This window comes from Puma concolor, chromosome D1 (genome assembly GCF_028749965.1).
Source record: "Puma concolor isolate L17-30 chromosome D1, mPumCon1.1.hap2, whole genome shotgun sequence".
Taxonomy (NCBI): Eukaryota; Metazoa; Chordata; class Mammalia; order Carnivora; family Felidae; genus Puma; species Puma concolor.
The window spans coordinates 14,606,689-14,678,777 of record NC_141676.1 but is presented as its reverse complement, the minus strand read 5'-3'; the positions used below and the strand labels follow the sequence as shown (position 1 = coordinate 14,678,777).

General features: G+C 37.4%; 8 protein-coding genes across 8 annotated transcripts; all 8 read left to right on the top strand.

Moving 5' to 3' along the window:
* Positions 1 to 203: 203 nt before the first annotated feature.
* LOC112865161 (olfactory receptor 5D3) lies at positions 204 to 1,081 on the top strand. The gene has a single exon (XM_086679378.1). It carries the CDS (start codon positions 221 to 223, stop codon positions 1,079 to 1,081), a length of 861 nt encoding a protein of 286 aa, XP_086535504.1. The 5' UTR covers positions 204 to 220.
* Positions 1,082 to 12,349: 11,268 nt separating this feature from the next.
* LOC147576485 (olfactory receptor 5D3-like) lies at positions 12,350 to 13,521 on the top strand. The gene is given in 3 exon segments (XM_086679377.1): positions 12,350 to 12,357; positions 12,583 to 13,484; positions 13,487 to 13,521. Coding segments are annotated over 3 exon segments (945 nt in total).
* A 7,989-nt stretch (positions 13,522 to 21,510) lies between these two features.
* LOC112865241 (olfactory receptor 1165-like) lies at positions 21,511 to 22,725 on the top strand. The gene is made up of 2 exons (XM_025928280.1): positions 21,511 to 22,062; positions 22,318 to 22,725. The coding sequence occupies exons 1-2, from the start codon at positions 21,511 to 21,513 to the stop codon at positions 22,723 to 22,725; spliced, it is 960 nt and encodes a 319-aa protein (XP_025784065.1).
* A 12,939-nt stretch (positions 22,726 to 35,664) lies between these two features.
* Positions 35,665 to 36,603, top strand: LOC112865242 (olfactory receptor 5D13-like). The gene is given in 3 exon segments (XM_025928281.1): positions 35,665 to 35,696; positions 35,698 to 36,056; positions 36,059 to 36,603. Coding segments are annotated over 3 exon segments (936 nt in total).
* A 7,800-nt stretch (positions 36,604 to 44,403) lies between these two features.
* On the top strand, positions 44,404 to 45,375 carry LOC112865243 (olfactory receptor 5D3-like). The gene has a single exon (XM_025928282.2). The coding sequence runs from the start codon at positions 44,404 to 44,406 to the stop codon at positions 45,373 to 45,375; it is 972 nt and encodes a 323-aa protein (XP_025784067.2).
* A 9,166-nt stretch (positions 45,376 to 54,541) lies between these two features.
* Positions 54,542 to 55,477, top strand: LOC147576484 (olfactory receptor 5D18-like). Its single transcript, XM_086679376.1, has one exon. The coding sequence runs from the start codon at positions 54,542 to 54,544 to the stop codon at positions 55,475 to 55,477; it is 936 nt and encodes a 311-aa protein (XP_086535502.1).
* A 6,277-nt stretch (positions 55,478 to 61,754) lies between these two features.
* On the top strand, positions 61,755 to 62,690 carry LOC112865160 (olfactory receptor 5L1-like). The gene has a single exon (XM_025928199.2). It carries the CDS (start codon positions 61,755 to 61,757, stop codon positions 62,688 to 62,690), a length of 936 nt encoding a protein of 311 aa, XP_025783984.2.
* Positions 62,691 to 70,293: 7,603 nt separating this feature from the next.
* On the top strand, positions 70,294 to 71,244 carry LOC112865159 (olfactory receptor 5L1-like). Its single transcript, XM_025928198.2, has one exon. The coding sequence runs from the start codon at positions 70,294 to 70,296 to the stop codon at positions 71,242 to 71,244; it is 951 nt and encodes a 316-aa protein (XP_025783983.1).
* Positions 71,245 to 72,089: the final 845 nt, after the last annotated feature.

The window sequence follows — 72,089 nt, the reverse complement described above, 5'->3', positions numbered from 1 at the left end:
CCTAACTTTAAAAATAAAGGCTGAAATCAAGTATTTCCTACAAGACTATTTATGGATAATCACTGTTTCTCCTTACTGCCTCATTTTAACCTTCCTTATCTGGATTTTGTTTCTGACTTTTCTGCATCAACTTTCTTGTTTTGTCCACAGGAACCAAGAAAACCAGAGTGCTGAAGTCACTTTCATTCTCTTGGGCTTTTCAGAATATCCAGAACTCCAGATGCCCCTGTTCCTGGTATTCCTGACCATCTACACAGTCACTGTTTTGGGAAATCTGGGCATGATCATGATTATCCAGATCAATCCCAAACTCCACACCCCCATGTATTTTTTTCTCAGCCATTTATCTTTGGTTGATTTCTGTTACTCTACAGTAGTGACACCCAAACTATTAGAAAACTTGATTGTGGAAGACAGAACCATCTCCTTCACAGGCTGCATCATGCAATTCTTCTTTGCGTGCATATTCGTGGTGACAGAAACCTTCATGTTGGCCGTGATGGCATATGACCGATTTGTGGCAGTTTGTAACCCTCTTCTGTACATAGTTGTCATGTCTCAGAAGCTTTGTTCCTTGTTGGTGGGTGCATCATACTCCTGGGGTATAGTGTGTTCCCTGACTCTTACTTACTTCCTACTGAAATTATCCTTCAAAGGAAATAATATCATAAATAACTTTGTCTGTGAGCATGCCGCCATCATCTCTGTGTCCTGCTCTGATCCCTACATGAGCCAGAAGATTATTTTAATCTCTGCCACATTCAATGAAATAAGCAGCCTGGTGATCATTCTGCTCTCCTATGTTTCCATTTTTATCACTGTCATGAAGATGCCTTCCACTGGGGGGCGCCACAAGGCCTTCTCCACGTGTGCTTCCCACCTGATCGCTATCACAATCTTCCATGGGACCATTCTCTTCCTGTACTGTGTTCCCAACTCCAAAAGTTCATGGCTCATGGTCAAGGTGGCTTCTGTCTTTTACACTGTGGTCATTCCCATGCTGAACCCACTGATCTATAGCCTCAGGAACAAAGATGTGAAGGAGACAGTCAAGAAGTTAATCAATACCAAATTATCGTGACACATAATGTAAAGTGGCTTGTCACATAAAGACTTTTGAGTTAGTACACATGACCATTTGACCACCTACGTAAATCTTCGATTCCTTTTTAAGTCATTGAAGATTGAGTTTATAGAGTTACCCTGAAAACATATGGTTTATCGTGGGGAAGGATACATCAAATGTAGTCTAGTCAATTAAGAGCTGATCATGCTCGCTTCGGCAGCACATATACTAAAGAGCTGATCAACACTCACACACTAATTTTAAAAGTAATATTTCTTCAATTTTACACAAGGAACATTGATACATTACAAATACAAAGAAGGCGTATCTCCGCCCCACTAAAGTTCAGAACACTGCTTAGTAAAATTGTATTTAATATAAATTTTATTTTCTCTTTTTGTATACAAAATATGAAAATAAAAATTAATAACTGTATAGTTCAGAAACAGCTTTTGCTAAATCTAAATTTATCATTCCTGCTCATCTTGCGTTGTGAGTTAGCTATTGATGCATAAACACAATGACATAAGATTTTAGTCATATGTTACATTAGGTAATTATTTATTGGTTGGTTGATTGGATAGCCCTGCTAATATCAGAAAAATCATCTTGGTTAACTTGATATCGTTTTGTCTAACTGGACAACTTACTTCCAGTTCATAGATCTGCATGGTGATTGGGTAGCTGTGCTCTGTGGATCTATGGTCCCCTTTGAACCACGGGGCTAGTTAGAGGATTTTCTTGCAGTGTTCACGGCAGAATCACAAAAAAGAACGCGATATAACAAAAGATGCTTCAAGTTCCCTTGTGTATCATGTCTATCAACATTTTATCAGCCAGTGCAAATCACACAGCTGAGCACAGGGTCGATGGTTGCCAAGGTATATCTAAGCTGCAAGACTGAAAAGTTTCATGGCAAAGAGCATACATACAGGGAGTCATGAAGAACTGGGTCCAATATTTCAATATTCCTGAAGTTTATGGTAAATCTTACTTCGTGGAAAATATCCTTCTCCTGTATTCCAGATAAATATAATATAACTGTCTTAATTTGACAGAACTTTTAAATACATTGGTGCACCATTTGATTGGCTTAACTACATGACTGTGTTAGTTATTGCTTGCAGATTGTGATTGATGACTCCCAGGAGAGGTAACGTCTTGGTAAATTTCCAAGTAGCATAGTTTCAATCCCACTGCACACTATATTACTGGCTTCGGCCAAATCATGAGGTTTTTATTTCCAAATAAAATATTCCAATTTCCTTTATATAAAGCTTTGCTCTTTATACACCTATTCATCTGATTGTTTAGCAATACGTAACAATATACGAGCAAATCATGATATGTAATTATGGGCTTTTGTGATTTATTTAACTTTTAATTCTCTATTAACCAAGTATCAAAAGCATTCAACCAATTCCAGTAGAATACCTTTATAGGCTGTGTGTGTATGTTAATACAAATATTTTAAGGATAGAAAAAATGTATTTAGGGAGTGTGTGAAAACAGTATAGAATTAACTATATGTGGCATATGATATAGAGCTTTGGATTTAAGATGTTAACATTTAAAAAATATCATAGATGTGAGGTAAAATGTTATTTTGAAACTAATTGGATTTGTGCCGTGCAGGACAAAATTAAACTCTACAGAAAGATCTCTGAATAACTGCAAAATCTTTTTAAATAGGTTACTGGTTTATTCTGGAAAATGTTTTTGAATGGACACTTATTCACACAAATGTAATACAGAAGTTCTCCAAGAATTTCAAAATTATAATTTTAATCTGAATATGCACATTTTAAGTGATAAGTGTATGATTACTAATGTATATTATTTCATTGGGGGTTCTATAAAGTCATAGTAATGAGCTATTTATTTCTATGTATGTTATACTCATCTTTAACTTTTTGTTAGTAGTTTGGATAGAGGCAAATTTTTTGTTTGGTTTCTGAAGGCTGTGGCAAGACTCTTGGTAAAGATATTCACAAGATCATCTTGTACAACAAAAAATGTACAGAAGTAATAGCCACTTAATGGAGGAACTGTTATAAGTTGAATGTTGACCACGTTATGTACATATTAATTTTCATATTGTGTTTAGTAATAAATAAGAGTTCAGGAAATGTACTAATGTTGGACAGTTGGCTTATGATATGAATATTTCAGTGGTGATAGGTGGTATTTTTATTGTGTATCTGGTATTTCCTACTTCATCATCTTAGATGGAACCTGAAAGAGAAAAAGGAAAGCTACATGGACAATTAGAGGAAGGGATTGTGGCTCTCCTACATCAGTGCTCTGTTTTCTGGATATTACTGCTTAGTTACTTAGTTCATTCAAGTTGAGGATAGTCTTGAAGAAAAAAGTTGCATTCAAAGCACAAGGGATGTGAAAGCAGTCCTGAGCTTGTGCCTCTGATAGAAGCAAAATCCTGGAGTGATTTTCTGGTTGCATTTGGTGTTTATTTCCCTACTGCTATAATTTAAATTCCAGGAAAGCCTTACAAAAATAAAAAAAATAAATAAAGCCTTATCTCCAATGTAAATAGCACATTAGAGAAGATATAATTCCAACTTTACATACATTTATCCCAGCAGGCAGAGAAGGGAACACTTTCCAGTTCATTGTAGGCCAGCATCCCCAGATAAGGAAATTATAGAACAACATATCATAAATATGCATGGACAAATATTTAAAAGAACAAATAAAATTTATTGGTATATAAAAAAAGCTAGTACATCATATACAAGAGGGAGTTAATCCGGGAATGCAGGAATGATGTATAATTTGAGTCCATTATTATAATTTGTCCCATGGACAAAATAATGTAGCGAAACATATAGTTACCTCAACAGATGTAGAGAATACTTGATGGAATTAAGCAACTATTCATGATAAAAATACTCAGTAAAGTAGGAATAGAAAGGACAGATTGTTAGAAGGAAGAACTCATTTACTTCTTTCTGGACAATAAGGCATCAATAGTGTGTAAGACTGGAGCACTAGAATTTTAGTTAGGATGAAAACAAACTATTTTCCTTAGACATATTTGAGCTAATTACTGCAGACACTTGAGGCAGAGAGAAAACATAGGGTCAAAGTTCATTTCCTTTCGATAGCTGGCTTCCTTTGAAACAAAATTTTCATAAAATTAACCATATTAGAGTTAAAAATTCAGTGTCATTAAAACATTCACTATATTATTCAACCAACACCTCTACCCAGTTCCAAAATATTTTCACCATTTCAAAAGCAAACGTCATACCCGTTAATCAGTTTTTCTCCATTCTGCCTCTCCACCCAGAACCCGATAATGACCATTCTGTTCATAATGTATTTATCCATTCTTATATTTCATATCATGCATTTATCCATTCTATATATTTCATATTTCACGAGTGCCTAGCTTCTTTCATTTGTCATGTTTTCAAGGTTCATCCACGTTGTAACATACATCAGTACTTTATTCCTCTATATGGTTGAATAGTCATCCATCATATGTGCATATTACAGTTCATACATCTGTTGAAGTACATTTATTGATAGATATTTGGATTGCTTGACCTTTTGGCGTTTGTGAATAGTGCTATTGTAAACACCTATGTGCAAGTATCTGTTTGGGTGCCTGTTATCAACTGTATTCAGCTACACCTATTCAGTTTTTTCCTAGGAGTGGAATTGCTGGGTACTTGGAATTACCCAAACTGTAAGGTTAAAAGGCCCCATACGCAAGACTACACTCACTTTTGACACAAATTGCAAGTTAGAGGAAACCACCCTTAGGTTTATTAATTTGCTAACAGTTTTCAAACAACTCACTGAAACTCCCGGTTTATCCAGTGATAAACCACATAAACCAAAATAAGATCAATCATCTGAAGGAAGAAACACACAGAACAGAATCTAGAAGAGATCCCAAAGAGGAGCTTCCAGTGTCCTTGGACATGTTACCATTCCAGCTTCCACGTGTGACAATACACATGGATCATTGGCAATTAGGGAAGATCACACAAGCCTCAGTGTTCAGCTTTTATTACGGTTCTATTACATAGGGTTGATTTATTGACTGTCCACATGGTTGATCTCCCAGCCTCCAGGTTGACTGTAGACAAAAGACCACTATAGGCCAAGATTGACATATGTGGTCAGCCCCAACTTAAGATCAGGTGTGGCACTGATCATAAACAGACCCTCCTATCAGGTAAGACATAGATCACCTCCAAGAAACTGAGACTAAAAGCTGGACTTGCATTTGTGCGAGACCAATTTTTTTTTTTTTTTTTTACTACACATTGAGTCTAATAGTCTATTTATGTGAGGAATAACCACACTGATTTCCACAGTGCCTGAACCATTTTGGGCTTCCAAGAACAATGTACAAAAGCTCCAATTACTCTATATCATCACCAATGTTTGCTACTGTGCATTTTTGTTCCTTTTTAAATTATAGCTCTCCTAGTGAAGAAGTGGCATGTCATTGTGGTATTGATTTGAATTTTCTTAATCACTAAAGACGTTGAGGATCTTTTCATGTGCTTGCGGGGCATTTGTAGATCTTGGGAGAAATGTCTATTTAAATCATTTGCACATTTTCTAACTGGAAGGCTTGACTCTTGGGTGTTTGTTGTAAGAGTTCTACATATGTTGTGGATTCTACTCCATTATCAGATATATGATTTGTAAATCTTTTCTCCTATTCTCTGACTTCAATAATAGTGTGTGTTTTTTTTTGATGCACACAAATTTTAAATTTTTATTAAGTCCAATTTATCTATTTTTTTCTTTTGTCATTTGTGCTTTTGGTCCCGTATTTAAGGATTCATTGCCAAATCCAAGGCTATAAAAATTACGGCTAAGTTTTCTTCTAAGCGTTCTATAGGTTTTGACATTACTTTAGGTCTTTGTTCAATTTTGAGTTAACCACTGTATATGGTATAAAGTAGATGTCCAGGGATGCTGGGTGGCTCAGTCAGTTAAGCGTCCAACTTTGGCTCAGGTCACGATCTCACCGCTCGTGGGTTCAAGCCCCACATTGGCCCTGTGCTGACAGCTCAGAGCCTGGAGCCTGCTTCAGATTCTGTCTCTGTCTCTCTGCTCGTGCTCTGCCTGTCTGTCTCTGTCTCTCAGATATAAAATAAAACAATAAAAATATAAAATAAAACAAAGTCGATGTCCAACCTCATTATTTTACATGTGAATATCCAGTTCTCCTTGCCATCACTTATGGAAAAAATTCCTTTCTCCATTGAATGTTCTTGGGATACTGTTGAAAATCAATGGTTCATGGATATATGGGTTTATTTCCGGATTCTTAATTCTATTCCTTGTATCTGTGGAGTAAGTTGTGAAATCAGGAATCATGAATCCCCCCATATGTTCTTTTCCAAGATTGTCTTAGCTTTTGGACTCCTTTTAATTCCATATGGATTTAAAAATCAGTTTCCATTTCCATAAAATTACCTTTGGAATTTTGATAGAGATTGCCCTGAAACTGTATATAACCTGTGATGCTATGGCCAACTTAACAACATTAAGTGTTCCATGCTATTGCAGGAGGGACAAAACTTCTCTGCTCATCTTAAATTTTCAGCTAGGCCTTTTTAACAAAAAAGGTTAACAAGAGGGAAACAAAGTTTATTAATGCATGCAGTGCACATCACGTGCGAGAAGTTTAAACATAAAATAATGCAGAGACAGCTTAGAACTGCAGCTTTGATAGCATCTTCAACAAAGAACAATGAATGTGTAGAGAGTCGACAGGACAAAGGAAAACAGTTGTCGGCTTCCAAGGGTAGCAAACTGTGGGAAGGTCATGGCAAATATGTGCAGGAAAGGGAAGCCTCTTCCACTGTTGGTGGGAATGCAAACTGGTGTAGTCACTCTAGAAAACAGTAGGGAAACTTCTCAAAAAGTTAAAAATAGAACTACCCTATGGCCCAGCAATTGCACTACTAGCTTTTTACCCAAAGGATACAAAAATACTGATTTGAAGGGGCACATGCACCCCGATGTTTATTGCAACATTATCACCAATAGCCAAATCATGGAAACAGCCCAAATGCCCATTGACTGATGAATGGATAAAGAAGAAGTGGTATATATATACATACAATGGAATATTACTCAGCCATAAAGAATAATGAAATCTTGCCATTTGCAAAGATGTGGATAGAGATGGAGAGTATTATGCTCAGCAAAATAAGTCAGTCAGAGAAAGATAAATACCATATGACTTCACTCAAATATGGAACTTAAGAAACAAAACAGATGAACAACAGAAGGGGAGAAAAGAGAGAGGGAAGCAATCCAGAAGAGACTCTTAAAAATAGAGAATAAATTGACAGCTGATGGAGAAGTGGGCAGGAGGTTGGGCTAAATGGGTAATGGGCATTAAGGAGGGCACTTGTGATGAGCACTGGGTGTTGTATCACAAGTGATGAATCACTAAATTCTACTCTGGAAACCAATATTACCCTATATGCTAACTAACTAGAATTTAAATAAAAACTTGAAACAAACAAAAAAAAGGAAAGTAATGGAGTAAGATTGTTTGCAGATTTCTTTGGGCTGATAAGTGTCTGTCTCTAGTAAAAAGAAAATTTATATTCTGCTTTTTGGCAGAAAAGGGGACTGTACAAAGAGCTTTCCCTGCATTTGTTGCTCTACTTGCCTTCAGCTCAAAACAATTTTTTTAATATCAAAATGCATATTTTAGCAGGGCATATTCTGGATTCCTTCCCTATGAATGCACCGTATCTTTTCATTTATTTAGATATTCTTTAATTTGTTTCAGCAATGCTTTGTAGTTACAGTATACACGTCTTTCACCTCCTTGTTAAATTTATATCTAGGTATTTGATTCTTTTGAGATTCATTTAAGTGGAATGTTTTTCTTAACTTCCATTGAGGATTGTTCATTTCTGCTATCTAGAAACACCACTGATTTTTGCATGTTTACTGTGTGCTGTGAAACTTTGCTGAAATTGTGTCGACTGAGATGATCATGTGGTTTTACTGCTTTGTTCTTAATGTGGTACATACGTTGGTTGGTTTTCCTATGTGGAACTACACTTGTATTTCTGGAAAAATATCACTTAGTCATGTGATATGACCCCTTCAGGATGCTGTTGGATTCAATTTGCTACCCTTTTGTTGAGGAGTCTACCAAACATTTTAAAAAGTGTTAACACCAATCCTTTTAAAACTCTTCCAAAAAGTAGAAGAAAATCTCCCAAAGTCATTTAGTCCAGCACTATTACCCCAATACTGAGGCTAGACAAAGACACTGCAAGAAAATTACAGATCAAGATCCCTGATGAACACAGATCTATATCATTTTTTATGTGTGGATCCTCAGATGTATTGTTTCAGAGACTGCTGACTATCTTTTATCCTTGATTTTCTTATGCATTATATAAATTGGACTCGATAAAAATTGAGCTTCTGAAGGATGTATTTACAGAGTTTTTAACTGCCTCTTCTATGCTTAGAGAATAGAATCATAACTTCAGAAGCACCATGTTGATGGTGAGCCAGGGGTTATAAGAAACCTGAGCCCCGAAATTACTATATGGAGCATAACTGCCTAATATTCAGGAATGCAACTTGAATCTTCCATTAGTGAGAAAGAAATATGCTCTTACTGCATCTAGCTACTGGTATTTTTGATTTGTGTCTTTCATGCATGTTGGATAGAATTACCAAATTAATGAATATATCATCCTTTCCATAAATTGGTATTTTAGGAAACCTACAATCCAAAATTATTTCAGAGTCAATAGTAAATATAAATATCCGAGGACACCGTACCTGTATTTGACAGGCCAAAGCAGATTGTCTTCTATTAATAAAACCCATAGTGTGACTAGAAAAGGAAGTTTTCAGTGTATTGCTAACTAATTAAAAATAGACAATGTAATTTATTATTTAGAAAGCTCTATATTACCATACACAGGGACATCAGTATACTTTCATAGGAAAATAGAAAATATAAATTCAACATGAATTACAATGACTATCTCTAGACTATTACCTATTTTTTTTTATTTAAGAGACAGAGAGAGAGAGAGAGAGAGAGAGAGAGAGAATGCAAGTGGGGGAAAAGGCTAGAGGGAGAGAGAGACTCTTAAGCAGGCTCCATGCTCAGCATGGACCCCAATATGGGGCTCGATCCCAAGACCTTGGGATGATGACCAGGGTGGAAATCAAGAGTCGGTGCTCAACTGACTGAGCCACCCAGGTGTCCTGCTAGACTACTGTCTTACAGGTTATTTTTTTCTCATGCATTTATTTTTTTTTTAATTTTTTTATTTTATCTTTTTTTAATTTTTTTAAATTTTTTAAATTTTATTTATTTTTATTTATTTTTGAGACAGAGAGACAGAGACAGAGTATGAGTGGGAGAGGGGCAGAGAGAGAGGGAGACACAGAATCTGAAACAGGCTCCAGGCTCTGAGCTGTCAGCACAGGGTCTGATGCGGGGCTCGAACACATGAACCATGAGATCATGACCTGAGCTGACATCAGACGCTCAACCGACTGAGCCATCCAAGAGCTCCTTTTTCTCACACATTTCTGTATTTTTACATCAATGTAAAGATATACAGAATCTTGTTTATTTTCCTTAAGCTTAATGTTGATAATGCAAACACCTCAGGGCTTCAGGAAAATGATACACAACCAAGATACCACATGGGATGTGTTACAACTAATTACTTGAATTACAGTCTGCAAGGCAGTACCTCAGTGATATTCTCTAGTCTCTGTATCCCTAAGGTCTTACTGGCATATATTTGTGACACAGTTTGGTGCCCGGATTTAGTTTTCAGGTGTCATCTTATCTCTGTTATTTCTGAGTTGTCTTAATAAATTGGAAAAAAAAACAAGTAACTATCTGAAACATTTAATGAAACATACTGTAGACTTCTCTTGCTTTCAGCTCTGTTTCTATTAATTAAATACTTTGCAGGAACATTCCTGGAGTTCATTCATCCAAGTGAAGAAATCTTCCCTAAATGACTCACGCAAGCCTTTCTGCATTTAAGTGAGTTGATTTTGTTTTACTTTAGAAGGAAAATATGGAGTTCCAGTAATCTTTGCAGGAGACGAGCACGTGTGTAGGACAAAGTGCCCACAGACCACTTAGTTCTGTGCGCAAAGGGTTTGTGGTATTGTATTCTAATTCCTTCTTTCTTTCAAATGTTATTCATCCTGTTTTCCTTATTTTGTAGTCACTCTACAGCCAGCAAGGCAACAAACATTTGGCAAATCCAGAATAACAATAATAAAAGAAATGGGCCTTGTCTTTCACACTGCGTACAATCTCCAAAGAAGAAAGTAATAATAACAACCTTATTTTAAATGATAAGCTACAGCATATGGCAAGAAACAATGAGCAATGTCTCTAATAGTAGGTGGTAAAATAAAATATGACAATAGTGGGAATAAATTGGGAAAACAAACTATGGGCAAATGATCACGTATCATGTAACAGGTCTTCATAAGTCCGCCATGACTGAAGAAAAATGTGTCAGGTGGCAATGAGATTGAATTTCTAGATCCAAGAAGTTTTGGAAAAGCCAGCTGAACATTGTAAATTGCCTGCATTCACTTTTAAAATGTATTTGGAGTCTTAGAAGTCACTGGTTGTCAGGTTAAAGTAATTGTGGAAAATTATTCTCACAGTGTTGCACGGAATATTTCAAACTGAAGGAATGCTCCTGGGGTGTATGTCCATAATCTAGCCTTGCAGGGCTAAGACTTTTTAAGGGAGTGTCACAGTGGCTTTGCTGTGGGATCAGTCTTTGAGATATATCTTTCCTATAGGAACGAACACATGGGAAGCAGAGAAAGCAATAGTGTGTTAAGAAAACCTATAGCAGAATGGGGAAAATATAATTATGCATCTTAGATTAAATGCCCCAATGAAATTCTATAGCGTTTCTATTGTATGGGTTCAGGAGGAAAGAATTTCTATATTGTATGTGCCCACCCATTGATAGATGTCCATACTTGGGCCTGATTTTTGTAACAATGTAAGGTTTTTGGAATCCTACCCATTACTCAAAATTTCATTAAATAAGAAAGCTGAATATCAAGTATGCATTGCACCATGTCTTGTAGCCTTGAATTCATTACCAAAGTATCTACATCCATTGTAGTGATTTAAATTTTATATTACAAATATTCTCATTTTACTGTTGAGAAAATGCCTCGTGGCAGCAAGTAATTTTCAAGAAATATCGTGTGTTGTTTGAGATGGGTCTTTGTCCTGACACGTGTCCTTGGAAAAGCTTTAAACTTAGTTCAAAATGACAGAATGCATTTTTCACTGCAGCATGAGTTTATGCACACTGTTCAGTATTTTGAGAGTTTTCACTGTGTACCACCTATCCAGTTTCCAAAATTTACCACACTGGAGAAAGAAGAGATTTTTGTTCAATATCGTTTTAACTGTCTTCCCTAGAAACGCAGCACATATTTTGCTGTGAACATATCTTGATGAATAATATAATATGACATGAGGGATAATATTAAAAATTTTCAAGATTAGTTCAACATAAGTGTATAAGTTTAGTATACTTCTACAGCACAGCTGTATCTGTGTTGAGAATATTGGATTACCAGGAGTAACAAGGGCATTGAAAAGGAGATGAGACAACCAAGAAAATCTTAAATTGACCATTTTGCATGAATGCTAGTATTTAAACTTTTTAAAACCAGTTAGAAGTTGATTTTCTCACAGTTTAAGGGGAGAGGCAGGTAAGAAAGTAAAGCAAGTCATGTAATTCTTTGCTTCTACCGTTGACCCTTGAACAAGATGGGAGTGAGAGGCACCAACCTCCATGCAGTCAAAAACCTACATATACCTCTTGACTTCCCAGAACTTAACTATTAATAGCCTAGTGTTGACTGGAAGCCTTCCTGGTAACATACACAGTCGATTAGCACGTATTTTGTATGTTGCCTGGTTTATGCTTGTATATATGTATGTGTGCGTTTTGCATTAAATATTGTATTCTTTCCATAAAGTAAGCTAGAGAAAAGAATTATTAAGACAAGTTGTAAGAAAGATAAAGTACTTTTACAGTACTGTATTATATTTATTGGAAAAAAAATAGCACATAAGTGGGCTTGCACAGTTCGAACCGTTGTTCAAAGGTCAACTGTATTTTTACTAAGCTCAAATTCATGCAAAGAGAGTGGCTTATGAAGTCAACTGCCTATGATAATACTGATTTTATTATCTGAAATAGAGCAAAGTCTAGTCTGTTTTTTATGTTCCTGTTTTAACCTTGGTTTTGATGATTCTAGTCACAAAGTTTTTACTCACTGTGTAATTGTTACATAAGTCAATACTCACTTTTTAAATGTAACAGTGGAAGGAAGTCTACTATTTTCAGCAACACTCTTAAGAGACCCATTGAGCCTCTAAACTTGTCTTTTCTTCTCTTATGTATTTCAGATTCTGGAACTTATTTTCTGGATAAACTTTTATATTTTGTCCACAGGAATCAAGAAAACCAGAGTAGTAGAGTCACCTTCATTCTGTTGGGCTTCTCAGAATATCCAGAACTCCAGATGCCATTTTTCCTGGTATTCCTGACCATCTACATAGTCACTGTTCTTGGGAATCTGGGTATGATCATGATCATCAAGATCAATCCCAAACTCCACACCCCCATGTACTTTTTTCTCAGCCATTTATCTTTGGTTGATTTCTGTTACTCTACAGTAGTCACACCCAAACTATTAGAAAACTTGGTTTTGGAAGACAGAACCATCTCCTTCACAGGCTGCATCATGCAATTCTTCTTTGCGTGCATATTCGTGGTGACAGAAACCTTCATGTTGGCCGTGATGGCATATGACCGATTTGTGGCAGTTTGTAACCCTCTTCTGTACACAGTTGTCATGTCTCAGAAGCTTTGTTCCTTGTTGGTGGGAGCATCATATTCTTGGAGTATAGCCTGCTCCTTAACATACACATACTTTTTGTTGACTTTATCCTTTTGTGGAACTAGCTTCATAAACAACTTTGTCTGTGAGCATGCTGCCATTGTCTCTGTGTCCTGCTCTGATCCTTACATTAGCCAGAGGGTCATTTTAGTCTCTGCCACATTCAATGAAATAAGCAGCCTGGTGATCATTCTTCCCTCCTATGTTTCCATTTTTATCACTGTCATGAAGATGCCTTCCACTGGGGGGCGCCACAAGGCCTTCTCCACGTGTGCTTCTCACCTGACCACTGTTACAATTTTCCATGGGACCATACTGTTTCTGTATTGTGTTCCCAACTCCAAAAGTTCATGGCTCATGGTCAAAGTAGCTTCTGTCTTTTACACTGTGGTCATTCCCATGCTGAACCCACTGATCTACAGCCTCAGGAACAAAGATGTGAAAGAGGCAGTCAAGACGTTAATGTTAAATTATTCTTTGATAAAATGTAAAGCCAGAAATATGAATTAGTCCTTTTTTTAGAGTACTGGTAAGACTTGTCCAATAGAAAATCAGTCCATAAGGGTATGATACACTTGTAATTGACAGTCCATAATCTGTTCACTCTAATGTTTAGTGAAATAACTTTAAAATTACATATGATGTTAGGGATAAAAGATTAAACCAAGTGTTTGATTCATAAATTGAAATACAAAAGTGTCTGTGTCAGTATACATGATCATGTAATTGCTCAGACAAATTTCAGTTCAGTTTAAGTCATGGAAGTGTGGGGTTTTTGAGATGGTCTGAAGAGTTATGGTTTATTACAAGGTAGTTTACTTCTTAATGTAAAAATAGTACCTTAAAAGCTGTTCAACATAGGAGCTCGGGGGTGGCTCCGTCGGTGAAGCATCTGACTCTTGATTTCAGTTCAGGTCATGATCTCATGGTTCCTGGGATCGAGGCCCATGTTGGGCTCTTCGCTGACATCATGGAACCTGCTTGGGATTCTCTCTCTCTCCCTCTCTCTCTCTCTGCCCCTCCCTTGCTCATGCTCTTTCTCTCTCTCTCTCTCAAGTTAAATAAATAAACATTTAAAAAGCTTTCAACATAAAACTCTAAGGTTCCAAAAACAAAAATTATATTTAATTCCACAAGACTCATCTTGGTACTGGAAGATTCCCTGAAAAATAAAAATAAATAAAAGTATATCTCCCTTAAAAGGTCCAGAATACAATGTAAATTATAACTGGCAGTACGAACAAATATAAAATATTTTCTATGTCTGTAGTAGCACAAGAAACCAATATACATTTTGGAGATCCACGCCCATCACAGTAGTTTTTCTCTTTGTGTCAATGTAGTTGTACTTTTTTCATTTATTCAAAATTTTATTGTAATAGTACTAGGTACATTTTAGGTTGTAAGAAATAATTTAGAGAGATCCCAGGTAGTTTTTACCGATTTTCCCCTATGATCATATAATACAACAATCAGGATATTAATAATGACACAATGTACAGATCTTACTCAGGCATCAATTATTTATTGATGAAAAACAATCATAAATTCCAGAAGGATGCAACAATAGCAATCCTATAGAACCAGTGAGTTGACGAAGGTACCTCGGCTGATAGCAGCTGGGTCACTTGAGCATCAATACTGAGCTAACCAGATCAGCTAACCTCAATCTACAGGCCTGTAGGTAGGTCATCTTTATTGGACGATTCGGTTAATGGTCTGCGTTGTAAGCTGAGTCACAATAAAGTATGCATAAAGCAAAGGTATATTATAAGTGCCTGTTTGGGTCTCACCTGTTAACATGTTAGGAGTTAAAGCAAATCACATGGCTAAGCCCAAGGCCAAGGGGTGAGAAAGGTATCTACATCTTGTGGAACTGTTAAGTTATAAGTCAACAGGGTATATATAGGGAGAAGTAAAGAATCTGGCTCAAAATCTACTGAAGATTGACCAAAACATTTGCCTCATTGAACATATTCTTTGATAATGCCAGATAACTTTATGGCAGATAACAGATAACCCATGACTGTGGTAGGTTTCATCCAAGTTTTCTAATAATTGACTGGTTATTGTATTGTTTTAAGCAAATGCCTGGGATTAAATATAACTCACGTTTTCTTTGTTGTCTTAATCATGATTAAAGTTTATAAGCAAAGACTAGAGAGACATTCCTGTGTGGTTGCTCTAATTCAACCACTTAAACATTACTTGTTTCTCTCCATTATTTAGAGTCTTATTTTCATATGGAAATTAAAAGCTCTTTACCATAATGCTTTACGTGGAATCAGGTATCTTGTGTAAATTAGGGATATATAACAAAATTATAATCACTCATTGTTTATCATAGCAATAACAAAGGATTTACTTTAATTTTTAATTGTTTGTCAACCAAGGGCCCTAAGTAAATGTTCCATCAGGTTCTTTCACTGTGTGCATGCCTCTGCGTGTGTGTGATCTTTTAAGAACACAAAAATAAATTAGGAAGCTTGAGCGTGTTATCATGGAATATTTGGTATATTCAGTAAGGTTTCTAAGGTTAAAAACTAGAATATATAATTTTTAAATATTGATTTTGAAGTTATGTAACGTGGGGTTTGGTACTTTAATTAGTTTTGTGTTTCTCAGTGGAAAACAAAATAAAAACAAGAAAAAGTGAAGAGCTGAAAAATCCTTTTAGAACATGATATTCTTTTATGTTGGTAACTGCTCTTACATATGCAGCTTATTTCCACAAATGTAATGTAAAGTGATTTTCAAAAAGCCTCACGTTGTACGTTCAGCCTGAAAGTAGACGTTCTAACAGTGAAGCTAAACACATTAGACAATATATTTGTTCACTAGTGGTTGTGTTACGTGATGGCTATGGGCTATTTTTTTTTTCTACCCATGGATTTATATGCTACTCTTCCTTTAAAATTTTAGATGTAGTAGGCATAAATGTGACTTTCTTTCTGCCCAAGGCCTGTGACGTAACAGGTCCATATTGAACACAATTTTCTTTCTTTCCTAATATGTGGCCTAGAAAATATTCCTAGAGGTACAGGAATAACATAGGTGGACTTAAAATATTAGCACTATGACCTTTCTGGCTGAACTAAAGAATACAGTTGGCTTTATAGCCAAGATGATGATTAACTAACATATCCTAGCCCCCAGCTGAAGGCAAGCATGTTCAGCATATAAGAAACAATAAGCCTTAATAGTTGAATGTAAAATATGTATACATGTGTGTATATATATATATATATATATACACACATACATATACATATGTATATTCATATATACATAGTATAATATTAAGTGTTATATATATTATATATATGTATATATATATACATATATACATAGTATAATATTAAGTGTGTTTCTATATAAATTCATGTAGGAACAGATAAGCAAAATTAAGAGACTAAAAAAGCATATCATAGCAGCTATAAGTATGCTGGAGTCAGTGGGATAGATAGGAATATAATTTTTCATGATTTTAATAAGTATAACCTCTATACAGAGGCACATTATTTTTTAAGATGTAAAGATCAGCATGTCAGTGATTTAAAAGAAATTATAGTCTAAGCTGAGGAAGAGGAATTTCCCTCTAATTATTTTGTTTGTAGCTCATTATAGCACACACCGTCAGGATTCCCTGAGGTCTGTGCCCCCAAGGTTAGGCACTTAGAATAAAACAAACACCATCATGGAACATAGTTTCCAGGTCTATCTACTCCTGAAGGACATCTCTATGTTCCCTCCAAAATTTCTTGACAATTGCAAAAGTGGCATTTCTTGGGATCTTTATTGAATAAAATTTTGCAAGAAACATCAACTCTGATCAAAGAACTGAAACATTTAAACCAAACTTTCAGTTTTGAGACAGAAAGTATAGGCAGCTTATTAATACTAGCAAGGAAGTCTTCAATAAAAATGCATCAGGAAAATCTGGCTTTTGGTGAGTTGATTCAACCTAGGATTATCTTTTCATTCTGATGTGAGGGACATTGGAACCCAGCACGTTGTTGGCCGGAGCCACCTATGTGAGCTGAGTAACAGCAATTTCGACTTGGTTTGTGTGTATATTCAACTGGCTGCATTCTACTTGCGTTATTCCCAGAACCGTTGTTCTGAGCTGGAAAGTTCGTCTCCAATTGCTAAGCTAAACACATTGTGTGGTTTGACAAGAAATGTTAAATGCAAGTCTTCTCCTAAAGAAGTGATACTCTTCAGGGAAAAAGCTAAGGCGCACATGCAAACATGCACATACACACACATGCCCATAAATGTAGCAAACATGCCAGGCACTACACATACATTGTGGTAATAGACGTGGAAAGAACATAGAAGAAGAGAAAAGGCATTTCTGTTAACCAGAAGTTTTTTTGGAGGGGCTATGTGGTACTTCAGGAAATGGTGGCACAACGTACAACAAGGGTAGAGGTGCCATTTCAGAGGGATGAATGGTGGAAGATTAAGAGTTACAAATGCTTGTTTTTGTACAATAAGGATTTAAGGTCCCACTGTGAATGAAGCACTATGGTCATGGCAGACGATGTGGTTATATAGTGCCTGGAGATATTAAAGACATCTGGGCAGAAGTTTCGATTTGATTCACTTAGTATAAAATGCTCTCAAAAATGCTTACACCATTGCATTCCAGGCTAAGTGTGAGTCAACAAAAGTTAATCTCACAGACTGGACTCCAGTTGGAAATCTTATATACAGGTGAGAGGATAGTTGGTGATAGTAAAAATGAAGAGGGAGGTACACTTAGACTATTTCTCTCTTTTCACCTTTCCCTGATTGCCTTTCCCACAGTCACACATACGACAGGCAGAAGAGACAGAAAGAACCAGGCAGGGTTAGGAAAGCAAAGGAAAATGAAGATTCTGTGTTGCTGGGTTGGAAATGGATACGATTGTGAATTCAAGACTCAGTGAAACATCTCAAATTAAAAAGAGTCCAGGAGATACAATTCTTTTTAAAATAGCTTTCTGAATATGCACCGCAAGAACGTTTAAAAACTTGGAACTTGTACTATTTTCATAGAGATTAATGGCAGTAGAAAATTAACATGGAAGGAAGCCGATATCTGTGGAGATCTTAACCAAGTGTAGGATTTCTTGGATATTTTAAGGTCATACGTCATTTAATATGTTCGCGCTCAACATTAAATGAGCTAGCGTGGTGTTACCACCCACATTTTGTAGATGAGAGTATTGAGGCTCATATGATTAAAGAACTTGTTAAAGTTGCTTATGTAATATACAACATAGGCTGAAACTGAACTAACATCTGTTTCCTAAATTCACGTTCTCTATAAAATAACATGATGTAAGGCTGTCTTTTCTCCACCCACTCAAATTAGCCCCTTCTCTGAATGGGGCTAATTTTCAAAAAAGTTGAGAGTAGAATTTTATAAGAAAAGTTTCTGATATGAAAAGGTAAGTGAGATATTTTATTTTTCTTTTTCTGCACTGTGAACAAAGATATAGCTTCTTTATTCAATCCCAATCATACTCCCAGCACCAAGCTAAGTTAGTTAAAAACAATACCCTACTTAGTTTGACAAGCTTATCACCACAATATTACCTTAACAATTATTGCCTTTATGCATTTTTTTTGTACCTGTAGAATTGGTGAACTAATAAATCTACAATGGGAGCATGTTCCTCACAAGGGGTGTGGAATGGGCGAGGAAGTCTCACATTCATTATGAGTAACCTGGAACTCTTAACTCTTGAACTCCTTAAGACTTCCTGGCATTCTTTCCTGACCTTGAACTCCTCTAGGTCGTTAAGGCATCCTGGAATTCTCTCACTTAAAGTTTATGTGGGACACGTATTGAACACAACATGTGCACTCTTGAGAAGTGGCGGGGAAAGCATATTTACCAACAATTTAACAAATAGCCCAAGTAGTAATGAGAATGGAGTGGGCACTGGTGATTGGTGATATGAATGGAACCTGAAGACCTTCTGGGTGGACAGAGTGGCTTGAGTAAAGGCAAGAAGTAGTGAGATTAGCAGCAATTCAGTTAGACTAAAAGGCCACGCCAGGGGTGAAGAGAGAAGTAAGGAGTCAACAGTGCATGAAATTTAGTAATAAATGCACAATCCTCAACTTTGTACAAATGTTTCAAGTACATGTCTGAGATTTGTTGCTTACTGGTAAATCCTGGACAAAGCTTGGCAGGGCAGTAAATTGACCTAACACAGTTGAAATATTTGAGTACAAATACCCAGGTTCGTTCTATCTATCTATCTATCTATCTATCTATCTATCTATCTATCATCTATATCTATTTATCTATCTATCTATCTATCTATCTATCTATCTATCTATATTTAAAAACTTGGAACTCATACATATACATACATATATATACACATAGACATATGTATACATATATAGCAAGTGCAAGCAGATTGCAGAGTTCATTGCCTTTTGGCACTCCATGATATCTCTGAAAAGATTAGTTTAGTTCTTAGTGTCAATATCAGCTCAAAGGGGTCCATGCTATACCTAGAATATTGACTAGTTTGTCCGAAATATTTAGAAACCCATGTGAGGAAGAAAATGGAAAAGCAAAGCACAAACAATAAACCAACACTAACATTGTTTACCTAGAGACGAAAAGAGAAGGGATCTACCTTAATGTCTTCAAACATTTGAAAGTCTCTTTACAGAGAAGATTAGCTTCAAATCCTGTGAACTCCAGAGAGAGAGAAAGATCCATTTGGACTTTGAAAGCACTAGAAAATACAATAGGAGAATACTACTTAGGATAAACATAGAATTGAGTATGGTGGTTACTGCTTTGATAGTTTCACTGACGAGTTTGAAGAGAGATCATTAGGTGTGAGGACAGGAGCTTTAATGTAAGGAAAGAGCAGTGGAAGTGTTACTAAAGAAGTCTGAACACAAGACATATGAAAATACTCAGAAATTCTTTGCCTTTCAACTGTACTAAGTCTTGTCTTATCTTGGTTTAGAGTCCTCACAAAGATCACTTATTCTTTAGGAGGTAGAATATGACTAACAATTTAGGGAGTCTTTCACTTGAACTAGACCAAGCTCTACAACTAAACCATGATGTATTGGGTTTATCTAGCCTTCTGGCAATAATAGCAGATTGTATCTCAGAATTCTTAACTTGCATGAATGTGACCCAATAAAAGCAATCTAAGTTCCTGAATTTAGAGAGGACTTTTGTTTAAATCAATACACGTAACTAAATATATGAAGTTCACAACAGGTAGACCCAATCTTCTATGTGATGGAGAATGTGACTGCATAGCTAATGCTCTGTTCCTGGATTGGTGGTAGATTTACCGATATGCTGTTGTGTGTTATAGACAAATAAAGTTGTGAGGGTTCACAGATGTGTCCAAGATGGCAGGATCATGTTCATTATGTCTCCACACCCACTTCTAGAATCCGTTCTTTAGGATTTGACCTTGTGGAATTGGTAATATTTAAACTCCTGCTGTTTTACAGAAACCAAATGTTTATATTTCTTAATCTAACACATTTTTTTTTATTCTTCATTGACCACTACAGATAGACTTGCCACATTAAAACAAAGTTTTTGGTTGTTGTTGTGATATTTCTTTCTCAGTACCGTATTGTGTGTGTGTGTGTGTGTGTGTGTGTGTGTGTGTGTGTGTGTTATAATCACTGATAAATAAGCATATTTTTTCCATTTTAATACAATAAACACTACAAACTGTATAACCAACAGAAGAGGGTTGATGTGAAATTTTCAAGACTATATGCAAAATACTCCCTTAGAAAACAGTTATAAATCATTGAGTAGTTTGGGCCTTCAAAATGACCACATGGTGGGTATGTAATTGACAGAATATAGTCATCCATGGAATTTTTGACCAGACCACTTAAAGAAACTCTTAAGTCCTTGATAATGGGCTATATCTAGAATAGGGAAATACTCAATATAGCAATACAAAAATTGTGAAGGTCTGATGATACATTTTCCCCCAAAGATATTTACAGTTATGTTTTTCTTTATGTATTAAAAGTGTTTAATTTTCCCAACTTGGCTTCTGACATGATCATATGAGTACTATGATGTGCTCAGAGGTTTGTTTTTTTTTTTTTTTTTAATTTTGCTATATGTCTCCTTTGTGCTCATATAATTATATTTTATCCTGGGATATTCAACGTTGTAAGGATCATATACATCTACAGGTTATTTATATAACTTAATACTACTGATTAGTCCCATTTTTTTTCTTATTTTCCAGATGAGGAAACTAAAGTACTGAAGGATACAGCTAATTGCACATAATTGAAAAGTCAAGTAAGACTCCAAAGTGAAACAGAGCACTCATGTGTACGCACTGACCCCATTGCCTTCACTGGCTTGCATTGACCTGTCCTGACTTCCTTTTACTCTTCCTTCTCAAGTTCCGCTGCTCAATTCTCTTTTCTTCTCCTTTATTTATTTTTTAAAATCAAGAACCATGGCACTGGATGAGGGAAATCAGAGCTCTGTGACTCTATTTATCCTCCTGGGTTTCTCGGAGTACCCACACCTCCAGGCACCCCTCTTCCTCATGTTCTTGACCATCTACACAGTCACTCTGGTGGGAAACCTGGGCATCATTGCGGTTGTAAGGATCAACCCCAAACTCCACACACCCATGTACTTTTTCCTCAGTCATCTATCCTTTTTAGATATTTGTTATTCCAGTGTATTTACACCAAAACTGCTAGAGATCTTGGTCATGGAAGACAGAAGTATCTCCTTCAAAGCATGCATGGTGCAATTTTTTTTTGTTTGTGCGTTTGTGATTACAGAAATGTTCATGTTAGCAGTTATGGCCTATGACCGGTTTGTGGCTGTTTGCAACCCCCTGCTCTACACAGTGGCTATGTCTCGGAAACTCTGTGCCCTCTTGGTAGCTGGAACCTATGTATGGGGTGGAATATGTTCCCTGACACTCACATACTCTCTTTTGGAACTATCCTTCTGTGGTCCCAACATTATACATCACTTTGGCTGTGAGTATTCTGCCATCCTTTCTTTTTTTTTTTTTTTTTTTAGCTTTTTAAATTTTTTTCTCCACGTTTATTCATTTTTGGGACAGAGAGAGACAGAGCATGAACGGGGGAGGGGCAGAGAGAGAGGGAGACACAGAATCGGAAACAGGCTCCAGGCTCCAGGCTCCGAGCCATCAGCCCAGAGCCTGACGCGGGGCTCGAACTCACGGACCGCGAGATCGTGAATCCTGGCTGAAGTCGGACGCCCAACCGACTGCGCCACCCAGGCGCCCCCTGCCATCCTTTCTTTATCCTGCTCTGACCCCTCCTTTAGTCAGAGGATGTGTTTAGTCATTTCCACATTCAATGAGGCTTGTAGCCTCCTGATTATCCTCGCCTCCTATATTTTTATAGTTGCCACCATAGTCAAGATGCCATCTACTGGAGGACTCCAGAAAGCCTTCTCCACCTGTGCCTCCCACCTGACCACCATCACCATCTTCCATGGGATCATCCTTCTTCTCTACTGTGTGCCCAACTCCAAAAGCTCGTGGCTCCTGGTCAAAGTGGCCACTGTGTTTTTTACTGTCATGATCCCCATGTTGAACCCTCTTATTTACAGTCTTAGGAACAAAGATGTGAAAGACACAGCCAGAAAGTTAATTCACACCAAATTGCTTTCTCACTCAATGTAATTTGGATTCTTTTTTTTTCTTTTCTTTTTTTTCTTTTAGAGACAAAGAGAGTTGTGGAAAGGGGCAGAGGGAGACAGAGAGAGAATCTTAAGCAAGTTCCATGCTTAGCATGGAGTCTGAAGTGGGACTTGATCCCACAACCCTGGGATCATGACCTAAGCCAAAACCAAGAGTTGGACACTCAACCGAGTGAGCCACCCAAGTGCCCTTGATTTTGATTTTTATACACATACACATACACAATTACTTTTAAATACTTTTTATATGTTGCACTAAGGGTTACTAATTTTTCTTCAAATAACTGGAGAAAATGTATTCAGATAATTAGTTCATTCATATACATCTGTGACATTAAATCTCACTGTGCTTTAAAAAATTGCTTACAGGTTAAAAGAAAAGAAAGAATGAAAATTCTTCTCAAGTTCCAATCCCAGAGGGTAGTGTGCTAAATAATGGTCCTCCAAAGAGGTTTTCATCCTAACTCTCAGAACCTGCAAAGATGTTGCCCTTCCCTGCTCCCTTTGTTCCTTCTCACCTTATTCTTCCCTTCTCATCCTTCCTCTTGGATCATGAAATATGACAAACACATAGAGAAGTAATTCTGAATAATTATCCCATGTGTTACTTTCTGTAGGAAAGTAAAGGCAGAGCATTATCAGCATTTTTCAAAATTTCCATAAGCACTTTCTCATCACTGCCTCTCCAGCACCTCTAGGAGCAAACTCCTTTGTGGAATTTGTGGTGTTCAAAACTGCTTCTTTTTAGTTTAGCTACAACTCCTAAGAATAAGTCTGAGAGTATAAGTGCTAGCTTTCCCTCCTTTTGAAATTCACGTAGATGAAATCTTAGAGTATATATTCCATTATGTCTGGCTGCTTTGGCTCAACATTTGTTTTAAGTGAATGTTTCAATTTATTAGCTGTAACCGTACTTCATTTTTTCTTGTTGAAGAATGTCCCATAAAATAAATATGCCATCATTGGTGTATCTATACTATTAATGGACTTTAGTTATTTCCTCTTCTTGGCTTTTATGGAAACACTGCCATGAATGTTCTTGCACAGGCATTTGCACATAAGCAAGCACTTACTCTGTGGGATGTGCCTATGTGTGAAAGTTCTGGATCACAGAGAGCTGGTTTCTTCTCTTTTACTAGATACAATCAAACAATTTTCCAAAGTCAGTGTACTAATTTACATTCCTCCTATATCGCGTGTGATTCTAATTATTGCGCATTCTTGCCAACATTTAATATGGTCACACTAGACATGTTAATATCTTCAACGTTCATAGGTGAGTATTGGTATGTCATTTTGGTTATAATTTAAATTCCTCATAGTTTCAATGTGGTTGAATTTCTTTTAATAGGGTTATTAGTAGCCCTTTGGTTCTTTTTTCTTTGTGAGATGCTTATTTTGTTTTTTTGTCCATTTTCCTACTAGGTTGTATTTTATTATAAATATGTAGTTCATTATTCATTTTAAATAAAAGTCCTGTTTTTTTTTTTTTGGTAAAATTGCCATGACTAATTTTTCCTAAACTGTGGCTCTCCATCTACTCTCTCGACGATGTATTGAGGGACACAGATTTCCTTATGTTTAATGAAACAGGGTTTATCAAACTGTGCTTCCAAGGTCCTATTCAAGATATATTTATTTCCTCTAAAATAATGAAGATATTCCCGTATTTTATGGGTTAAGTTGTCCTAAATTTAGTACATTATTATGTCTTTTATATTATATTCTATTTACTCTTGGATTGTAGACTTTAATTTTCCTTTTACACTGACTTTTCAATGTATTTCTAAGATAAAACTGGAATTAAATTTTGGTGTGATATGAGAATCAGCTGATTTTGTATTTTAACTTGTGGATGCATATTTTCTCAGAAATATTTATTGAAAACCACTCCATTAGCACTGATCTGTAGTGCCAGGTTTTTCATAAAGTAAATGTCCCTATATGTACAGTATATAAATTTTCTACATGCTTCTCTGTTTTATAGTTAAAACCATCCATAACTAATAAGATATGGTATCCAGTAAAGCCATTCCTGAAAATTTAGTTTTTTTTCTTACAGGTTAAATGATATTTATTTATTTATTTATTTATTTATTATTTATTTATTTAAGAGAGAGTCTCAGGGGAGAGAGGGAGAGGGAGAGAAGGAGAGAATCTTAAGCAGGCTCTACACTCACCACAGAGCCCAATGCAGGACTAGATCCTGGGATCGTGACCTGAGCTGAAATCAAGAGGCAAACACTCAAGCAACTGAGACACCCAGGCTTCCCTAAAATCTCGCTTTCTGTAGGTTTTTTGTATATTCCTCCTGCTTCCAGATTAACAAAGTTATCTGCTTCATTTGTCTGTGTTTTTGTGTGTATTTTGGGTTTTTGTGAGTGGATGTGGAATTTCATTAAGCTATTTTTTCTTCATCTGAGTTCCTTTAATATTTTCATATGGTAACTTACATTTTTTGAATTTTCTAATATCAACTCAAGTGATCTTTTCCCGAGAACATGAATTTAAAAGTTATAGAATAGAATTTTTTTTCTATTAGCGGATCAGTTTGTGTCAATATTTTATCTGTAATTTAAAATTCTGTGTTCATAATTGCTCTGCAATTTTCTTTTATTGCATTGTCCTTGTCAGTTTTGTACATCAAAGTTGTATTGGCCTCTCTAGATGAAATGGTAAGAATTTCTCCTTATTCAGTTCAGTGAAAAATGCTCCTTAATAGAATTCACTGAAAAATAAGAGAATTTTTAACTGCATAGTAAAGTTTTTAATTACTAATGCACTTTTTAAAATAGTGGTAAGAAAATTATAATCTCAATTGCTTCTTGAGTCAGTTTCATTGTTTTCTTTTTCCTTTTTCTAAGTTTTTAATTTAAATTCAAGCTGGTTAACATACAGTGTAGAATTGACTTCAGGAGAAGAATGTAGTGATTCATCACTTATATATAACATCCAGTGCTCATCCCAACAGGTGCCCATAAGATACCTAGGAATAAACCTAACCAAATAGGTAGAATATCTGTACCCTGAAAACTCTAGAAAGTTTATCAAAGAAATTGAAGAAGACACAAAGAAATGGAAAGACATTCCACGCTCATGGATAGGAGGAACAAATATTGTTAAGATGTTGATACTACTACCCAAAATAATCTGCACATTGAATGTAATCCCTATCTAAATAACACCAGCATTCTTCACAGAGCTAGAACAAATAATCCTAAAATTTGTATGAAACCAGAAAATATCCCAAATAGCAAAGTAATGTTGAGAAAGAAAACCAAAGCTGGAGGCCTCTCCATTTCAGACTTTAGGATGTATTGCAAAGCTGTAATCATCAAGACAGTATGGTACTGGCACAAAATCAGACACATAGATCAATGGAACAGAATAGAAGACCCAGAACTGGACCCACAAATGTATGGCCAACTAATCTTTGACAAAGCGGGAAAGAATATCCAATGGAAAAAAGACAGTCTCTTCAGCAAGTGGTACTGGGAAAACTGGACAGCGACATGCGGAGGAATGAACCTGGACCACTTTCTTAAACCATATATTGTTTTCTTTTTCTTGGAGCTCACCCACTCATCATTGCCAAGTTTTCAAAGTTGGTGGCACAACTTTTTTCATAAAAGTTTTTTATAAAGTTGAAATGGTCTATAGTTATGCTCAGTTTTCATTACTGACATTAGTTATTAGTGCCTTCTCTCCCTGTCTCTCTCTTTTGCTTGTTTAGATGTATGAGAGTTTAATATTATCAGGTTTCTCCAATTTTGGATTTGTTGATTGCTTCTATTTTATATTTGCTATTTATTAAATTCTTCTGTCTTTGCTTTTTAATTCTTTTTTCTTTCTTCAGATGCTTTCCTGCTGAAAATACCTGTGACTCCTCTGAAGGCTCTTTTTCTCCTGTTTCTGGGAGTGCCCTCAATCCATACATAGGCCAGTGTGAAAGTGCCAAACAGTGAACATCTACAGGAATAGCTTTCAACCAGTGGTAGTATATGGTAGTGAGAACATAAAGATCCCATCTTCTTCATTCCTTGAGGGGGGAACAAGTCTAAATTAGGTTTTACACAGTCTTCTAGGGGCCCTTAGTGGGACTGACACCCAATTATCCACACAAATAACCTGTTCATTTTTGGGTTGTCTCTCTTCCTTACTTAGTTACTGGTGCTTCCTAAGATCATCTTCCAAACAAACTACTTGCATCCAAATCTTGTTTCAAGGTCTGCTACTGAGGAAATCAACCTTGGATAGAATAGAAAAAATCTTCGGAACATCTGTAAGAGATATATGTAATAACTGTATAGAAAGAGCTCCTACTTACAGTAAAGTACAAAAACACCAATAAACGTTTGCAAACAATCTCATAAACACACATTAAAAATAAATTAAAACAAATAGCAAGAATATGGATTAAATAAAACTTTCATAAATGCTGAGTATGATTGCAAAGTTGAACAAAGGTTTTTTGAAAACTCTTTGGAAGTATGAACCCATAATTCCAGTCCTTGGTATTAACCAACGGAAATGCATATATATTTGCACCAAAGACAGGGACAAGAATGTTCACAACCACACTATTTCCAATTGCCCCAAAGTGAAAATGATTTATATATCCCTAAAAAAAATAATTTTTGGTTGTGTTTATTCAATTGGATACTGTATAGAAATGAAAAAAAAAAAAACTACCGATATTCAGTACAACGTTATGGAATTTCACAGTCATGATGTTAAGTAAGAAGAATGCAAACATCAGAGTGTATAAATCATATTATTTTATTAACATAAAATTCATGAATAGTCAAATTAGTTTACAGTAATGTGTCACTATAGTTGCTGCTCTTTTGGGCTACTCACTGGGAAGGCATAGCAGATGCTTCTAAGTGATATTTTGATAATAACTGATATCATGATCTTGTTGGTAAGTGTGCAAGGTTTTTTTAATTAAACAATTCATTGAGTTGAACTCTTAATTTTTCACATCATTGGATTTAAGTTCTGAGTAGGGAAAGGGTTAACAGTAGGCAGGGATAGATAAGGGATCCTTGGGGAGGCTGTCTGCAGCTGCAGCTGGGTTTGGTGAAAAAAAAAAAAAGATATCTTGCCATTTGCAACAACGTGGTTGGAACTAGAGTGTATTATGCTAAGGGAAATAAGTCAGGCAGAGAAAGACAAATATCATATGATTTCACTCACATGTGGAATTTAAGAAACACAACAGGTGAACATAGGGGAAAGGAAGTAAAATTAAGATAAAAACAGAGAGGGGAAGTAATACATAAGAGACTCTTAAATACAGAGAACAAAGCGGAGGCTGCTGGTGGAGAGGTGGGTGGGAAGATGGGCTAAATGGGTAACAGGCATTAAGGAGGATACTTGTTGGGATGAGCATTGGGTGTTCTGTGTAAGTGATGAATCACTAGGTTCTACTCCTGAAACCAATACTACACTGTATGTTAGCTAACTTGAATTTAAATAAATAAATTTATTGAAAATAAATAAATAAATAAATAAATAAATAAATAAATAAAGGATAAATGCATTCTAGACCTGCCAGGTGCTAAGCACCATGAATGGAGTCTCACAAACTGTTCCTGATAAGGTCCCAATAAAAAGTCAGAGAAGATTCCTTGGCGACAACCCAGTAGGGACCCTCTCACTCTTGAGAGCTTTGTACTTTCACTCCATAAACTCTATCGTTTCGTCACTATCCACTTCCACAAGATTCATTCCTTGACTCCATGAGACAGAGACCAGTGTCTCTCCTACCCACCTGTAACAGTTCTACTTCAATAAAAATGTTCTCAAAGAATTTGGGGAAAAAAATGTAGAGTTGGCAATGTTGTAGCTGAATTCTCCAGACATAGATGTCGCGACGGAATTTGGCATGCAATTTTCATGGGATACATAGCAATAGAAGGAAAGGGAAGGAGGCGGAATGGAATTCAGGGACAACTTAGATTGTGATACAACCACCAAAGTCCTGCCTACCCAATGGGGAGTTTTGGCACACGTATCATATATCAGAGTCGATTCACTGGGTCAGGTCCCCTACCCATGCATAATCTGTCATATGAGCATGATGGCTCTGTAGAGCTGAAGTCAATCTTGGAATTCACAGCTGGGAGAACATATCTTTCCTTGAAGAGGGATCTATCTGTACTGTGCATCTTTGTCCCACCACAGCAAGGTGTGGGGAGTCAAGGACTCTCATATTGCTGGTGAGCATGAAAACTGGTAGAGAGCAATTTGGTAATAGCTATCCTAAGAAAATATACACAGCAGTACTGCTTCTGAGAATTTATACTAGAGATACTTTGAAAAACAAAGTAGAGGTATACATTCAGATATTTTTAAAGTATTATTTAGAACAGCAAAAGACTAGAAAACCTGAAATGCCCATTAATATGTGTTTGGCTTATAAGTGATAGTATTTTTTTAATGTTTATTTATTTTCCAGAGAAAGAGTGCAAACGGAGAAGGGGCAGACAGAAAGGGGGACAGAGGATCTGAAGGGGGCTCTGAGCTGACAGAAGCAAACCCCTTGCTGGGCTCAAACTCACGAACCATGAGATTATGACCTCAGCTAAAGTCAGACACTTAACCAACTGAGCACCCCGCTAAAATGATAAGTTTTTTTCCTCTATTTAAACTCATTACCTCAAATAATTTTTTTTGCATTTCTTTTTTTATTCTTTAATTAATTAAATTTTTAAAAATTTACAACCAAGTTATTTAGCATAATGCAACAGTGATTTCAGGAGTAGATTCCTTAATGCCCCTTACCCATTTAGCCCATCTCCCCTCCCACAAGCCTTCCAGTAACCCTCTGTTTGTTCTCTATATTTAAAAGTCTCTTGGGGCACCTAGGTGGCTCAGTCGGTTGGGCGTCCGACTTCGGCTCAGGTCATGATCTCACGGTTCGTGGGTTCGAGCCCTGCATCAGGCTCTGTGTTGACAGCTCAGAGCCTGGAGCCTGCTTCAGATTCTGTGTCTCCCTCTCTCTCTGACCCTCCCCCATTCATGTTCTGTCTCTCTCTGTCTCAAAAATAAATAAACATTAAAAAAAAATTTTTTTAAAGTCTGTTATGCTTTGTCTGCCTCCCTGTTTTTATATTATTTTTGCTTCCCTTCCCTTATGCTCATCTGTTTTGTTTCTTAAATTTCTCATATGAGTGAAGTCATATGATATTTATCTTTCTCTGACTAATTTCATTTTGCATCAAACCCTCTAGTTCCATACACAGTTACAAATGGCAAGATTTGATTCTTTTTGGTTGCCATGTAATACTCCACTGTATATACATACCACATCTTCTTTATCTATCGATAGTGTTTTTTTAAAAAAGAACATACATGGGGCGCCTGGGTGGCGCAGTCGGTTGAGCGTCCGACTTCAGCCAGGTCACGATCTCGCGGTCCGTGAGTTCGAGCCCCGCGTCAGGCTCTGGGCTGATGGCTCGGAGCCTGGAGCCTGTTTCCGGTTCTGTGTCTCCCTCTCTCTCTGCCCCTCCCCCGTTCATGCTCTGTCTCTCTCTGTCCCAAAAATAAATAAACGTTGAAAAAAAAATTAAAAAAAAATAAAAAAGAACATACCATGTAGCCATTCAAAATGTTAGCTCATTTTTATATATACCTACATCGCCAAAATAAAATGTTCCAGAAAAAAACTGAGCAAGAACCACACAGTAGTCCTAATTCAGCATCATTTATGTTAGAAGTGCATACACTTTTCTCTCTACATATGAACATATTAAATGCACTGCAGTTTCTTGATGATTCAAAACAAACAAATAAACAAACAGAAACAGGTAGCACTGTTTACCTCAGGTAGAAAAACTAATGGGTTGACAGGCAGAAGCATGTGGGAGATTTTTTTTAAACTTATCTTTGGAATCACATTAAGAAAATGCATTATCTAAAGGAAGACCATTTCATGTAATTTATCATAAATATCTTTAATGCAGAAATTGATGACTAAAAAAAGTTGGCATGGTCTCTCAATTTTATAATCACCAAGGTATCTGCTTCTATCTTTCTCTTTTTGTAGATTAATTGGTAGATGCCTATATACAGAGATATGAATACCCATATATACAGATAACATACAGATACAAATATATATTAATATATTTGTATTTAGTTCATTTCAATATTTACATATTTGATCTATGTATTTCAGGTTGTAAATATATTATATTACAAATATCAGTATGCCACATTGAGAGCCAGATTATACTGAACCTATAAAAAATGAACTAAAATTTCATTGAGATTCATCCCCACTCTTTTATTCCATAATTTTAGAGGACTTGCTATTGTCTTCTTTGAATTGTAATATGATACATCACTTCTGCTTCAATAATTACTTCAACCATTTCTGACAATGTTCATATTTATACCCTTAGCTTGTTTCATGAAATTATAAACTTTCAATCTATTTTCAGATTTTGATTATTCTGTTACTTATAATTAGCTTAGACTTCCAGAAATTTTCCATTGCGATGTATTGTGTACAGGGAGTTTCAAATACTACAGAGAGTTAATGATCTGGGGAATGGTCCAATTTCTATTTCTAATTAGCAACACATGCTTGGAGTACTTACAATAACTCCCAGATCATTAATATCCAGAATGCAATTATCTTTATGAAAGTACATTCTCTGACAAGGTAGACATTAGAATCTCATGATAATCCCATTTTATTCAAGAAACAACTGAGATCATATGCAGAGCTGCTTTGTAAATTATAGTTGCAATTTGCAAATATAAATGGCTAAATCTATATTATAAAGTCTTGAGTTTCTTTTTTTCATAAATATTGAAAATAGGTATGGAAAATAGCCAATAGGTATATGAAAAAAATTATCGATGTCACTTAGTCATCAGGGAAATACAAATTAAAATGATAAGACTCACCTCACATCTGTGTGTGTGTGTGTGTGTGTGTGTGTGTGTGTGTGTATACAAGTGTTGGTGAAGATAATGAAGAAATTGGAACCCATATGCACTGTTGATGGGAATGCAGTATGGTGCAGTTGCTATGGATATAGTTACAGAGATTCTTCATGAAATTAAAAATTTAACTACCGTGTGACCCAGTAATCTTATTTATTCTAAAGAATTGAAATCAAGATTTCAAAGAGTTACTACCATTTCTGTGTTCTATTGCAGAACCATTAGCAATAGTCAAGATGCACAAACAACCTAAATGTCCATGGACAGATAAATGGATAAAGAAAATGTGGTATGAATATACAGTGGAAGACAATTCAGCCCTAAAAATAAAGGGAATTCCACAATATGTGACCACCTGGATAAACCTTGAGGACATTATGTAAGTGAAATAAGCTACTCAGAAAAAATAAATCCCACTTATATGAGGTTATCTAAAATAATCAAACTCATAGAATAAAAGTGGAATGATGGCTGCTGGGGACTGGGGGAAGGGAAAAGGAGGAGTTACCAATCAGTGGTTATAAAGTTTCAGTTAAGAAAGATGAGTACGTTCTAGAGATTTGCAGTACAAAATTGTATTTGTAGTCAATAATACTGTGTTGCACACTTAAAAACCTCTTAAGAAGGTAGATCTCACATTAAGTGTTCTTACCACAATAAAATGAAAAATTTATTTAAAAAAAATGTTTATATTTATTTATTTTTGAGAGACAGAGTGAGACAAAGTGAGATTGGGGGAGGGGCAGAGAGAGAGGGAGACACAGGATTGGAAACAGGCTCCAGGCTCTGAGCTGTCAGCACAGAGCCTGACGCTGGGCTCGAACCTACAGACTGTGAGATCATGACCTGAGCCAAAGTCGGACGCTCAACCGACTGAGCCACCCAGGGGCCCCTAAAATGAAAATTTTAAAAAGAAGTATTAGTATGTTATGATCACTAAAATCTAAACTTTATATAGTTTCCTTATTTTTTCCCGTTAATGCCTTCTTCGTTTTCTGAGGTCCAATCCAGGATACCACACTGCATGCAGTTGCTGTGTGTCCCCAGTCTACTTTGGTCTGTGACAGTTTTTTTACTCTTTTTTTTTTTTCTTGACTTTGACAGCCCTAAGGAATACTGGTTAGGTATCCCATAGAATGCTTCCAAATAAGAGTTTGCATAATGGTTCTTTTCATATTAAGCTGGAATTATGGAATTAAGAGTGTCAGAAAGGCGAACCCTTTCTCATCACATCATATCAAGGGATAAATGATATCCGCATTGTTTCACTGATAATGGTCACCTTCTTTTTCCTTAAGGTAGCGTTGGGGCAGTATTCCACTCCAAACTTACTGTGGAATTTAAAATGCAGTTGAGTTCTTAACAGCTGTTTCTCAATTGTTCTTTTTTCCCCTTACTTATTTCAAACTCAACAGTTGACGTTTTCTTCAGTTAATACATATTACTTCAATAATTCAAAATTTAAAAGCAATTAGTGGAATAGATGTGGTGATGTAATTATCCTTAATGATTTAAGAGAAAATGCATATACCACGATGACCCAAGGGACGGTGTTTAACGAACTGTAAGATTTGTGGTGCACTGAGGAACACTCCAATTGTAATTCTCTGTAATCTATATCTTCAGAGTTATGGAGGCAGATATAAGACCCAGAGTTTGGCAGAGTTTAGATTGTGGATTCAGCTTTTGTTTTTTTCTTTGAATTCCCAAAGATTTCTTTGGTCCTGGAAATAAAATGCCTTTGGACTGGTTATACTTATTGAAATATACTACCATTTTTTTTCAAACCTCAAGCCTGTTGCTACTGTAAAGAATGTTTAATTACTAAGAAGAAAAATGCCTGAGATTCACTAATCATAAAAAAAAAAAATTCTCAGTAAAATAATCAAGAGCTTCTGGTGTCAGGTCAGTTCATTTCTTTTTCAGTAGCTTTCAATTTAGGAAGAAAACATGGAGCTCCAGCTCATATAGATTATTCCAAAAATTATACGTGGACCCCTTTCTCTGGTCAGAGACCTTTTAATTTTCATTCACGAGGCATGAATGTTTTTGAGAATTAAATTTCGTATGACAGAAACTAGCAACAGTGAGCAATGGGAAAGACACAGAAAATCATGGGGTATTTGTTGATTTTGTATTTCTATAGGCCTGGTCTCTGTTTGGATACAAACCTAATCCGGTCCCATCGGTTTTCACCAAAACCTTTGAAATTGCTAGGGTTGGGCTACCAAGTCTTTTTCTGAATAACTTTTTGGTATTGACCTAAGAAGCATGCCAAAAAGCCAGAACAGTAGTAGCAACAATGTCCCTAATAAGCCAGGGTTTTGCAAATAGTTTCACATGTTGAAGGGAACTCATTTATTAAAATAGCCTGAACAATAATGGATGTTTACAGTGTATCTGCCTGGTCCTTCTTGCTGTTGGAAAAAAAAAAAATACTGCTGATGGATGCTCTATGTGTGGGGTTGCTTGTGGCACATGGAAAGGTAGGCAGCCATGTTGCTGAGTCTGGAGCTTGATGCTTCAGAAGATGGAACAGATTGCCCATCTAATTCTGTCGTAGTCTCATGTCTAAATCTTGGGACCATTCATTTTATGGGCTTCCTGCTCTAACTTCCTTACCTTCCCCAAGTTTGCCTCACCGTAAGAGAGGGCTTACTTCTATTGGTTAAGAAAATGTGTAATTTCCATTGTATCACAGGACATATTTTGTATGGAGCTATTGTTGGTGAAAATAAGATACTTCTTCTGTTTCTCAAAAAATATGCAATTTAATTATATATTTACGATTTTATAATATATAACAAATTTAATTAATCTAAATTAATTAATGAATTAAAATAATACATGGCAAGCAAAATGTCAGTGAAAGGCCTACAAAATTACCCCTGTAGGCCATGCACCTTAGTGGAGGCTTTGATGGAAGCTAGATGATTATTTCATGAGTAAGAGTTTGTAATGGATTCTCAAGCATTAGGCAGATGGCACAGACTAGATACATTTTAAGGTTTATTCCGACTCATAAATTCCGTGCATATTTAATTCTGTACAATGCCTGGAAAATGTTAAATATATAAAAACAATGAATACTAAGTGTTATGGGGCACCATTTGCAATGCCAAGTGATCTTGATCCTTAGTATGGTTCTTAGGACCATAACAAAGTACTCCGTGCTTCTTGTCTGCCTCTCTCGCTCTTACAATTTCTTTTTGTGCCCTAAGTTTATATTTCAGTCCAATAGTAATAATACTAAGAGGGCTGAATTTTAAACAATAGAATTATATATATAATATTATATATAATATATTGTTTTATAATTATATATATTATATTTTATAATTATATTATAATATAATAAAATATAATAATAAATAAGTATGTATGTATAAATAATAAATACATATACTTATTTATGTGCCTAGTAGTTCTCATAATTTAGCAGGCAGCAAAATCACCTGGAGACCCAGTCAAATCAAGAATTGTGAGCCCGGGGTACCTGAGTGGCTCAGTTGGTTGAATGTCCAACTTTGGCTCAAGTCATGATCTCGCGGTTTGTGAGTTTGAGCCCCACCTTGGACTCTTTGCTGACAGCTCAAAGCCTGAAACCTGCTTTGGATTCTGTGTCTCCCTCTCTCTCTGCTCTCTCTGTCTCCCCTCCCCTGCTCATGTTCTGTCTCTCTCTCTCAAATTTAAATAAACATTTAAATTAAAAAAAAAAAAAAAGGAATTGCAGGCCCCATCCCAGAATTTTTGATTCAGAAAGCTGGTGATGGGGTTGGAGACTTTGCATTCCTAACAACTTCTCAGGTGCTCCGGCTGCTGTTGGTTTGGGGACCACACGTTGAGAGTCACTGTTCTGTGTCAACTTCACAGAGGCATATGAAGCCTCTTTCTTCTTTCTGTTTCTCCTTTCCATTCAGGTCTACTTTTAGAAATAACTTTTCAATCAACAGGAATCGTGATGTTATCTGAAGGAAATCGAAGTATCATACCCTTTTATTCTTTTGGGTTTTTCAGAATACCCGGCCCTCCAGGTTCCACTCTTCCTGGTTTTCTTGTCTATCTATATGGCCACTGCCGTGGGCAACGTGGGCATGATTATAATCATCAAGATAAATCTGAAATTCCACACGATCATGTACTTTTTCCTTAGTCACTTGTCCTTTGTAGATTTCTGTTATTCCACCATAGTGACACCTAAATTGTTGGAGAACTTGATTGTGGAAGACAGAACCGTATCTTTCTCTGGTTGCATTATGCAGTTCTGCTTTGCTTGCATATTTGGAGTAACAGAAGCTTTTATGTTAGCAGCAATGGCCTATGACCGTTGTGTGGCGGTCTGTAACCCCTTGCTCTTACTATTATGTCTCCAAAGCTCTGTGCTCCGCTGGTGGCCGGGTCATACTCATGGGGTATAGTGTGTTTCCTGACACTCGCATATTTTCTCCTTGCATTATCCTATTGTGAGTCTAACATCATAAATAATTTTATCTGTGACCACTCTGTAATTGTTTCTGTCTCCTGTTCGGACCCCTATATCAGCCAGATGTGCTGTTTTATTATTGCCATATTCGATGAGGTGAGCAGCTTGATGGTTATTCTGAAGTCCTATGCCCTCATTTTTGTCACTGTTATGAGGATGTCTTCTGCAAGTGGGTGCCGGAAAACCCTCTCCACCTGTGCCTCCCACCTGACGGCCATCACCATCTTCCATGGGACCATCCTTTTCCTCTACTGTATCCCTAATCCTAAAACTTCTTGGCTCAGAGTTAAAGTGGCATCTGTGTTTTACACAGTAGTGATTCCCATGCAGAACCCCTTAATCTACAGCCTTAGAAACAAAGATGTGAAGGACACATTGAGATTAGTTGTTGCAAAATTGCTTTGTCCCTCAATATAATCTTGTTAGATTCATTATTTTATTCCTGAAAAAACAAACTGATTTACTATGCTAGAGATTGTTCAACCCTTGTCATGCAGTTGATGATTCAAATCATTTTGCAATTAATATGTTTCAGTGAATATATTTATGGCAGGGCATTTTATGATGATTGATTTTGTACACATTCATTTTTAGGGAAATATCTCCAGACATGTAAACCAAAACTTAAACAAATAAATAAATAAAACTCTTGGATTGTAATATTTTTGCAATGTTTGTAAGTTATTTTAAACTATTTTATCATGTAGTATGATTTCATATGTATGTTTCCAAAATAAAACTAATCACCAGTTCATCAAATAGGTGCAGGTCGAGAATGGTTCCCTCAAATCACAATCAGGTGGCTCATGTTCCAGGGACGGCTTTGGCGGGGTGTGTCAGCTCACTGTACCTTGTACAGAAGCCAACCTTTTGCTATTTGTTGTATTGAACGGCAGAAGTTGACTTTTACTCATGAAACTTTAAAGGGACCCAAGCATATCTGGTCACTTAAAGATAAGACACAAATAGAATGGATCCTCAAAAAACTGATGAAAAGAACTTCATCAACATTAAAATCTGTTGCAAACGTTCCTTGGTGGTAAAAGACAGTGTTAAGAAGTAAGCCACAGGGGCGCCTGGGTGGCGCAGTCGGTTAAGCGTCCGACTTCAGCCAGGTCACCATCTCGCGGTCCGTGAGTTCGAGCCCCGCGTCGGGCTCTGGGCTGATGGCTCAGAGCCTGGAGCCTGTTTCCGATTCTGTGTCTCCCTCTCTCTCTGCCCCTCCCCCATTCATGCTCTGTCTCTCTCTGTCCCAAAAAATAAATAAACGTTGAAAAAAAAAATTAAAAAAAAAAAAAGAAGTAAGCCACAGGCTATGAATAAATATTTGCTATATATACATCTTTGCCACATGTATGCACGTGCACATGTTTGACAAAGGATTTGTTTGTAGAACATATGAAAGAAAGCTCTTTATACTCAAGACAAGAAGACAAAGGATCTAGTCAAATGTGAAATATGTAAGCAGACACTTGACAAAACGAGGTAAATGAATAATTGTTACGCATATGAAAAGATACTAAGTATTATTAATCATCAGTGAAATTCTTATTAACACAGATATTGCTGCACATCGGAATGGCTAAAATAAATAAAACTGAAATATCATGTACTGGTGAAAATGTGGAGCAAGCAGATTGCTCACACATTTTGGATGGGGGTAAAAAATAAAATGACTTTGGGAACAGTTTAGCTGTGTCTTCTGAAGTTATGTGAACACTTCCCATGGACCTCAACAATTCTCTTTTTCAGTATTCATCCATAAGATACGAAACCCGACTTATTTATTTATTTATTTATTTTTTTTTTTTTTTTAAGCTTTTTTTTTTTTTTTTTTTCAACGTTTATTTATTTTTGGGACAGAGAGAGACAGAGCATGAACGGGGGAGGGGCAGAGAGAGAGGGAGACACAGAATCGGAAACAGGCTCCAGGCTCTGAGCCATCAGCCCAGAGCCCGACGCGGGGCTCGAACTCACGGACCGCGAGATCGTGACCTGGCTGAAGCCGGACGCTTAACCGACTGCGCCACCCAGGCGCCCCCCGACTTATTTATTTTAACTGAAGAAAAAATTGTTCTCTCTGGTACATGCAATAATATAGGAAATGGAAAAGAATAGGAAAAATAGTGTGTGAGGGATATTTTTGCCTTTTATAAACTTTTTTTGACTTTTTTCCTTTAAAAAGTGATTTTTCTAGAAGGAGTAGTTTGTCTTTCCTGAAGAGCTCTTTCTATAAACCTATCAAGGATAAACAAGAGTTGGCAGGAAAGATATGACAAGTTTTTGTCATATCTTTAAGAGAAACTTAAAGTTACGTAAATAAATAAAATATGCTACTATATAAACTTGTTAATATACATAAATCTTTTGCATTGTGCCTTTGGTAATCTTATAGCATCTATGTTACCAAGACTTTGAAAACTGTACCGATGAGGTATAATCGTCCTGTCATGTAATTGTCCTTTTGAGATTTGAGGTAAGGGTGACACTTGTTTATGGAAGAATGGTTTTCAAATTGTTATGAATTCTGAGAAAAGACAGATGCTGTATCCATGAGTAAATGTTTGGTGAGGACAAGAAATGAAGTACTCTTGGCTCTAAACAGAGGGAGATTAGAAGAATGATTTGTCATAAAAGTCATAGAAGTCATAGAAGTCTTGCTGATATAAGAGGGGGAAGAGAGGTTCTCCGAGAATAGGAAAGAAACCATTAAAATCATCCCATGATCCATCCCTGTTCCTTCAGCGTAGCTGGCTTTTGAGAGAGACCTAGCTCCTATGTAGCTCCCTCAGATCTTAAAATGTGTAGTGTTTGTGTTCTGTCCTTCTCGTGTTGGAGTTTAACTTTCTCTTCTGCAGCTTCATAGACAAATACTGTGAGAGGGGAGAGGTGGTCAAGCCTTTCAGCAAGGTCTCAATTCTCTTGTGAGATATTTTTTTCTTAAACACCATGACATTTCCCTAGGACATTTCAATCTGTCTCTCTGGTTCACATACCCAGCCTCCCACAGAAACCTAGAACATAACAAAGGCTCTGTAGGGAAAAATTAATAATGAGTTTAGGATTTCTTTACTTTTCAATTTATCAGTAAATTCTTTTTTTAAAACATTTAAAAATGTTTATTTACTTTGAGAGAGAGATGGGGAGAAGGGCAGAGAAGGAGAGAGAGAAAGAATCCCAAGCAGGATCCATATTGTTCACGGCAGAGCCAGCCAGACATGGGGATCCATCTAACGAACCATGATACCATGACTTGAGCCAAAATCAAGAGTTGGGCGTGTAACCAACTGAGCCACCCAGGCACTCCCATCACTAAATTTTTAGACAACTTTATCAAATAAATTTCCTGTGTCTGCACAAAGCACTGCTACATTATTTTCTCACTATTGACCCTCTGCAAGGGCCAAATCTCCTCAGCTTGTTCCCCGAACCAGCAAAAAATGTTAAAGTGAAGGAACAGCCGGTGACTGCCAGCAAAAGAAGTCATATGAAGAGTTCTTCAAGCGAGGGAGCCAGATGCATCTTGGAGAATAACCATAGACCATGGAAAACTCAACCAAATAGTAGGCCTCGGGCAGATGAATATGGCTTAAGGCACATAACATGCAAACATTGATTCGGCAAATGTATTATTTGCCTTTCTAATTGTGAAAGGAAATCAGAAAGAATTCACATTCCCAGTGTGCAGAGGTGTAGTGGTGGGGAGCAGAGGCAGGGCAGAACTGATGCCAATCCCAGTGTGTGAATGACAATGCAGATCTCTGGGATTCATGTCAGTTACCACAAACGTTTCTATTCCTTGTGATAAATAGCCTCTGTTGTGTTAGGGTCCCTGCAAGAGTAGGGTAAGAGATAGGTTGTCAGGGGCCCAGGGAGAGTGTTGAATGGATCTAATTGGGTGGTATTCAGGTAAAGTAGACCCAATGGATTGGTTGGCATCCATTGTTTTTAGAGAGTTAAACATGCTTCCAAAATACATTTGTCAGGTGAGTAGGTGGCTCAGTTGGTTAAGCATCCAACTTGATTTTGGCTCAGGTCATGATCTCGCAGTGATGAGATCAAGCCCTGTCTCAGGCTCTGCACTGACTGTGTGCAGACTGCTTGGATTCCCTCTCTACCTCTCTCTCTGTGCCCCTCCCTGACTCCTGCTCCAGCTTTTTCTCTCTCAAAATAAATAAATAAATAAATAAACTTAAAAAAATTTTAAAAAACCAAAATACTTAGTCATTTTTAAAAACGTATGGACACAAAAAGATTATAATATTCAACTGTATTAGTACAAACTTGGAAGAATAGATTGCCCATATTTGAAACACACACACACACACACACACACACACACACACACACACACACACATTTATTTCAATGAAGCAAATCAATATTTCCAAGGACAAAAATGATTATTTTATGTTAAATGAAAAATCCAGAATCCAAGTTCTCTTGTTTATACATCTCACAACAAATATATTTTGCAGAGAAAAAGAGAAAAATCATACAGTGAATGTTAATAGCAGTTATCTCTGAATGGTTGCATATTAGCTGATTTATCTGTATCTTTGTTTACTGTAGTTACCATATTTTCCAAGTCAGTTTGTATATTTTCTATAATTACATTTTTAAAAGAAATTCATGCTGTAGACTTGGTGACATTGTCTCCAGTGATTTAGAAGAAATTGCATTCTTGTAAAACGCCACACAAGCTAGCACTCAATCTCATTTCTGAGTTTGTGATGTAAAAATAAAAGTTGAGTACTAATTCTCCAGGGTCTAAATCTCTGAGGTCATGGGGGCATACATAAACCCTACATTTTGGTCCTAGGAGTCAGAGTCTCTCTCTCTCTTTCTCTCTCACCTTTCTCTGAGTTTCTCTGGATACTAAGAAATATAATCCTGTCACACTACTTAAAATTTATTCTCTACTCCTGCAATATTTACCAACGCTTAATATGTTTAATAATGTTTGAATTCTGAGTTGGAACTTCCTTGGAGACTGTTAATAATAGCACAGGATCTTCAGGTGAGTTGGTATCAGGCTGGCTGATCTATTTTGTGTAATCTTTCATTTATAAGGGGGACCTGCAGCCTTTGAGACAGGGAATACTCTTTGCTGGTCTAAATGACATAATGTCTCTGAAGTCGGTCTTTCTAACAGCTCCCGCTGATGAGCTGATTTCTTCCCCCTTCGCTAGGGTATCATCCCAATTTTTACTTCGAGAAGAGCTACCATGCTCCTAGCATAGTAGAATCACACTGAAAATTTCAAAAGAATATTGTAAAAACTGAGACTGTCCTCGACATCTCAAAGTCCTATAGATAGGAGATAAGAATAACATGTATAAAGTCGTAGTGAACGCAACAGATCATGACATTTTGATTTCCTGAGAATAATGCCCGTAAGTACAGCAAGAATGTAGAAAATACTGCTGGAGTGAAAAGGGAAAGTTTCTTTGTGATAGTAGTTTTCATTTAATGCAAGTGCTGCATCAACACATGGGAGAAAAAGAGAATATTTCAGGTCAAAGGAAAGAAAAATCACATAAACCATAGAACAAATGAGCACGTGTTGATGATCAGCCATGGATATTGGCACTAAAGGGGGTTAGATGTTGGGAAGTGGCTTGGGTCAGGCCTTAGGTGGAACTGAGCATAGAAATTTTGATTTGATAAATTAGTTGATAGGAAGAAATCCAAGTTGTCAGAGCTAAAGGCTGTCCTAATAGCCACAGTAATCAAGGGAAGAAGAATTTGATGTTCTTCCAGCACAAGCTAGAAGCACTCCAGGGAAGCTAGCTGTGTTTAAGCTACTATAATCCAGCTGGGTAATGATTGCAGTTTGCCAAGTCTCCATGGGTGCCAACCTGATATTACAAAGAGAGGACAAGAAAGGATCAGATAATAATGAGAAAGCAAAGGGGAAAACACAGAGAATTTATTGAAAGACAGTAACTGGAAAATTCAGATGATCAGGGTCAAGTGGAGATTCAGGAAAGAGACCTGGGCTTCCCTGTGGCATCCCAGATGTACCCACCTATCTGCGGCTGCCCACTTTGGCCCTTGACCTATTTCTTAGATTTAAAAAAAAAATAATACAAGGGCTTTAAAATAATATTAATTAGTGATAGCACTAAGAATTTTTTTTTTAAACAGTGAGGGTGTGGAAGCCCATACCTACTGGATTCCACAATTTTCAGACTCAGTGCTAAGTACGTTCACATCATTCACTAAAATAATGTTGATACACGCATGCAACATGTATCATCATGTCATTATTGCTGACAAAACCGAGGTTCAGAAAATTTAATGCATCAAAGATCACAGAGTAAGTGACAAAGCCTGAAATTGAATTTAAATCTTGGTTCCCAAGCACGGGCTTCTTTCATTATGCTGGACTGTCATTAGCTCTTTGTCCCTTTCCCACCCATTCCTTCTCTGCACATAGAAAGTACATGTTGTTGTTGTTGATGGGGCGCCTGGGTGGCGCAGTCGGTTAAGCGTCCGACTTCAGCCAGGTCACGATCTCACGGTCCGTGAGTTCGAGCCCCGCGTCAGGCTCTGGGCTGATGGCTCAGAGCCTAGAGCCTGTTTCCGATTCTGTGTCTCCCTTTCTCTCTGCCCCTCCCCCATTCATGCTCTGTCTCTCTCTGTCCCAAAAAAAATAAATAAAAGTTGAAAAAAAAAAAAAAAAAGAAAGTACATGTTGTTGAATATCAAAAACCAGCATTTAGCTATGAGGGAAATAATAGTTTCTTTCTACCTTGACCTGGTCAGACAAAACTAAAATGATGTCTTTGTTTATGAGATTCATGCTAATAGATTTTAATTAACCTGAATATTAAGTTAGCCTGTTACTGGCTAACTTATTGTTTTAAAAATTATTGTTAAATGGTTAAAGATACTTCTGTGGCTAAGGACTGCTTGTGAATACAAGATGCTTCTGCTTTCTCAAAATAACAGGTACAAGTAAACAAAGATGGCATGACTCAAAACAAGATAATCACATATATAACGTTAATCAAAACCAATGGCCCCCCCAGAAATTTTCCGGGTCATAATGTAACCATTGCTGCTTATTGCTGTAATGTCTAGCTTGAGAAGCTTGAGCAAAACACGTTGTAAGTTACTCTTTAATTTAGATATTCTATGAGTATTTAATATTATACATGCCTAGTAAAGTTATCAGATTAGAAATAATAGAAAGTTAAAAAGATAATAACTAAGGAATCTAGATGAGTATGTTGAAAGCAGCAGGGGACACCTGGGTGGCTCAGTCGGTTAAGCGTCCAGCTCTTGACTTCAGCTCAGGTCATGATCTCACTATTGGTGAGACGTAGTCCCATGTTGGGCTCTACGCTGACAGTGCAAAACCTGCTTGGGATTCTCTCTCTCCCTTTTCCTCTGCCCCTCCCCTCATGCTCTCTCTCAAAGTAAAAAAAGAAATAATAATAAACTTAAAAAAAAAAAGGAAAGCATTAGTGACACTAAGTGAGAAAATAGTTAAGTAGGAAAGAAAACACAGAAGTGGGGGGAAAACATGTCACAAGTGCGACTTTATTATTTTACCAGGTTCCTACATTGTTTTTGGAACACTGAAGTAATTATTGTAGCATTTGGATAGAATCAGTGGAAAGCTTGAAGATATGAGGGGCTATGTTCTGTCCGCATCCACATATTTTTTTCAAAACACGGAAATTCTTGCGGTGCCTTATAAATGCTGCCTTCCCTGAGACTGGGGTTGAACATCATAACTATCGAAGTGTTATCGCCTCTAATGTTTTACATCTGATCCTCGCTTTATAAATTTGAGTGCTACATTTAGCTGCATTGTTATATTAACCCTCTGAAAAAGGGCGGATCTTCAGAATGATGGAACTGTGAAAAATACATGTGGTCTACAACAATGTGGTGTAGTTTTCTGTCTGTTCCCTAAATTTAATTTGAGTTCTGCCACTCAGGATCAATTTCAAAACCGAGCTCATCACTAGTAAGCTGTGTGACCTCAAACGAGTTCCTTAACTTATATATGCCTCCCCATCCTTAAGTAAAATATGAAGCTCCTTGTTTTACGATTCACAGTGCTATTTGAAGATTTCAATCAATGCATTTTAAGGTTTTAGCACAATGCCTGCCACGTGGTAAGTACAATAGAAATGCGTGATCACGATGATCATTGCTACTGTTTTTAGTATTATTTCAGATTCTTCTCCAACTACAAGCATGTTGCTCCTGGAAGGAAACCACAGTACTGGAGCTACATTCACCCTCTTGGGCTTCTCAGAATATCCAGAACTGCAGATTCCCTTGTTCCTACTATTCCTGGCCGTCTACACCATCACTGTGGTGGGGAACCTGGGCATGATCATGATCATCAGGGTCAGTCCCCAACTCCACACCCCCATGTACTTTTTCCTGAGCCACTTGTCCTTTGTCGACTTCTGTTACTCCACTACAGTTACCCCCAAACTGTTGGAGAACTTGGTTGTGGAAGACAGAACCATCTCTTTCATAGGCTGCATAGTGCAATTCCTCTTGGCTTGTATATTTGCAGTGTCAGAAACGTTCATGTTGGCAGTGATGGCCTATGACCGCTTTGTGGCAGTTTGTAACCCTCTACTCTACAAAGCTGTCATGTCCCAAAAGCTGTGTGCATCGTTAGTGGCGGGGCCCTACACGTGGGGTGTAGTCTCTTCCCTGACACTCACCTATTTTCTCCTGACATTGTCCTTCTGTGGCTCTAACATCATAAATAATTTTGTCTGCGAGCACTCTGTCATTGTCTCTGTGTCCTGCTCTGACACCTACATCAGCCAAGTGCTTTGTTTTGCCATCGCCATGTTCAATGAAGTGAGCAGCCTGGTAATCATCCTCACTACTTATATTTTTATTTTTGTCACTGTCATAAAAATGCCTTCTGCTGGTGGGCGCCAAAAAGCCTTCTCCACTTGTGCCTCCCACCTGACTGCCATCACCATCTTCCATGGGACCGTCCTGTTCCTTTACTGTGTACCCAACTCCAAAAACTCATGGCTCATAATCAAAGTAGTTTCTTTATTTTATACCGTGGTGATCCCCATGCTGAACCCTCTAATCTATAGCCTCAGAAACAAAGATGTGAAGGAGAGTGTCAGGAAATTAATTAATCACTCAATGCAATTTTGTCAAAGGTGTGGATTTTCAAAAGAGATTTGATTTATTATATGGAGAATTACTCAATGCTTCTAGTAGAGATGACAGTTCAAAGTATTTAGTCAATTCACCACATTTTGAAACCTACTGTTGTAATAAACCAGTTATTTGATCATTGATTTCTGGTCACTTCAATGTGTTGTAAGAGAACTATGAGCAACAGGTGAAGAAACATAGTGTTGTGGGTTGAATAGTGCCCCCCAAATATCCAATTCCATCCAGAAGCTCAGAATATGACCTTATTTGAAAACAGGATCTTTACAGATGTAATAAAGGTGAAGATTGAGATGAGATCGCCCTGGATGAGGGTGGGCCTTAAATCCAATGAGTGTGTCCTTATAAGAGACAGAAAAAGAACACACAGAGAGGTCTTTGTGAAGATTAGTGCTCTGCTGATACTGGGTAGGGGGCTCTAGGAGGATGCAAAGAAGGCTTCTCCCCTAGCATCTTCAGAGGAAGCATGACCCTGCCAGCACCTTGATTTCAGGCTACTAGTCTTGAGAACTATGAGGCAATGCATTGCCCTGGTTTAAGCCACCACGTTTGTGATAACTTACTGCAGCATCTCTAAGAGACTTATCTAACAGTAAACAGCAGACCATAAAATCCAAAATCCGTAAATCCATTGGATTACCATGCTGGCATGATAAATCATTTCTCAATTCCATTTAAACATTGAGAATGTTAGGTGATGAGATGTTTGTTTATTTGTTGCTTGGTTGGTTGGTGGTTGGTTTTTTTGGTGGTGATGGGGGCGGGGTTTCCCGGGATCCTGAGCTGATGGCCAAGAAAGAATTCTTGAAGACGTCTTTGGTGCAAAAAGGTTGTTTTATTAAAGCACGGGGACAGAACCCGTGGGCAGGAAGAGCTGCCCCAGGACCACAAGGAGAGACTAGTTATATACTATGGAGTTGGGAAGAGGTGAAGTCCAAGGGAAGTTTCCAGTGAGATTTTCAGATGCCAAAGAAGATTCCCAGGATAGCGGAGGCCTAGCTATTGTCCTGCTAAGGTTGTTTTCCCCTCTAGCAAAGCATTAGCATTAAGACAGTAGGCAGTTCCCTGAGGAACATTTTACTCTGGCTGCAAGTATTTGTCAATGGGCTGCAGGTTATAAAGAAATTTAGTTCCTTTGCCAGTTCCTTCTGCCTTTGTTTCATGCATCATTAGGGTCATGGAGGAATTCTACAAAGTGGTAGCTAATTAGGAATGTAAATATGGAAGAATTAGTAATAAGCAGAGAGGCATTGTTTCTAAGACCTGGCCAAGTTCTTTGTTCCTTCTTCCAAGGGCTTTTTGTACTTTTATTATAGTATTGGAAGTGATGTGAAACATGACTGAGTATCAAGTTAAAAGTATTTTACATGAGGGGCGCCTGGGTGGCTCAGTCGGTTAAGCGTCCAACTTCAGTTTATGTCACGATCTCGCGGTCCGTGAGTTCAAGCCCCGCTCGGGCTCTGGGCTGACGGCTCAGAGCCTGGAGCCTGCTTCGGATTCTGTGTCTTTCTCTCTCCCTGCCCCTCCCCCCACTCTTGCGCGCGTGCGCGCGCTCTCTCTCGCTCTCTCTCTGTCTTTTTCTGTCTCTCTCTCTCAAAAATAAATAAACATTAAAGAAGATTTTTTTTCAAAAAGACATCACATATGTTTAAGTTTAAAATTTTTAATTTAGATACTAAAAAAGAAAAAAAGACAATAAATCATTGGCTACTATTGAAGGTTGCTGGGGTGTCAAGGCATTGCTCTGAAAACTGATAAATAAGGGAAATAAATATTTATTTTGTCTTTCTATTATGAGTTGCATTTCAGGGTTACCTAACAGTTTGTGAGGGGAAATTCAGGGAGAGTAAAAGCAGAAAAGAGGATGGAATTAGAAAATCGCGATTTCAGAACTCCTAATGTTAAAACATGCACCAAGGCAATGGTTTCAAGAAATGTTAAAATCATTATGCAAAATGTTGGTGGGGAATGCTAAAATGAGGTGATCTAGCTGACAGGACCTGCATCCACAGATGGGACCGAGGATCCCTAGAAGACGATCAGTTAACAGGTGCTTTTGTGATCCAATGCCACGGGAGGAGTCAGAACCACGTCTGAACAATGCTTGCGGAAGGGAAGCTAAAAGAATGAATCGGAACTAATAAAGCTTCTTGAGGTGTCAGTTTATAAAACCCAGGGCAGGAACAAGCCAAGTGACACCAATTAAAGCAGTAAGCCCAATGCAGAGAATGCAGCCTTCTGCAAAGGGTCCAAGTCTTCCGCAAAATTACCTGAACGCACATACCGGTCCACATGTGTGTGCATGCCCAAGCGCCCCGCCCCCAGGGAACTGTTACATGATACATTGAGCATTTTCATAATAAAGGAAACTGAGTTATAACAACAGAATATGTGTAGAATTTTGTAAGGATATATTTTTTGTTAGGTGAAATTTTGACGAGGGTATTTACTCAAATGTTCATTTTACCAACTATCACACTTTTCATAAGTTCCTATTAATGACTCAGTTGTCTTAGCAAGTGGATTGATAGAGAAATATAATATTCTATAAATATTATTATATTGTAGAGGACTCAAATTAATAAGACTGGAAGTCAGGGACTCCCTGTCCATTAAATGTTCTGGCCCTTCAGGACAAAGACCAAGCCACATTAGTCGCGTTTTCCAGGCTGCACACAGAACCCTTGGCCAAGAAATACATTTGGGACGGAAAAAAACAATCAGCATGGCTAGCAGTTCTTGTGGATCTTGTTTTGAGGCTTCTAACATTGGCTCAAGGGCTTTTTGTTTCCTTGAATATTTTCAAAAGAAAAAAACATTAACTTTTAAAATAAGTTTTTATGGGGCGCCTGGGTGGCGCAGTCGGTTAAGCGTCCGACTTCAGCCAGGTCACGATCTCGCGATCCGTGGGTTCGAGCCCCGCGTCGGGCTCTGGGCTGATGGCTCAGAGCCTGGAGCCTGTTTCCGATTCTGTGTCTCCCTCTCTCTCTGCCCCTCCCCCGTTCATGCTCTGTCTCTCTCTCTGTCCCAAAAATAAATAAACGTTGAAAAAAAAAATTAAAATAAGTTTTTCTAATTTTATTTTGAGAGAGACAGAAAGAGGGCAAGTGGTCAAGGGCAGAGAGAGGGGAGAGAGAGAAAATCCCAGGCAGGCTCTGTGCTGCCAGCACGGAGCCTTATGTGGGGCTCAAAGCCACGAGATCATTATCTGAGCAGAAACCAAAGTCGGACGCTTAACTGACTGAGCCACCCAGGCGCCCCGCCATTAAACTTTTAAAAATTACATCGATAAGCCTTTTTTATTCTTAAGCTATATCATCTCAGATTATTTCTGCAGAGCGGAAATTATTCAATGATAATTTCTTGATGAAAATGTACTATAAAAGTATTCCACTAATGGCATCCCATATTTTGTTATTGTTCCAATACCCACTTAGTAGCATAAATAGAGCTTTAAAGAACACCCATTGATATACCAAGGTAGGCTTCCTTCTTTTCCTTTCTGCCATGAATAATGTCACTTGGAAATATCCAAGTTATAATTTTGCAAGCAGATTTAGAAAGCACAAAACATCACGACGAACTGATTAATTATTGGGATGCGTGAAAACACAGTGTGTATTTTTTTTTAAGTTTTTACTTAAATTCCAATTAGTTAACATACAATGTAATATTAGTTTCAGGTATAGAATTCAGTGATTCATCACTTACATACAACACCTAGTGTTCATCACAAGTGCCCTGCTTAGTACCCATCACCCATTTCACCCATCCCCCCCACCCACCCCCGCTCCAGCAGCCCTCAGTTCCTTTCTATAGTTAAGAGCTTGTTTTCCTGGTTTGCCTCTCTTCCCCCCCCCCCCCCCCCCACTGTTGGTGGGAAAGCAAACTGGTGCAGTCACTCTGGAAACAGTATGGACGCTCCTCAATAAGTTAAAACCAGAACTACCCAATGACCCAGCAATTGCGCTGTTAGATATCTATCCAAAGGACACAAAAATACTGATTTGAAGGAATACACATACTCTGATGTTTACAATAGCATTATCTAAAAGAGCCAAACCATGGAAATCACCCAAATGTCCATAGATTGATGACTGGATAAAGAGGAGTATATATGTCTAGACATATATCATAGACATAGACACTCACACAATGGAATCTTGCTCTGCCATAAAAAAGAACACAATCTTGCCATTTGCTGAGTATGCATTTGAAAATAAGTAGTATTTGCTGTTTCCTTTGCCCCAAACTCCACACTCTTCCTCCCAATCTTTGTACGTCTTCCTCTCTCACTTCATCATGGTACAGGCTCAAATAGTACTTCACTGTGGTCTTGTCTGGCCTCCTTATTTAAAATGGGGCGCCTGGGTGGCTCAGTTAAGCTTCTGACTTTGGCTCAAGTCATAATCTCATGGTTCATGAGTTTGAGCCCCGCATAGGGCCGGCTCTGTGCTGACAGCTCAGAACCTGGAGCCTGCTTCGGATTCTGTGTCTCCCTCTCTTTCTGCCCCTCCCTTCCTCGCACCATGTGTCTCACTCTCTCAAAAATAAGTAAACATTAAATAATTTTTAAAAAATAATATCTTCAATTGTATACTTATAGCATTTATAATTACTAAAAAATGATCACATATTTATTTGTACTCCCCATTAAATAGAAATTTGTTGACAAAGGGACATTCTTTCTCTTCTTCCCCAATATCTAAGATAGTACCCAGCTCATTATAAACTTATAATAAATAATTACTTACCCTCATCAGGTACCCAACCACTTTTCCCTGGTTCCTGTAGCAAAACACAAAATTCACAGAACAGTCCCTGCTTTGATTCTGAGCATGTACAACCTTCAGTCTTTATTCATTTGTATTGCTTGTTACTACAGAGAAATTATACATCTTTTGAAAGAAAAGTTTTAATGTGATCCACTTCCTTATTATTCTTATATCAACAGTGTAGCCTTGCATTTAATGGATATGTAAAAAACGTTTGCCAAATGGATCAACGCGATAAAACTTTAGCAAAACTACCTGTAAATTTTTCTAAAGGAGAATACTTGAGATATTTTCCATTTGCCGGTAATTTCACAATGCTGCTGCTGATGTTGAAAATGTCAAGATTTTGATATAATAAACCTGATAAAGACAGGAAGTTGAGAGGAGTGCAAATTTCTTTTGGTCTGTTTGTATTCTGTTTTGTTGTGACTGCAGTTTCAAGAACCACTTCTAAAACATCCTTATCATCCTTTGTGAACTGTCTCCTCTCTGCACTGAAATTCCTCATAGTTCTGGTAGTTTGGCTCTCTTCCCAGTTCCCTTGGAAGGCCGTATTTACTGTTCGATGAAGACTCATGGTGCACTGACTTTATGCTACTCATTCATCTAGGAGCTTGGGATATATTAGTGAACAAAGCAATGAATGATCTCTGCTTTCCTGGAACTTTTATCTTAGCAGAAGAAAACAAGCAATGTACAAATAAAGAAATAAGTAAGGATTAAACTATATATTTGAGGGGCTCCTGGAAGTCTCAGTTGGTAAGCGTCCAACTCTTGACTTTGGCTCAGCTCATGATCTCAAGATTCATGAGCTCAAGCCCTGCCTGGGACTCTGGGCTGATGGTGTAGAGCCTGCTTGGGTTTCTCCCTCTCTCTCTCTCTCTCTCTCTCTCTCTCTGCCCCTCCCCCTACTCACACTCACGTGCACACTCTCTCTCTCAAAATAAATAAATAAAGTAAATATATTTGAAACATGTGAAGTACTTTAAACACTATATTTGGTAGTAGAGTAGCTCCAGTGGTAAAACAGTATGTTTTGGAGGGTATCACTGAAAAGCTGCATTTGAACAAAAACTTAAGGGAAAGCATTTCAGTGTGCAGGAAACATGAGGAGAAAAGACCATAAAGAAAGAGTCAGTAATATTTTTTGGAAAACAAAAAGCAATACACAAAATCAAAGAGGTCAGACTAGATAGAAGAAGCAGAGGAGGTTAAGAGTAATAGAATAGGACAAGGTTTCAAAGGGACTATTTTCCCAACTTGATATTTAACTTTTTAAATATTTATGCTTTAACTCTCAGTGAATCATGATGACCTAAAGGAGGGATCTTCACCCTTCTCCAACAGGGTCAGAGTGGATGGCAGGGAGGAAGACAGTTACGCCTGCTATATGGTAGCCACTCAATATTTGATAAGGATGGTTTTTATAATTCCATAACTTTTATAATGGTTGTAGGTATATATGGGACTAATCAGGGGTTGGAGAAGTGATTTTAAAATAGAACATTTTGGGGGCACCTGGATGGCTCAGTTGGCTAAATGTCTGACTCTTGGTTTTGGCACAGGTCATGATTTCATGGTTCATGAGTTCAAGCCCCACACTGGGCTCTGTGCTGACAGTGTGGAGCCTGCTTGGTATTCTCTCTCTGTCTCTGCCCCTCCCACACTCTCTCTCTCCTTTTCTTCCAGACTAAATTAATAAAATCTAAAATACATTTATATAAATTTTTGTATAAAATTTTCCTAATGCTGCTCCAGGGTTTCAAGCATTACATCAGAGAAAAATGATTAATTTTAATTGTTTATTTCATGACCTCAAGGGAATGGGGCAAGACATAATCTCTTGGGTTCATGTCCCAAAGGTTGTACTATAGATATAAGAATATATCCATCAGTCCCAACCAAGAGTGGCCTTACCTTTGCCATTAGCAGGTTTGTTTTCAGATTCTAGAGACCGATTGATATTAGTTTCAATGTAGGGTATCTGGGAAGCAGCACGGTAGGGGAAAGTTAGACAGTTCTTGAGAATTATTTAGTCACTGCAGAAGTAACATATCTGGAACACACAAGGAAGAGAAAGTGCATTTATGCTACACGGTTTTGTCTTAGAAGGCCTGGCTCAGATGAACAAGGGCTACCCTGGGTGGGAGGATAGAAGAGGTTCGAGAACTTCAGGAATGTGCATTGTTCTGTTTCTGTAAGTTATGGGAGAAATAGTCAAGGTAAGATAGAGAAGATTTAAGTAAAATGAAACTAGCAGAGATTGAATAGACTCTCTAGTGAAAAAAATTAAAAGGGACCAGCTTTAATTAAGATGATAAAGCAGAAAAAAATTAGAGAAAAATTAGAACAAAATAGGGAAAACAAAGGTAAGAAGATTTCAGCTGTTATATTTCTTGGACTCAATGGTAGAGAAAGATTTTACCAACAATTTAATAATAGTATTTGGGATGCAAGAATCATCATGTTGAATATAACATTCATTTAAAATAAAACCTGAAAAGCCTTAGTAAGTTAAATATTATATTAAGCAAGAAGTGTGATAATGGGAACATCTAGCTTCATGATGGATGTCTTTTGAGGTTGTCTTTAATACTCAGATGTATGACTATAGGGACAGAGAGGTCCTTTAAGCTCTCAGTCTTGAATATAATCTGATATCTTTATTGATGGGCCATCTGAAACTATTTCTTGGGTTGTGGGACCAAAGATAACCTTACCATTGAGAGGATTAAGAGTTTTCTGCTATGGTAAGATCTTAGAGGTGTTGGGCACCAACTGGAGAAGTACAATGATACCTTTGTATTACTATTTTCTTCTAAAATGCCTTCATAGTGTATTACTACCTCGAGTGTTTAAAAAATCCTTCTCTTCACAGATACTATATGGACAGAATGAATATCCTGCATGTCTTGAAGGGAGAGGAGAGGTGAGAAAAGAGAGAGAAAGAGAGAGATTCCTAGGCAAGGAAAGTTTCTAAGTCACTTATTACTACTTTAGTTATTTCTGGGAGAGAAAATTTCCCTAATTCTTGTTCTTATTTCATCATGATGCTGATTTCTAGTGCAGCTCTTTGGTCTGTACATTGTCAGTAGACTATTTCCTATAGGTCCAGAGACTCTGGATTGTCACAAATTACAAGTATGATCATCAATAAAAGAAATATCTTGGTATCTAGACCTAGAACAGGGGTCAGAGTCTGGTGTGGAGGAATGGACATATGGTTGGGATTCTGATCAAGGCTCTAGTCGCAGGTATGTAGATTGGTCATTATTGGCATGTCATTGGGAAAGTCAAGGTGTCTCCAGAAGTTTTGTCACCTCTAGAACAAGGAAGTAGACATGATTATCTTTAGCATCTAATCTAATTATTTATCAAGTAATGAGGTCAGATTGACAATTTGGAGCCCATTAGTTGAGGAGAATACTCTGAAAAAATGAATTAAGGTTTATTTTGATATCAGATTCACTGAGTCAGAAAGAAAAAGATTAATGTGTTGTATGAAATGAATAATAAAGCCAAAAATATAAAATGTTAAAGGTGTTTATGTTTAATGTCACAGTGTAAACCTGTGATGTAAAAATTAATTTATTTGGAAATTTCTCATGTTTGTACTGCTTATAGGGCTGACATAATCAGTCATTATATTATATTAGGTGTATCTTTTTTTTTTTTTTTTTAATTTTTTTTTTTCAACGTTTATTTATTTTTGGGACAGAGAGAGACAGAGCATGAACGGGGGAGGGGCAGAGAGAGAGGGAGACACAGAATCGGAAACAGGCTCCAGGCTCTGAGCCATCAGCCCAGAGCCTGACGCGGGGCTCGAACTCACGGACCGCGAGATCGTGACCTGGCTGAAGTCGGACGCTTAACCGACTGCGCCACCCAGGCGCCCCATTAGGTGTATCTTTTATGCACTTATAATGTGCAAGGAGGACTGAAAGGGTTATGCTAATATTTGATTTAAAATAACCATAAATCCCTTTATCTCATACTTTTATATGTAAATATTAAAATTACAGTTAATAATTTAAACAACTTTTAAAGATTTTATTTTTATGTAATCTCTACACCCAACATGGGGTTCGAGCTTACAATGCCAAGACCAAGAGTCACATGCTCTACTGGCTGAGTCAGTCAGGCATCCCGAGAACTTAAAAATTTTTAATTCAGTAATTGTATTGCTTTTAAACTTAACGAACATTTCAAAAATGACTTTGTATTTTCAAATATTAGACATTTAGCATATCTTACATAAAAATACATAGAGAAATTATGAAAAGATATTTTGCTTCATCTTCCAGTCTTGGTAAGGGGTAGTTAGGAAGCTTCTTAGATGCTCACTCCCTTACTATTTTTATTTTCAGGACCGATTCAGACTCTGACAAACAGAAACCATCATGTTACTTTCAGAAAGAAATAAAACTGGGGCTGTGTTCACTCTCTTGGGCTTCTCAGATTACCCAGAACTGCAAGTCCCTCTCTTCTTGATTTTTTTGGCCATCTACAGTGTCACTGTTGTAGGAAATATTGGGATGATAGTTATAATCAAGATTAGCTCCAAACTGCACACCCCCATGTACTTTTTCCTCAGCCACCTCTCATTTGTGGATTTCTGCTCTTCCTCCACCATTGTTCCCAAGACCCTGGCAAACCTAGTTGTAGAAGACAGGACCATTTCATTTCCAGGATGTATAGTACAATATTTTTTCTTTTGTACCTTTGTGGTAGCTGAATCCTTTTTATTGGCTGTGATGGCCTATGACCGCTTTGTGGCCATCTGCAACCCTCTGCTCTACACTGCGGCCATGTCCCAGAAACTCTGTGCCATGCTGGTGGTCGGATCATACGCATGGGGAGTAGCATGTTCCCTGATACTCACATGTTCTGCTATCAGGTTATCTTTCCAGGGTTTCAACACAATCAATCACTTCTTCTGTGAGTTCTCTGCATTGCTGTCCCTGTCTTGCTCTGATATTTACATCAATCAGTTGCTGCTTTTCATTTTTGCCATCTTCAGCGTGGTCAGCACACTGCTTATCATTCTCATGTCTTATGTGTTTATCCTTGTCACCATCCTCAAGATGCGTTCAGCCAGTGGTCGTCGCAAAGCCTTCTCCACCTGTGCCTCCCACCTGACAGCCATCACCATCTTCTATGGGACCATTGTCTTCCTCTACTGTGTTCCTAACTCCAAAAACTCGAGGAACACAGTGAAAGTGGCGTCTGTGTTTTACACAGTGGTGATCCCTATGCTGAATCCCTTGATCTACAGTCTGAGAAATAAGGACGTCAAGGATACAGTCAGCAAGATAACTAAAGTCTTTTCTTTTTGAGCATATTATTGCAGTATATTGTCCTTGAAATGTAAATCAAGTGGGCTCATAATTGTTGATTGTAAGATACATTTAAATATAATGAAGAGTTGATGTACAATGGATTGGATGTGGATTTTGATCCAAGAGACTTACCTTGATGTTATCTTTTGCTCACTGGAAAAAAAAATCCGAAGCCCTTCTGACCTTTGGTTTTTAATCCAAAAAATTGAGGTAATATAAACTAGCTCCTAATCTGATTGTGAAGACTAAAACTTAATTTAGGTATCATGTGGAATACCTTGTATAATCTCAGTAAACATTAATTTTATTCCCCTTTGTTATAACATACCTCAAGTAGACTAGGCCTCAATAAACACATAAATATACCTCCAAAAGTACAACTGGCAATTAAAATAAAACATAGTCTTCATCTCCAAGGAATGCACAGTCCAGTGTCGACAGTAAGACAGTGAAGAAAGTGGCCACTGTATAAGGTGGGAAATAAAAAGTATCATAGAGTTTTTGAAAGGAAGAAAAGTTCAAGTCCATTTAGGGACTTTAGAGTAATGACTGCAAAAAATAGGTATCACCTGAACTTGGCTTTGGATAACAAATTGCACAGTTTCAGGAGACAACAGGTATGAGTTTCATTCAGAAGAGCAAAGCATCACAAAATCATGAGGTCAGAATGTAATACTGAATCAGTAATCTAAAAAATATTTTATTGAGTGATTACTATATAACATGTGTGTGTGTGTGTGTGTGTGTGTGTGTGTGTGTGTGTGTTGTGTGTGTTGTATTGTGTGTCTAGGTTACTTGGCATGAGTGGGAATTTAATAAGACATTGTCTATATCCTGAATGTGTTTCAAAGGAGCTCCATTGTGGCAGTGTGATAAGTTATGATGGCATCTGTCAAAGGCTTTTAAAGATGTTAGACTGGATTTCAGTAAATCTCTTTAATTTTTTAAATTTTTTTGAGAAAGAGAGTTAGATAGAGGAAATGAGTGGGAGAGAGGGGTAGAGAGAGACAGAGACAGAGAATCTTAAGCAATCTCCATGCTCATCATAGAGCCTGATGTGGGGTCAATCCTACAACCCTTGGATCATGACCTGAGCTGAAATCAAGATCAGCATGGCTCACCCAGCTGAGCTACCCAAGTGCCCCTGGATTTCAGAAAATCTTATGCAAAGAATAAGCATAATGAGTGTCTGCCCAACCTGTGTTTCATAGTAACATTCTGCCTATGAAGACATCACAAACATTATCAATCCTTTATCATTTTTTTTTTTCTGAACATGAACATAATCTCTGAATCCTTCTCAACTGAACTCCCACCTTAAGAAAAAGTGCTCAGGGTCTCCTGGTGGCTCAGTCGGTTAAGCTCCTGACTTTGTCTCAGGTCCTGATCTCAGGGTTCATGAGTTGGAGCCCTTACATCAGGCTCTCTGGTCTCAGTGTGGAGCCCACTTTGAATCCTCTGTCCCCCTGTCTCTCTCTTCCCCTCCCTGGCATGCTTTCTCTCTCTGTCTCTCAAAAATAAAATAAACATTAAAAAACTGCTCAAAACCAATTGCTTCCATAACTATTCAAAAATAAAATAAAGTCAGATAGTGATTAGCACCAAGTCCTATTTATTTTATCTGGCAAATTCAACATACTAAGCCTCTGTAATATTAATAAGTCATGTTGCTTGAATGCCTTATACCTGCTTCTCTTTCTCTTTACTCAATAAGGACAGTTAAAATTGCAAACAAGTTATTAATATAATGAAAAGTAATACATTTCTGCTGTTCTAGTAAAGGAGAACTATTTTATATGGGCTCAGGAAAGTTACTTAAAATGTGCATATTATTTTGAACTTATGATCATTATTAAAATGTTCTATTTATATACATCATAAAATAAGGAATCACTTAAATAACCATTTTCATGGAAAGATACAATCTAAGAAACAGTGTTTTAGAAATGGATGTCTGAGGAGGGAATGCATTTCTCTTCTATTGACTTCGGTTTCTCTGCATATCCACAAATTTATCTTTCACTTTCCTTTGGTCCTTTTTTTTTTCAAGACACTCAATACATTTTAGTGAGCCTTTTAGTGTACAACATGAGGTGAAAGGATAGTCAGTCCTCTTTAACCAATATTTTACACAGCTGTAGGAAAATATTTCAAACTTTAGGGAATTATAACGGATTACATATATTACAGGTTGGGAAGCATTCTTCAATTTTCCAGTTGAGTCTTCCTTTCCAATAGTATCCAGCTCTAATTAGTTACATACATTTCTTCAAGGCCATGTTTTATTGTTGCTGATGTCTTCATACCTGAAACTTTGCTATTTCAGTCAATATCCACGAATTCCGCTTCAAAAATGCGTTTTGCATTGGGTGGAATTTTGGCACCTTTCTTTCCATAAGCCCATTCTGGATCAATCTCTAGTTAAGCCTTTTCTCCTTTACTCACTTATACACTTATACAATAAATTAACTCATTATTCATAAATTAATACAATTTACGTGCACTTATACAATCCTAATTTTCCTCAAAATTTAGGAAATTATTTACATTGAATTATTTTTGAAATATTTATATTGAATTAGGAATTCTTTACTTTGAATCAAAAAAGGGTAATTCCTCTTTAGAGAGACTCTTATTTTACTTCTGTTCTGCTTGGACAAAGGACGATCATTTTGGGGTAAAAGTAACACCAACCATTTCGCTCTTACTCTGAGGAAACCAAAGCTCGTAACACGTAAGTGACCCGGCCAAAGTTGTAAAAGCAATTGTTGACAGAAACGAAAGCAATCGGTTAAGACTCCAGACATACCTTCTACGAAACTCTAGCGGACAATCTTGTGTTTTCTTTCATTTCAAGTTGCCACATTTCAGACTCTTTATGATAGATTCTGTTGCTTCTATATAGAACATGACATATTAGCCTCTGAAATTTTTGGTTGTGTGCCTCTCAATTCTGAAAATAATTTAATATTGAATATAAAATATTGCATCATAATTTTAAATAGCAGCAAAAAGTGTGATTTCTCTTACATAATATAATTCACTTAAAATACATAAATAAGGGGGCACCTGGGTGGCTCAGTGAATTAAGCATCCGATCTTGGCTCAGGTCATGATCTCACCGTTCATGAGTTCAAGCCCGGTGTCGGGCTCTGTGCTGACAGCTCTGAGCCTGGAGCCTGCTTCACGTTCTGTGTTTCCCTCTCTCTCTGCCCCTCCCCCACTCACATTCCATCTCTCTCTCTGTCTCAAAGAATAAATACACATTAATTTTTTTTACTCTTAAAAAAAGATAAAATGTGTTAATAGTTGTATTCAGAACAGTAACTGGGTCATAGAAAGTGGTCACTGTGAGCATTGGTTACTCTTCTTAGCAAAGGTGGTTTGTTATTCGCACCTATTTCTGGTATTTGACAGAAGTCCGGTTTGACTTCAGCCCCGTGCCTTCCATATTCCGGATATAACACAGGCAAAGTTGATAAGACATACTCATCTATTTCATAACGACGGTCTGATCTCTGGTTCACAGAGCAATGGTGGATGCAGCATAAAGTGCTCTACAATGTATCATGGACTCTGGGAGGAAACTTGTTGGGTTATAATAACAGGTGCCAAGCTGTTTATAGATTTTCCTCCTGTTTATATCTCACGGAAGGTGTTGGAGTTTCGGGATAGTAGTGTTCTCTTGACATCTCATTGATACATCAGAGAGATCAATAGTTGTTTTGGGAAGCTTAGGGAACATGAGTCCCAGAGATACACACACACAAAACCATAAAGCATTTCCATGGTAACATCTCCAGAACCAGGGGAACCACACTTCTCCCACAGGTACTTGGACTACACTCTGTTTTCTTGGGGATGGGCATAAGTGATATTTTCCGGGAGCTGAATGCTTTTTCTCTATTTGTTCCTCATGAGTGTAATTTACTATGGCCATTTCTATGAAAACGAGGAACCGTAGAGGAGGACAGTAGTATCAAACATATTTTTAAAAGTCTGCATTAAAGTCCGCATTTCACTCTTTCTTGATTAGAGAGTGTTTTAAGAAATGCCGTGCTTCAATCGCTTCTTTATGAAAACGTTTCTCCTGTGTGTCCTGAGACACAGTCTCAAAGGGGAACGTTAACTGTTTAATCTGCAGGACCAACAACCTTGTAACAGCTACTAGTGTAAGAGGGAAAAGGGTGGGAAGCAAATCGGGGAGAATGCATGGTCTCTCCTCGCCTTCCTCCTCTCGCACACTGACCCCATCCATGGAACCTGGAAAAGACCACGTGGAGGTTCCCCTGACAGTGAGCCTGGAGCCTGGAGTCTCTCTGATGCTGAGAGCTGCAGGAAGGGGCCCTCAGGACTGTTCCTGGAGAGACACAGACTTGGGGACCACCTGTGAGGCAGAGAGGAGAGGAATTACTTTGATCCTGTGCACAAAATGAGAAATGTCTTTCCATAGCAGGTTTCTCATCCTTGGTACTATTGACCTTCTGGGTCAGATGATATTTGGGTGTTTGCGTGTGCTCTTGGTATGTGTGTGGGGGGTGGCGGGGGTGGGGCAGCCATGTGCAGCATACACTGTTCAGCAAAATCCCTGGTCTCTACCCACTAGATGTCACTAGCACCCCTTCCTATTGGGAGAACCCAAAACGTCTTGGGACAGAGCCACAGGTCCCAGAGGCATCAAAATATCTCCTGCTGCAGAACCACTTCTCTATAAAGAGTCAACAGCCTGATTTTTCACCTTCAGACTTGAAAACAGGCAAGGTTTTCAACATTGTGTACTATGTTGGGCTCAGAAAAAGACACCTCACTTTTACTGACCATTGAAGAGAGAGAACCATGTTATCAGAATAACTATTTGTTTTCAGACTGGGATTTCTCAACGCGCATATCTTTTACCTTTTTGAAATCATTTGACCAAAGGGGGACATACCTAGTGGCTTGAATCTTAGTGAAGACCGTGTTTCCTCCAGGAATAATCCACTGGGGACTCCACGTCATAAAGCAGGTTCTAATTTCTTTTCAAATGATTAGAAGAAAATATTTATTGTCATGGGTTTTGTAAGGGTTAAATAGGCAAAGCAAATTATGTATGCATATACAATATTTTACATGTACACTCTGGCTTAGTGTTATTTAACTTACCGTTTTATCATAATGATTTTTCAGGCCATTAAAGGGCCTTCAAAAACATCCTGTAAATAGTTGCATAGATTTCCATAATATATATGTACCCTAGCTTTCACCATTTCCCTCTTGTTTTTCAAATCTTTTTAATATTTATCTATTTTTGAGACAGCATGTGTGAGCAGGGAAGGGGTAGAGAGAAGGAGACAGAGGATGCAAAGCAGACCCTGCACTGAAGACAGACAAGCAGATGCTGGGCTACAACTCACAAACTGTGAGATCATAACCTGAGCCGAAGTCAAACACTTAACCGACTGAGCCACCCACGTGCCCCTGACCATTTCCCTCTTGCTGGACATATTATTGCTGAAATTTACTCTCATAAATAATGCTACAATGCAGCAGGAAGACTTTTGGTAATACTTCCCTATGTACATCTTTGATTCGTTCTTCAAATAGATTTAAAACTGAATTTATTTGTCTAATAGGTTAAGGCTTCAGAGTCAGAGTTGCAGGAAGTTTGAGACCAAGTACAAACTCCCTGAACAAAAAAAGATAAGAAAGACCATGATTAGGAGAATCACTATGTTACTTTATAGAAAAAAAAATCTAGTGTGGAGGATAAAAGCTACTTCCCCATCAAAAACATATGGATAAAAAATGAACACTTGTGTGTTAACAGTCTTCAACTGACATGCTTCTCATCATTTCAGTGGAAAACAGGGAAGGACGTGGTGTATTTCAAAACATTATTTTCTGAGATCTCACTAGATTCAGTACTCATTAAACAGTCTGCCAGGAAAAAGGGATGTGAGTTTCATAACACAATGTGGCTAATTATGTCTGAGGTCTTTCTAGTGATTCAGTGCTAAGCTGTAAATTGTGTAGGACTCCACGGTGTAGGACATACACCGTGATGGATGTGGATGTTTTTGTGTGATCTGTGAATCAACGTGTGACCTTACGCATCTTTCCACAATGCCTGCACTTTTCCTAAACTTCACAAAAGCCATGTCCTAATTCTTTGCGGAAAAACTTATCTTACGCGTTTTCATGTCTCTTTTTTAAGAGACTGCCAAAAAATGAATCTGAGATCATACAGTGGAGGATAACTATAAATATTTTTCTCCAACCTCAATCAAATGGGAACATGGGCAAGGGAAACTGCTCCGGTGTGACCGAGTTCATTCTCCTCGGATTCGCAGAAGCCCCTGAGTTGAGAGTCGTCCTCTTCTCTGTGTTCCTTCTCATCTATGGAGTCACGGTGCTGGGCAACCTGGGCATGATGGCAGTGATTCAGGTCAGCTGTCACCTTCACACTCCCATGTACTTTTTCCTCAGCCACTTGTCCTTTGTGGATTTTTGCTACTCCACCGTCATCGTGCCAAAGATGCTAACTAGTACCTTAAACGAGGACAAAGCCATTTCTTTCCTGGGGTGCACCGTGCAATTCTACTTGTTTTGTACATGTGTGGTAAGTGAGGTCTTCCTGTTGGCGGTCATGGCCTATGACCGCTTCGTGGCCATCTGCAACCCACTGTTGTACACGGTCACCATGTCCCGGAATCTCTGTGTGGAGCTGGTGTCTTGTTGCTACCTGTGTGGGATGGTGTGTTCTCTGATCCACTTGTGTTTAGCTCTGGAGATCCCATCCTACACATCAAATGTGATTGACCACTTCTTCTGCGATCTGCCCCCTCTCTTGTCCCTTGCTTGCTCTGATGTCACTATGAATGAACTCATGGTGTTCATTGTGGCCACCTTCAATGAGATCACCACCATCGCGATCATCCTCACCTCCTACTTGCTAATTCTCATCACCATCCTGAGGATGCACTCTGCCGAGGGAAGGCGCAAAGCCTTTTCCACCTGTGCCTCCCACCTCACCGCCATCCTTGTCTTCCACGGAACAATCCTTTTCACTTACTGCCGGCCCAGTTCTGGCAACAGCGTGGATACTGACAAGGTGGCCACGGTGTTCTACACTGTAGTGATTCCCATGCTCAACCCCCTCATCTATAGCCTGAGGAACAAGGATGTGAAAGAAGCGCTCAGAAAAATGGTGAGCTCCAAAATATTTTCCTAGAAAATATTTTCTTTGCGAGACTCAAGTTCCCAAAGGGCAGGCTGGTTGAGCGGTGAATGGGTGGTTGTAGTGTTTGAGTGGAGGGTAGAGCCAGGGGGTAGGTAGTTAAGAGCGATTCTTTTTGATTCACTTACCTTTATGAATCTTCCATTTGCCTCAAAGTTAGGACTGAGTATATTTCAAATTTTAAGCCTACTTCTTTTCTTTTCTTCAATCTATAATTTTTGAAATGGATAGGAGTAATGGATTTTTAAGACATGTTTGGTTTGCTCTATAACCTTCATAAGCTTAATGAAGAACTCTTGAGAATCATGCTCTCTTTCAGTATCTATGATGGAAAATTCATTCCTTTTCAAAATTGAATTCCTGCTATTTTACAATGAAGAACACATCTTTGTCCAACAGTTGATACATAGAGTGAGATTTCTACATGCACACATGTCATTTTTATCTTTTTATTATTTTTGATACATTTATTGCTTATTTTTTGTTTTCCTTATTATTTGTCTCAGTGTACAGTGTTTTTGGAACTTCAGATAGTATCTCATCTGAAAAAGTGGAGTTAATCTTGATTATTTCACATGGATGTTAGTAAAATTAAATTGCATGTCATGTGCAAAGAGCCTAGAATAATCCCTGGCACATAAATAGTTTTCTCTTTCTCTCTCCTCCTTCCCTTATATTGTCCTAATATTACATATATACTTTTGGTCACATGCGCGCGCGCACACACACACACACACACACACACACACAAACTTGCCATCATTGAATAACCCTTACTACAGGTAGCTGCATTTCTGACTTAGGTCACTTGTCACATTTTTGTTGTTTGTTTCCTCAATTTTTGTCTCCATTATAACTCTCCATTTGGATCAAATGCTGTCACTTAAAATTGGAATTCTAAGCTATTTGTAGAAAACATAAATATTTCATTTTCAAGCCAAAATATGGGAAGAGCCTAAATGTCAATTAACTGATGAATGGACAAAGAAGATGTGATATATCTATATCTATATCTATATCTATATCTATATCTATATCTATATCTATATCATCTATATCTATATCTATATCATCTATATCTATATCTATATCATCTATATCTATATCTATATCATCTATATCGAGAGAGAGAGAGAGAGAGGAATATTACTGAGCCACCAAAAAGAGTGAAATCTTGCCATTTGCAACAACCTGGATGGAATTAGAGAGGATTATGCTGAGTGAAATAAGTCAGTTAAAGGCAAATACCATATTAATTTCTCTCATATGTGGAATTTAAGAAACAAAGCAGATGAACATAGTGGGGAAAAAAGAGAGCTAAACCATAGAATAGTCTCTTAACTATAGGGAAGAAACTGAATGTTGCCAGATGGGAGGTGGGTGGGGGAATGGATTAAACGTGTGATGGGTACTAAGGAGGGCACTTGTGATGAGCACTGGGTGTTGGATGTAAGTGATAAATCACTGAATTCTACATCTGGAACTGATATTACACTGTATGTTAACTAAGTGGAATTTAAATAAAAACCTGAAAAAAATCATTTTCAGGGTGCATACTGGACTTTATGTTACATCCCTGTGGTTCCTGAATTAATTCTGCTATGACAGTGTGTGACAGCTTCGTGGCCATTTGCAACACTTTGCATTACACAGGTGCTGTGCCCCAGAAGCCCCGTGCCCTACTACAGGTTGTATCATATGCATGGGGAGTAGCATGTTTCCTGAAACTCACATGTTCTGCTTTCAAAGTATCTTTTAGTGGTTCATCACAATCAGTCACTTCTGTGAGTTCTCCTCACTAATGTCTCTTTCTTATTCTGAGTCTTACATCAGCCAGTTGTTTCTCGCTGCTTCTCACAATGAGGTGAGCACAGAGCTCTTCCTCCTCCCATCTTATGGTGTTTGCCACCTCTCCAGATACATTCAGCAGGTGAGCATCAGGAAATCCTCTTCAACTGTCAGCTTCACACTTGACTGGATCACCGTTTTCTACAGCACCATTCTCTTCTCCTAGTCTGTGCCCTACCTCCTAAACCTCCAGGCACACAAAGTGATACCTGTTATGTACGGTGGTGATCCTCGTGTTGAAACCCCTCATCTATAGACTGAGAAATAAGGACATCAAAGACACAGTCAGAAAATAATTAACACTTTTTTTTTCATAGCGAATGGTAAACACTACCTCTGTTATTATAGAACATCTTTCTGTGATTTTTGAAGGACCTGTCAATCAAGCTCATTTTTAAACATCACTTAGATTTTCCAAAAGATAGAATACTTACAATGGGAAGAATACGAATTTTAGGTCTGAGAAATCATACCTGGCTCTGATAATGTAAAATCGGCCGGTTGGTTTATCTGAACCAGTCTTTATCTACAAAAATGATATAATGTGATGTAACTCATGGAGTGGAATGTGAAAAAAAATAAAATGTAGACAACATATCTGGCATTTGTATATGTGAAATACATGCTAGTTGTATTCTCTTCTCTTCTCTTCACTGCTAAGCGATAGGTTGCAGGTGTTAAATACACAGCCACTTTTGTAGTTTAAATTCAATGAAATAGATGACAGGAGAGAAATACATAGTCTTCTTTTCAAAAACCTCAAAAGCCAGTAGTATTAGTAAATATCATAATGTTTGGTCAGGAGACATGTCAAAATCATATGTGGATATCAAAGAGACTATTTCATAATTGCGTGCATCCTTTGCTTGACCTTGAAGGATGGGCAGGTTTTGAAAAGACACAGAAGAGAAAGACACAAGGTGTATTCAGGAGTAAAGAACAGGAACAACATTCGAGAGGTGAGCATGAATAATAAAGCCAATGATTCAGCACTATTGTGAGCTACTGTTTTATGTCATATGCATTCAAGGTGTCTTGTTAGGTGCTGGAAGGAATGAGAATTTGCATAAGATACACTTATTATTCTCAATTCCTTCAAAAAGAGCTCCCGTGTGGAGGGTGCAAATATTACAAGAAGTTTAGAAATACTAGCGTGTTTCCTAGAATAGTGAGAACAAAAACGAAACAAATTTATTCACATTCTATGTTTTAGGCTCCCTAAACATTTATTTTCCTTAAATGTTGTTTTAAATTGTCATTTGTAAATTATAATCTTAACAAGTAATTAATCAAACCTAGATAATTGTGTCTATTAGGAAAGATTAGCTTTTCTCTGGTAGTAGTAACATTTATTATAAGATGGCCTCATAAAGGTGTCTAATTTTCAAAAATCTTATGACATCATATTTATCTTTCTTCTGTCATTAATTTTGCTTGAATTACTTACGTATCCTTTGTTTGGTACTCTTTGTCATTGGTAAATCCCAAATTAGTCCAGAAAATTATTATGAGAAAAAATAATAGCTGTGTTTGTTGAGGGTAAAATAAACACTAGATAATAACCATATATTGGTTCATGAAATAATTTGGAATGGTTCTGTGATCTTAAACTTACAGTAATTAATTAAAGTCAACTTATTTCAGAAATAGAACTATATAATTATGACCCAAACTATCTTATATATTTGCATATATTCACGTATATGAAACTGCCTTCTTTTACACCTTGTCACTTGATTTGAACTTACCTGGAACGCTTGTAGAAAAGTAGCAGAAATGTTATATTGTTCTTTATTGGAGTCAATGATGAAAATGAAAACTAACCTATGAAATTTAATAGATGCTTCTAAGTGTTTAGAGGGAAATATATGTCTTTAAATAACTGTGTTAGAAATGAAGAAAACTCTCAAAATTAGAATGTTAGCTTCCACATTAAGAATCAAAAAAAAAAAAAAAAGAAAAGAAAAAGAAAAAAGAACAAGGAAGGTTATAATAAAGACCAGATTATCAGTCAATAAAGTAGAAAAATTAAAGTAGAGATCATTGAGTTTGCACTGTGAAAAGATTACTACCATTGACAAAATTTTAGCTAGAATTACTAGGAGAAAAGGAAACCAGAAACAAATTAGTACAATTAGTAAGGATAGTAATCTTGCAAAAATTTTATGCCAACAATTTAGTCAACTTAGATGATACAGACAGATTTGAAAAAGATAAATTTTCCCAAGCTGACAAAGAAGTAGAAAATCTGAATAGATATGTGACAATAAATTCAATTTGTAGTGAAAATATTCTCACACTCCTTCCATCAATATCCAGACAATTACTGTTACTAAATATCTATGTAGGCAATAACACTGGTTGTTACACAGATGGCTTCACCAGTTACTTTTACTAAATAACTACATAAGCAACGGTACCAATTGTGAGTTACACTATTTAGGAGATGGAGACCGTGATCCTTTTTCCAATTCATGCAGTTATATCAGTATTACCCTGATACCAAAGCCAAACAAAGACAAGACACAGAGGAAAACAGAAACCAAAATCCCTCATGGATACAAACCCAAGAATTCTCAACAAATCCTTGTATCCAATAATAAGATAAAATAGATGCACTAAAACATATAAAAGGCTTATGAGCCACGCCAAGGGAGATTTATCTCAGAAATGCGAAGTTGGTTTAACATATGAAAAACAATGTAATATATCACTTACATAGAATGATGGAGATGGGGAACCGGATGGAATGTCTCCTCAGCCTTGGGTGCCGTCTCTGGCACATCAATTTTATATAATATAATCATATTATATGGTAGTTGAGACAATACCAATTTATTTCCTTGAAATTACATTTTACCACATATACCTTTACAAATTTATGTGCACAGCCAGTGATACACAGAGACGAATGGAAAACTGTGGCTTAGATTGATCTTTTAAAGTCAGAAGAACACATCTGGGAAAGATATCTGAGGGGTCCCATTTGATGACGTCCACTATTGCACATGCATTAGAAAAAAAAATTCAGTCTCAGAAATCTCTCTGGATTTATTTATTTTTTCCATGCATTCATATGGGTGGAAAACCAGATGGGCCTCAATTTCTTTCATTGATCATTTATTTTGAATGTGTCCAAGTTTCAACCGCCTGTAAGATAAGCATAAAAACTGGAATTGCTCTCCTGGCTGGTTACTAGGAAGCTAAAGTAAGTGAATATTTGTATAATAGTTAGAATGGGTTCCAACACATAGCAAGTGTGAGTTATTATATGGTTTTCTGACCACTGGAGTCATTATTTTTTTGTTATTTAAAGGAATTTTGATGCAGCTGTAGTCCCCGTGCCCTACGGGAATCTAGGGGATGTTGTAATGTTATAAGAAAGGAAGAACTTCTAAGAGATATGCATGGCATGTCATTATGGCAATATGAGCTGTGTCCCACACATACGACACTTAATGTAACCTCTATCATGTAGCACCACAAATTCTGGGAGGAGGCATATGTGGTTTTAAACCATTGTTTCCCAATTTGGGATAATTTAAAAAATAAATTTCCTGATGATATTCCATAGAGATGAACTATTAGTTGTGTTATATCATACATCACCTTGGTTTAATTTTTATATATTTTATTATACCATAGAGATTAGTAATTGTTTTGGAGCTTAATGGGCCCATTCCCCAGGAGCTTAAATTACAGTACAAGTAAGTGTCTGCCTACTATATACATCTTATATCTTCAGCACCAGGGACAAAACGTAGGTCACTCAGGTTTGTTAGCAAGAACTAGGTTTTGGTTACTTGAAAATAGAAATGAATATATTTTGTCTGTAAACAATTATTTTAAAGATATATTGAACTCAACTCTCTTCTAATTGGAGAATGTTTTAACAGGACCCATATTTCTGTGCAGTTACTGTTTAGAGTGCTTTTGTGTTTTGGTATTCAGAAACAATTAATGGTGAATTTGCAACCGTTTTCTCTGTAACATAAAACATGGATGTGTGTAAAAGAATGCTAAATAAACAAATGGTACCTCTCTCTCTCTCTCTCTCTCTCTCATCTCTTACCACCCATTTTTCAGACCGATCTCTATCACAGCATCTAACATGTATGACCATTGAGAGCGTCCTTAGTTTTCATATTAATGCTGAGGTTTGCATTTCTGTTCCTGCCAGATGGTTATCGAGAGTCAGGACTTATGAACTCTCTGTGGTTAGAAAAAGAGAGGAATTCTTTTGGATTTGTTTTGGGTTTGTTATGAAATGGTTTCTTATTATCAGCCTAGGAGATTATGAAGCAAAACATTTGCCAGGTTGAATATCCTCTTTGAGAAGTAGGCAAGTAGGTCAGGTATTTTGCTTTGTTTTGTTTTTGTTCTTGGTCAAGTAATGAAAAACCGTGACTTAAGGGAAGTGATATGTTTCCATGTCTTTAAGGTTCGCTCAAGAGACCGAGAAGATACCAAGATATGCTTCCATTCCAGAACCTCTTCACTCAATTTTCATTACGCATAAGTGTAGAAGTCATGAGTCTAGTCCTTGTGCTGTCGAGAAGTGGGAGCAGAGAATGGAATCCCTCAATTTTTATTTGCCTTTTCCTTTAGGAAAGGCCTCAGTGGTAGATCTCCCTTATATAGAGAATACAATGTAATCATTTTTGCAACCAACTACTTAAACAATCTCTATCATGTGTATTCATATCTCTATGGGTGCATCTTCATTTGCGTCTATATGTATATGCTGAGTGTACTATTCAGTATCCTTTTTATTTAAAAAAAAAACACCTCATAAATGGGATTTTACATAGCATGATAATTTTCTGTCCTAGATATGACACCCCAAGGTTTAACACTTGCTCCACTTCTGAAAATATTTTTTATGGTAAATATTATAAACAGTAACGCAATACAGTTTTGGACATGATTTTTCACAACTTTATCAATGTAACTAAATATCTTTTAATAGCTTATGAGGAATAAAATCTATCAAAAAAATATCAGATAGCTTTTATTGTTGTCAGGGTCAAAACTTGGATATATGCCCCTTCATTACTTTCCAGAAAAAGGTATTCAAGAGATCTATCTCTCTGAATCTTTATTAGCATAGATCGTTATTATTATAATTGATTAAGCTAGTAAATCAATTAACCACATAGTTGATTTGATAGGCACAATTCTCACTTTCAATGTATATTTTAAATCTCTTGTTTCATAATCAGATTTTAACGAGTTTTTGTGAGCCACAAACATCAAAAATTCTATCACACTTTTCCAAAATAGAATATGAGAAAACTTTGTTTCAAATTTATGTTCCTGATAGAGTCACGTAAAAATAAAAAACGAAAGAGTGTTTGGAGAATCAGAGTAGGTGTTACTCTCCTGGACAGAGCTTATTAAGTTTCTTCAGAGAACACATGCTAGTGTCTGTATGGCTTTGAAATATATCATTGAATCTATCTTAAATTCCACCCAGAAACTGAACTTAATCATAGATAAAGTGATAGATAAGGGTTGGAATCATTCAAGGTTTCTGCTGATGCCTAAGTCAACTTTGGTCAGTGGGATCCACTGAGACTTTTAACCTTTTGAATTACTTGACCGCTGTGTTTCTGTTATATCTTATAGATACATTGTTTGATATCAATGTTATATTTTTCTGAAATTAATGTTAGCCTGCTTTTTCCTCCCTTTTTAGAAGAAAGACAATATTTATCATTTGTTTTCCTAAGTCCAACACCTGGCAGGAATGGGCACGGGAAACTGCTCCAGTGTGACCGAGTTCATTCTCCTCGGATTCGCAGAAGCCCCTGAGTTGAGAGTCGCCCTCTTCTCTGTGTTCCTTCTCATCTATGGAGTCACGGTGCTGGGCAACCTGGGCATGATGGCAGTGATTCAGGTCAGCTCTCACCTTCACACTCCCATGTACTTTTTCCTCAGCCACTTGTCCTTTGTGGACTTTTGCTACTCCACTGTCATCGTCCCAAATGTGCTGTCCAGTATCTTAAACAAGGGCAAAGCCATCTCCTTCCTGGGATGCATGGTGCAATTCTATTTCTTTTGTGCCTATGCAATCACTGAGGTCTTCCTTTTGGCTGTGATGGCCTATGACCGCTTCGTGGCCATCTGCAACCCACTGTTGTACACGGTCACCATGTCTCGGAATCTCTGTGTGGAGCTGGTGTCTTGTTGCTACCTGTGTGGGATGGTGTGTTCTCTGATCCACTTGTGTTTAGCTCTGGAGATCCCATCCTACACATCAAATGTGATTGACCACTTCTTCTGCGATCTGCCCCCTCTCTTATCCCTTGCTTGCTCTGATGTCACTATGAATGAACTGCTGCTGTACATCGTGGCCACCTTCAATGAGATCACCACCATCGTGATCATCCTCACCTCCTACTTGCTAATTCTCATCACCATCCTGAGGATGCACTCTGCTAAGGGAAGGCACAAAGCCTTTTCCACCTGTGCCTCCCACCTCACCGCCATCCTTGTCTTCCATGGAACAATCCTTTTCACTTACTGCCGGCCCAGTTCTGGCAACAGTGTGGATACTGACAAGGTGGCCACGGTGTTCTACACTGTAGTGATTCCCATGCTCAACCCCCTCATCTATAGCCTCCGGAACAAGGATGTGAAGGAAGCACTCAAGAAAGTGTTGGGATCTAGATTACCTTTTGAAAAACTATTTTCTTAACTAGACTCAGAGTCTAGTCTCTCATCAGAGACTTTAATGACGGGCTGGATTTGGGTGGGTGTGAATGGAAAAGTAAAGTAAGGAAATAAAACTTGGGGACTCTGCATGCTGTTTTGTTTTCCACTTGCTTATCTAATTAAGCCATATAATATCTTTTATGGATAATTTAAATACACCTTTTATGAGACCATATCTGTGTTATTCTTATATCAGTAGTGTAGCTTTGCAATTGTTATGCAAAAATATTTTCCAAATGGTTCAACATGATAAAACTTTAGAATAACTACGTGTAAATTTTTCTAAAGGAGAATACTTGAGATATTTTCCATTTGCTGGTAATTTCACCATGCTGCTCCTGATCTTGAAAATGTCAAAAAAAAAAAAAATAAAGAAAGAAAAGAAAACAAAAGAAAAGAAAAGAAGAGAAAATAAAAGGTCAAGATTTCTGTTATAATAAAGGTGATAAAGACAGGAAGTTCAGGGGTGCCCGGGTGGCTCACTTGGTTGAGTGTCCAGCTTCAGCTCAGGTCATGATCTCGCAGTTTGTGAGTTCGAGCCCCATGTCAGGCTCTGTGTTGACAGCTCAGAGCCTGGAGTCTGCTTCAGATTCTGTGTCTCCTCCTCTCTCTGCCCTTCCCATGCTCATGCTCTGTCTCTCTCTGTCTCTCAATAATAAATAAACGTTAAGGAAAAAAATTTTTAAAAAAAGGGAGTTCAGAGGAGTGGACATTTTTTTTTTTTTTTTGGTTTGTTTGTATTTTGTTTATTGTGACTGCAGTTTCAAGAACCACTTTTAAAACATCCTTATCATCCTTTGTGAACTATCTCCTCTCTGCACTGAAATT

Excerpts from the sequence above, each read along its gene's own strand:
- LOC112865161 (XM_086679378.1), top strand. The coding sequence starts at position 221 with ATGCCCCTGTTCCTGGTATTCCTGACCATCTACACAGTCACTGTTTTG.
- LOC112865241 (XM_025928280.1), top strand. The coding sequence starts at position 21,511 with ATGGCACTGGATGAGGGAAATCAGAGCTCTGTGACTCTATTTATCCTC. Across the intron at positions 22,063-22,317 it reads ACTTTGGCTGTGAGTATTCT|GCGCCCCCTGCCATCCTTTC; the intron begins GCCATCCTTTCT and ends TGCGCCACCCAG.
- LOC112865243 (XM_025928282.2), top strand. The coding sequence starts at position 44,404 with ATGTTGCTCCTGGAAGGAAACCACAGTACTGGAGCTACATTCACCCTC.
- LOC147576484 (XM_086679376.1), top strand. The coding sequence starts at position 54,542 with ATGTTACTTTCAGAAAGAAATAAAACTGGGGCTGTGTTCACTCTCTTG.
- LOC112865160 (XM_025928199.2), top strand. The coding sequence starts at position 61,755 with ATGGGCAAGGGAAACTGCTCCGGTGTGACCGAGTTCATTCTCCTCGGA.
- LOC112865159 (XM_025928198.2), top strand. The coding sequence starts at position 70,294 with ATGGGCACGGGAAACTGCTCCAGTGTGACCGAGTTCATTCTCCTCGGA.